Consider the following 63085-nt stretch of genomic DNA (forward strand, 5'->3'; position numbering starts at 1 on the left):
TTTAGGGGACTGTCCCCTCTTTGCTAAATATTTGCTGAGGACTCAGCTCAGTAATTGCACAAGTAGTTACTCCTGCCTGTCTTCTTGTAGCCTAGCTCACTATAAAACAGATAAACAGAGGGCTGGTTACCCTCAGCAACTGCCCAGTGGCTTCAGGTAATGCTGCAGGTGACCACCAGTTTCAGACTGACACCTCTACCAGTGCTTCCATGCTCTGTGCTGGTTGTCACCCTTCTGCCATGGGCACATCAAACCTTGGGTTCCACTTAGAGAGCACTGAACTGCCTCAGGAACTGCCTCTCCCCTCTGCCAAAACGTTCCTGCCTGAGCTGCTCCTGCTGTTTTTTACCATAATATTAAGCTTGTAGGTATTAGAGTAAAGCACTGTCAGCTGAAATTCTTGGCACCACAACTGGCTCCCAGATTTGTAGTCTGGCCTTAACCGTAGCACAAGAAAATGCTCGTTTAGGTTGTTTTGCAAGTATATGATTTAGTGACATCACCAAATTTCTGGCTCATCAAGACCTTTCCAGAAGCAAACAATAAATAGCAGCAAAGCATATCCTTGAAGTAGATTTTGGGTGCAAAAACCTGAGCATTAGCACATCTGTCTTTTCAGTAATGAGATAAATAATGCAGAATCAGCTTTTAGGATTGAAAATACATCTTGTTCTACACATAACACAGGATATGTAACAAACAGCACACCTGACATTCCCACAATGAAAATCACTGCTCTCAGGCAAAGCTGTTTGGTACCCTTATAAATGCAAAAGGAAATCAGGTTGTTCAGTGCATTGTATTGTCCCAAGAAAGAGCATCTAGTAGCACAATTTGTTATTTTTCTCTGAGAGAACATACTGAATGAACCATATTATTTTCTAGATAATGGACAAAACCATTCTTTATTATGAAAACTTTATGCTCTTTCATAAGCATTAATAATGCTGGGGGTGTGTGGGTGGGAGAGCGGGTGGGTAGGAGTGGAAAGGGAAAACAAAAGGCATAGCTTGGAGGCTGTAATTTCTCCTGAACCATTTCTCCCTGTGAGACCTCTTTCCTTCAGAACATTTGTGAAGAAGGGAAATACTTTGCGTTTCCTGCAGTGTTCAGGTTTTTACTGCTTTTTGTGAGTGAGCACCGGGGAGGGGACGGTTTAGGAAAGCCTTTATTTATCCCGATAACGGACAGGACTAACAGCAGTGGGAATTTCCTGGTGCTCTGGGCCACTGCCTGGATCTTGTCTGAAACCATCTCTCAGGCTCAGGGCATTATCCCTCTCCAGCTCTCCCAAGCCTACCGAGATGGGACAAATGACTGCTCTTCTGAGCATGTTTTCCTGTGCTTTAGGCCATTTCCCTCATTATCCTCCTCAGAGGTCACAGAGCAGCAGTGGCAGCAGCAGTCGCTGCACACGTGGGTGGATTCAGGTGGATTCCTGGGACGGGCTCCACGGCAGAGAACCGAGAATCCTCCCATCTTCTGTCTGCCTGGAAAACTGTGTCATTAAATCTGATTCCTACACTGTAGCAACCCAATGTTTCGGCCTCACAACTGGGTCTCAGTGTGGCAGGAATGGCCCTGGAGGTTTTTTTCCTGTTTCAACCTGTTTGCCTCTCTATTGCTGTCGTAAAGTCCTCCCTATAGACACTAGTAAGGGTTTAAGACCATCCTGCTCATGAGAATCCCAATGAGAATTTCCATTTGGGGTCCAGAAAACTTTATTAACACAGTTCTTTCATCCCCAGTGTGTCCAGAAGTGCTTTTCCGAGGTGATCAGAAACTTGCCTTCATAGTTGCACGGATTTTTTTCGTGGCTGAAAGTAAAATGCAATGAGCTTGAAATATTGCTATATAGAGCTCTGCAGCCAGCTTCTCTCTAAATTAAAGAGTCTATTTTAAAGAATAATAATAAAAAAATAATTAACACAAGAATGCGTGTTTGCAGCCCTATTAGTCAGAAGCAAGTGAGGTAATGAGGAAGATTAAAATTAGTGCTGGCCTTTCCTCTGAGAAGTTTATGGGCATTTAATGAATTTAAATGGGAAAAGGAAGCTGGTAATTGAATTGTTAGTTAGAACTTTATTCAGCAGGGAGTGAGTGATTTCTGTTGGCGTTCACTGCTGTGCTCCCCTCAGCCTGTGTACTGGGAGCACTGGAGCTGTATTTCTGTAATCAGGAAAACATCAGAAGTGTGTTATTGATGCCACTGATTGGAAACATGCAATTAGCACCAAAAAAAGATGAGCTGGATGGGAATCAGGTAATGCTAGACAATTACATGGGAATGTGTGAGAAAAAAAAAGGGATCCTTACAGGAAACTCTGGCTGGGCAATTTGCATCTGTCCATACAGACAGAGAACAGCAGAGCAAAGAGAGCCCCAGCCCACACAACTGGCAGGGAAAATGCTGCAACATGAATTAATTTTCATTAAAAAGGTGTGTGAACCAGCAGGAGGAACAACTGCAGCTCCCTGCAGATGGAAAGGGCAGTCTTAGGAAGGCACCAGCAGGGAAAATGCTGCAAATCGGTGCTGTGGAGAAAAGGCAAATGAATTTACCCTGTCAGCTGTGGGAGGCTGCTCTTTACTGTAGGCTGTGTGTGGCTGATGTGTATGGGCCCTCGTGGCTTTGGGGATTGTTGGTTTGGTTTGGGTTTAGCACCTGAAAACCCTCGAAAACTACTGGAAAAATATTCCAGCTGTGAGCTCTCTGGCCACTGCCATCCCTGCAGAGCAGTGGCCTGCAGAGAAACCAGAGGAACTGTGCACATGAAAAGTTGAAGGAAAAAGGGGTTACAGTAAAAGGGATCTGTGGAAATAACTGGAAAGGCAGAATTTCAAGGACAATAGGAGAGCAGATGTGAGTTCTCACTGAGGGTACGGGATGATTCCCAAACTCTGTAATTACTTTGTAATAAGTTGTACAGGATCCTGTTTAATTATGGCACAGACGTGCTAGGAAAGGAGAAGCATTTTGTGAATGCAGTGGCCAGAGGAGGAGAGTAATTGAAATGTTAATTCTAATCATATGCTATGCTCATGCATCGATTTTTTAATTCATGTTATCCATTAATTAGTTAATGCCTGTAAAGCACAGTGAAGATAGAAAATGACTGCGGACTATTGTCCCTGTCGTTATGCACTAAGTTAATTAGTTCCTGCACGTTTTAATTGGATTATTGAGATGTAAACTTAGCTGAGCAAAGGCTGTCCTCGGGATCGTGGCTAAGGGAGTGGTGCAGTGCTTGTGCACAGATCACAACACTTCCCTCTGCACATGGAGACAGAAATGCCCTTAGGCTGGTTCTGGGTGAGCTCCCCTCTGCCCTGGAGCGGGCTGTGGTTGAGCCCAGCCCAGGGCGGTCCAGCCCAGCCTGGTGATGGTATTGCTGCAGAAGGGGCAGTCACGGTGCTGAGCAGGGATTTGTGTGCCCGGGAGATGAGGAACAAGAAGATTAGAGCACAAAGATGAGAAGAGTCTCAGTTTCCCTGTGGGGCCAGCACACTTCTGCTACCCTTTGAAGGAGGGGAATTGTCTTTAAACCAATAGTATCTTACCAGTATCTGGTTGTAGTTTCTTCCTTTTTTCTTCCTGTGTCTGTAATCATGATGAAACCTGACAGCTTTGTCCTTCCTTCTTGTCCAAGCTTTGGAAGGTTGTATGGAAAATAACTGTTTCTATTCAGCCTTATTTATTTATTTATTTATTTATTTATTTGCAAATAGCTCCTTTTGAGGGAAGCATCACCATCTGATCCTCCTCCTTTGTCAGCTGCAGATCTTCCCGTGGCTGCAACGAGGCTTTGGGATCTGCATTTTTGCTGACCGTTTTGATTGTAGTGCTTATGAGACCCCCCGTTAAAAAATTACCCAACAAAACATAAAGGCATTACGGTGGAAAAAGGAATACAAATGCATTTGCTCTTTTATAAAAGACATTTATCAAAGTCCAATCAGCTGGGATTTTCTGGTACATGGCTGACTTGCAGAATTCCTTTTGGCATCTTTGCATTTTTTGCAATGTAAGGAAGTACCACTTGGATTACTGCAGCTGTAAGAGGATTCCAGTTGACAAGAGAAAAGAATAGGCAATGGGATTTTTTTTTTAAATTCTTTTTTTTGTTACCTATTTCCCTCCTCTAACTTTGTTTGTCTGGTCTTCTCTGTGCAAATGTCAGCCTAGTTTTAGAAAGAAGTCAGGAATAAGGCTGATAAATAAGTACTTGAATGGGGTACCAGTCCAGTACTCCTTGCAAATAATGGAAAGTCACATATTGGTGAGTTTTGGGACAAATTCTGAAGTATCACTGCTGTCTGCTTCCACAGCACTGAGTTCCTGGGAATACCAATAAATTCCTGCTCTGCTTGAAAACCCAAACGAGCCCAAACCCCCCTCGTTTCAGTGCCCATCTATTAGTGCAGCAGCAGTTTCCAGAGTTAGTGCATCTCCTCTTGAATTGATTAAATAAAAATAGCTCAAAGGAGGATGCTTAGATTAGAAATCCCGGTTTGGGTGTTCATTTTGGTTTTGCTGTTACTGTTCCTCAGCAAACAGAAGTGCATGCCATTGCACCAGGGTGTTGTAATGATACAGTGTGTGATGTTTAGTTAGCACAGGATAGAAGAGCTCACTTACCTAATGTATTGAGCTATACACAACTATAACTCTGCCCCTTCCCCTGCACTTTGCAGGAACCAGAGGTCTGAGGTGCAGCTTTCAAATTCTAGGGGGCATTTTCTAGGAGCAACAACTCCTCTTGTTTTCCTCATCAAAAATAATCGGTGAGTAATAATTTTTAAAAAAGAACTGGCAAAATTGGTCTTCTGCCCCGTGTTGCCTTCACTGGGCACTTTCCCTGAGAACCAACCAACATTTTGAGTGAGCCCAGAGGGCTCTGAGTTCCAGCTTCTTCCTCGGTGTTATTAACATGGGAGATTTGTTGAGACTGCAGAGTCTACTTACAAAATCCTGCCCTGCCAAGGAAGGAGGTGGGTATAAAAGGCCACCATGGAGCCATGAGAAAGCCACAAGGAGTGGGTGGTTGACTGATTTAAATAGTTTGGATAAATTGAGATGATTCTAAATGAAAAATGGAGTTACAATCCATTGGAAATCTGTCCCATATACTGTTGTTGTAGATGAGTTTTATTTAAGCACACATATCTTTATCAGAAAATGCAACGAGTAATCTCTTTTTCATAAGAAGGGTTTATTAACAGATATCAATAATGCCACTGAAGAGGCAGATCCAACAGTCTTTTTACAGAGAACAAATCTCGTAGGTTCAGGGAAATGATAGAAGAGTGTGGAGATGAGAAAGGGTCCTAGGGAGGAGTTCCCAAAGCTCGTGTGAAGTGTTCAGCATCCAGCAGGGCAGGGCGTTTTTCTGTGTTGCTGCTTGCAGACAGTGGTGCCTGTGTTCCTGGCGTGGTATTGCTTAACTTCCAAACCTTTTACAGTCTTTGCCAAGGGTTTGTCCTACCTTAATCTGCTCCCTCAGTGTGTTGTAAATGCTTCAAGCTCTGTTGGCGTTTGAGGGGAGGACAGAAGGTCTCCAGCTTCGCCTCTGCAGACACTGTGCCAGTATTTCCACTTTGGCAGGGCAGGGGAAGCAAAGGATGGTGCTGCAGGGTGTGCACCTTGTCTCCTTTCCCACCACGTCGGCTTTACTTCATTTCCACCAACAGCAGTGGACAGAAGCCCGTGGGCCCCTACTGAGTCCCTGATCCCAGTGCACAGAAAGCAGAGTCCAGAGCTACCAGGGCTGAGCAGGAGCACGATTCAAACAGTCCCACAGGTGCTGTGCTCGTGTGTCTGTGTTGGACCCCAGCCACAACCAACTCTCGTCTCTGCAGAAAACTTGCCAAGCTCTCCACGATAAAATCGACCCATAAAAGTGTTGTAAGTAACGATTTCACTCTGACATCTCTGGATGCCTCCAAGTCATTGCTTTGGGAATGTTTTCTGCTCAGCTGGAGAGGTGCCTGTTTCCATATTTCACTTTGAGGACCAGCCATCTCCCCCTTGTTCAACCTTGAGCACCTATAAAGCATGTTCACTGACACCCCCTCACTGACATTAACAAACAGCTTTAGCACATTGGCCAACACCTGCAGAAGCGATTTCCCTCTCAGTTTGAGTGGCAGCATCTTTTCCTGGGAATAATCCATGACTCGGGGATCCCAGGTTTGTCCTGGAGGAGGGACATACAACTGTCTGAGGTTTTAAAAAGTACAGTGACTAATTCAAGCTGAGCTTTTTTTTCTCTCCTCTCCAGATTGTTAATTTGAAAACAAATTTTTCTAGATTTCTTTTACATTTTCTCATAGTTGGAAATACATGGCTTTTTTTCTCTCTCCAAAGTGTGGGATGAGGAAACAGCATGTTGGCCAGTTGGGTTTGTTCCAAGTTGTCTGTTCACTTACCTGTGATCAAGTCAGGAGCAAAAGGTGAGGATTCCATCTGTAAGGTGTCTGTACTGAAGGATTTTGGTTCTGGCCAGCTTTAGCTGGATGGAATTACCCATAATATCCCTCGTGCACTGAGAGTATCAGTCTGTTAGTTTTTCTATGGACTGACACTCTGTGAACACCGAGTGAGGCTCCACTAGGAAAAGTCCAGTGTGGTACTGTAAAATAATCCTCTGTGAATGCACTGGGGTAATGGATGCTGGGACAGTGAATGCAGGAGCGGCAGTCACGGCTGGAAGATGAATCCTGTGATGGTCAAAGAGCTGGAGAACATGGCAAGGGGAAGCTCTGCCCCTTTTCCTGGGAAATCAGCACAACTGGGATTAGACAGCAGCCAGTGTGGGTGATGCTGTGTTGGGTGTCAGCTACGGGCACATGAGTGATGGGGAGAACATCTAGAAGCAACTGTAACTAAAATTACTTGAACTTTTCATTTTTAAACTCTTCCCACTTCCTTCCAGTTTGGGAATGACATTTTTCAAGTCTGAACTCTTCTCAAAAGTATTTTTGGAAGGTCTGAACAAAAACAGTTTAGCCATCTTTGTGTAAAATGACTGCTAGGAAAGTACTCGGCTCTGACACATTTTTGGCAGGGAGCTATTGAACAGCTTTGGGGCCTTGCTGGAAATGTCCAAAAGTGTTTTTCAAATCATCATACAATTATTATTGGTTATAATAATGCTTAGACACCCCGCCCAGCCCTCAGAGACTGAGAGCAGGGCAAGCAGCAGTGAAAAGCAAGTCCTCAAGGACGTGCAGGACAACTGGCCAGCAACAAGTGGTGCCTGTTTGCATGTCCAGGGGTGAGCAGGACAGCAGTGACAGTGTGACACAGCAGTGACAACGTGACACAGCAGTGACAACGTGACACAGCAATGACCAGGTTACCGAGCTGGCAAACCCCGGTCAGCTGTGGAGAGGTAGCTGGGCATGAACCCACAATGCTGCTGGCATTTGTCACACGCTGGGGAAGAACTGGCAGGACAGGGACTGCCACCCCCTGTGCCACTGGACAGAGGCTGCAGCAATGCCAACACTGCAATCCCTGAGCCTGTTTGCCCAGACTCTGTTTCTGTGGATGAGAATTATCCGGGGGAGCCCTGCAGAAATTCAGCTTTAATGTGCAAATGGAAGTGTTTGTTTTGGGGCAGTTGTTGTGCTCACCACTGATGGTGACAGCCCAGGAGCTGGGACGTACTTGGCATTTGAGCAGTGAGGTGGACCGTCTAAAAGTAAAGCTTTAGGCTTGCCAGGAGCTGGGAATAATTATGTAGCACTTCCCACTGTGGTTTTGATCTCGTTACACAAGCGTGAGTGAATGTGGAATTAGATCCTCTCCTTATAGAAACGTTCCACATTAGTTCCACTCGATATGCTCTTGGTTCCATTATTAGAGCTCCATTTGTGCCTGATGTTTGAGGTTGGGCTTGGTTCAGCTGTTCCCAGTGGCCGTACCTGCTGCACTGCCCTTTCCCGACAGTGCCTGTACAATAAAGCTGTGCCTCCCGAGGACACAAATGGGGAGGTGTTTCCCACTCGTGTTCCCTGCAGCTCTGGCCATCTCACAGCCATGCTTTTCATGGCACCCCCCCATCAAAGGCTGTGGAATCTGCTCTGGAGAAACACTGCTGGTGTTGAGGCAAATGGACACTCTTTCCTGAAGCTTTCAGATTTAAAAGTTTCTGGTCATTTTTCAGCTAATTGTTTATTTCGTGGAAAGACATTAATTAGAACTTGTAAAAATCTAACATCGTATGACCTTTCAACTGAATTAGAAGAAGAAAAGCCTTAATTTATTGCTGCCTTTTCCCCAAGCTGTTCTTTTTTAGTTGCATTTAAATAGAATATATTTGGGCATGAAAGTTGACAGCTCCTTTTTCATGGCCTTTTACTGTATTTTTGCTGTGGTTGGTCAGATGCTTTTATCTAAAGCTTTGTTCTTTGCAGTGGAAAAAAATTCCAGAGGATTTAAGAGAGTGATAGAGTTTTCAGAGAAAATAAAATGTTCACACAATCCTTGGGGCTGCTCGGGAAATGGGATTTCATGCTGGCAAAGCTCCACGCTTTGTTGGAGCTCGTGTTGACAGTGATGGACTTTGGGGTTCATCCCGCAGCTCAGCCAGCATTCCCACCCTTCTGTGCTTCCCTCTGTGTCACAGGGACTCTCTGGAGTGGGTGTGGTGGGTCCTGAGCAGAGCCTGGACCTGTGGGAGCAGCTCAGGTGTGATTCCCACGCCAGGGCTTCGGCAAGGGAGGGAGCTGGTGTGGTGCTCTGGGTTGCCCTGGCTGCGTCATCCTGGGACCTGGCTGGGTGGAACCGTGGGAGACTGGAGGGACCCGGGAAATGGATCAGCTGAAAGAACCTCTCTGAATGGGGTTTGGGAAGGGAAACCGCTTGTTGGTGTGGGGGAAAGGCAAAGCGTGGCCCACGATGGAAAGGAGCAGGAGAACTGTGGTGATCAAGGGACAGCTGACTGTTCAAGGCAAGGATTAGCAGTAAGAACAAAGGAGCAGTGTTTGATTTAACCGTGCTTTGGCAACTCTTAAATTGGACTAAGAGCAGAAAGTAATCCTTGGCTAGTCTGATCCTGTGGCACTGGCAGGGAAGTGCTGGCTGGGACAGTGACGTGGGACAGGTAGGGAGGGCACAGGTTGTGCAGCTGCCTCTGCAGAGGAGCCCTGCTCGTGGGGCTACAGCCTAGTGATCTGCCAGTGCTGGCAATAAGTGCTTTAATTTCTCCTCTCAAGAATGAGACATGTTCTTTAATCCCACGTAATTATAAAATTGCAAAGTCGGAGGTGGCAAGGACCCATTAGGCGAGGCAGCTCCTGTGCCCTCAGGGGATTGTTCAGGGGAACTCGGTGATTGAGAAATGGGGATTCAACCAGTTACTCACCTCGTAGTCTCGGTTCATCACTGCTGCCACTGAGATCTGTCGTGTCATCTTTCTTTGCGAGCAGCATGAACGGATTATCAAGTTTTATTCTCAGATCATCTGCAAGGCAGATTTATGCACAGCCTTTGTATCTCTAAGCAAATTGGGGAATGTGAGTCTCTCGCTACACCGGGGCCGAGCGTTCCTAAGGAAGGGCTATTAATAGCCCAATCCTAGTTCCCTCGGGGGGCTCATCTCATGGCATGCGACCTCCATGTGGATCTGGAGCCGCTCCGAGCAGCGGTGCGGGGCTGCGAGTGCGGGAGCCGCGCCGAGGCGCGGGGTGCGGCTGCGAGCGCGGGGCGTGCCGAGGCGGTGCCGGCGGGCGGTGATGTAATGCGAGCTGTGGAGAGCCGGCCCGGCGGGGCATCGCGCCGATCCGCGGGCGGCTGCGCCGTCCCTGGATGCCGCGGTGCGGGCCGGTGGCCGATCGGCTCCCCGTGCGGGGTGTGCGGGTGCCGCGGCGTCCCGCAGGTGTGCCCCGCCGGGGCGGCCCCGCGGCGCTGGCGGGCGGCGGGCGGCAGGTGGAGCCCGCGGTCCGCCCGCGCCCGCGCCCGCGCCGCCCCCCCGCACGTGGCGCGGCCCCGCTGAAAAGCCGCGAGCGGCCCCGCGCCCGGCACTGCCGCCCGCAGCGCCCGAGCCGCTCCCAGCCCTCCCGCTCCTGCCGCTCCTGCCGCCATGGCGAGCGGCACCCGCTCCCCGCAGCCCGCACTGCCGCCCGCAGCTCGCTGACAGCCCGCGCCGCATCCCCGCCGCCGCATCCCCGGCACCGCCGCCGCCGCCACCGGCCGCTCCAGCCCGCGCTGACCTGTTGAAAGAGCCGCGCTTGTCTCGGCGATCCTTTGTCTCGGGGGTTCTTTCTGCTTCTTTTCCTTCTCGACGGGGGAAGTTTGCTCCCCAGACTGCGACCCGGCTTCCTCCACACCCTTTCCTCCTCGTCTTCCTCCTGTTTTCCCGGATCCGCTGCGCGGGGCCAGGAGCGGTCTCCCCCGTGAGCCCCGGCCCCGCGCTGGAGCCGGGGGCACCCGCGGGCTCCGGGCTCGCCCTTTGCCCCGGCGGCGGCGGAGGGGCGGCCCCGGCAGCGCGGGGAGGCTCCGCGGCTGTCCCCGCGCTGCCACTATGGCCAAAGTGGCGGCGGAAAGTTGCGGGTCGGCGCCGGCCGAGGACTTGTCCAAGGTGTCGGACGAGGAGCTGCTCAAGTGGAGCAAGGAGGAGCTGATCCGCAGCCTCCGCCGCGCCGAGGCCGAGAAGATGAGCGCGATGCTGGACCACAGCAACCTCATCCGCGAGGTGAACCGCCGCCTCCAGCTCCACCTCGGCGAGATCCGCGGCTTGAAGGTAGAGCGGGGCGGGCAGGGTGGGACCCTGAAGTTTGTGCGGCATCTCCGCGGCCCCCGCCCGTCCCGCCGGGAGCGGTTCTCGTCAGGTGGACGGTCCGGGAGGAGCCGCCCCCGAGAACCGCAGGAAAAGTAGACGAGGGCTGGAGTGAATAGCCTTTGATGCTGCTTAAAAATCGGGTGTCCGGCCAAGAGATGAGCAGCTATTCGGCAGGATGTGCAGCGCAGCTGGGGAGTGCTCTGCTCCGGTGTTCTTTGGGTTGGTAGAGACACTAAAGTCTGGTCACCTCTGTGTTAGACTCCACTGGTGTGGAGTTCAATGATCCTGCCTGAAGTGCACAAGAAATCAGGGTGTGCAGAGCTGTAGATGTTCAGAAGGGTTTCTGTCCCTGTTTTCAGCTGCCCTGGTCTGTCAGGCAGGCAGGCTGCTGGAGGGAGCTGGTCATTTCCAGGATGCAGGGCAGGGTATGGCAGGTGATGGCAAACCTTTGGGCTCGGTTTTGGGGTGATCAGAAACAGCCCCTAGCTTGTTGTCTGAAAAAGGCATCTGATAATGCATCTCTGACCGTCTGATAATGCATCTCTGACCAACCATTTTCAATTGTATCCTTGTGCAGGCTGCACATTACAAGTCAGACCGAGTCTGTAATGGCTTATCCCCTCTAAATTTCACTCTTTGGTTGGGTGAGAGACTTAGCCCCTAATGTTTCCTTCCCACTTCTGAGGATTGGGAAGATAGTGTGACTGCTTCCAGAGAATTACCTTGCTTGTGTATTACAGACCTAGAAAGTTACCTTAAAGCAGGCAGGACCACGGAACATCTTCTGTCTGGTTGCTTTGAGAAGGGACATTGTTTTCAGGAAATTCTTTCAATGAGATTGGAGGGAAGGAGAGGAGAGACAGATGAAGTGTAGGCTTTTGAATTACTGCATGGAAGTGCATTAAAAGAGAATTCTTCACTTGTAGAATGGCTTTAAATGATGGAATTACTGAGGAAGTGTCCTTGATCATAGTGTGGCATAAAGGAAACAGCTTGTGGGGGAAGACTCTTCCTGTCTCCCAAATGTTTGTGTTCTGCACAGAATGGGAGCGTGTGTCCCTTCCCTCTTTTTGACCATACATGGTGTCTGGGGGTTAAAAAGACCCATCCATGATAGTATTTAGGAAGAATGAAGCTTAGGTTTCAAATGTATGTTCAATTACAACAATAGCATCTTTCTCCCGGTGCTGTGACATCATATGGATTTCTGCATCCTCCAGATAACTGACCAAACACACCAAGATGTGTAGGAAGGAGTGACACATTCCCCTCTCAGTTCTGAACTCCTTAAGTCATGGTTAACTTCCTCCTTTTGTTCAGATGCCCCATCTGGAACTTTTGGACAGGATCTGAGAGAAGGAGGTTGTGAGCCCTGTGCCGGTGTCTGCACATCTCCCTGCTTTGTTCTCTGTGAGATACCAGGTCCCTGAGTCAGAATGCCCAGCTGGAAGGCTGCCTTCTGGCTCAGGAATTCTGCACTTCCACAACTCTTTTATTCCACCGTGGGATCACTTCAAACATCTCTCACCAGCAGAGATTTTTAAGGACACCTTGTAACCTTTTTTTTTTTGTTGTCAAATACAGGTTGAAATCGGTTGAGTTCAGAGTTGCTCTGAGGCACAGATCAGACAAACCCTGGCATTCGTGCATCCAAGTCCAGTGGGGTTACAGACACTTCCCTTTCTTGGGGAACAGTGCTAAAATGGTGTTTCCATAAGGCCAACCCTTAAACAATTGTGGCTAATCTCTATTTGTGCTGTCATACATAAGAAGGAATGAATATGGAGTCGGGGGAAAGAGAAACGTGGTCACAAGTCCAAACTAGGAGGATAAAATACTGCAAATGTTTTCTTTGGCATTCTTCTGCTATCGTAACACCCTGAACGTTTTTACTTCAGAGCATTTGCTACAGACTGTTCCTCACTCAGAGAAGGGCATGGAATCATGTACTGCATTTTATTAGGAGTGAAAAATCTATTGAAGCAGATTATTTAATTTCAGAGTAGTTGAAGCAATCCCGATTAAGTGATGTCTGACAAGGGTTTTTAATGCAAATCTGGAACAATAGCGAACAACCCCCTTTTATTTTTTAAAAATCTCTAAAATGTTCATCTTTATATGTGACTATGCTTTGGGAATAGGGAGTCTAGATGTTAATAATTAATTATTTAAGTGAGAGTACAAGTTCTGATGTACCTTGCAGTTTTATTCAGGTGACTATTTCTCAGGGGAGCGAGATCATCAGGAGAGCACTTGTGATCTTTGCCCAGGTTGGGAGCTAAATTACTCTGATATTCAGTGTGAAAATTAATTAAGCACCTGGAACTTTTATGCTGTGTCAGAAGTTAGTCTTTGAACACCTCAAAGCAGCTCCAAGTCAGCTTTGGCTGGACAGCAGCTCTGTTTGAAGCACTGTGCTGTTACAGTGTGCCAGATCTACACGTGCAGTTATTTGTGCCTCACTTGAGTGCCTAAATACGATTTTGTGGCTTGTGTAAGGGTGGTTGTGTAACACCAATTCCTTTAGACCCTTCTCTGCCATGATCATCTTTCTCTTGAAGGATATCAACCAGAAGCTGCAAGAGGATAACCAGGAGCTGAGGGACCTGTGCTGCTTCCTGGACGATGACCGGCAGAAGGGCAAGAAGGTGTCTCGGGAGTGGCAGCGGCTGGGCAGGTACAGCGCCAGTGTGATGCACAAGGAGGTGGCCTTATACCTGCAGAAGCTGAAGGAACTGGAGGTGAGACAGGAGGAGGTGGTTAAGGAGAACCTGGAGCTGAAGGAGCTGTGTGTGCTGCTGGACGAGGAGAAGGGTGGCGGAGCCGGGAGCCGCAGCTCCATCGACAGCCAGATCAGCCTGTGCCAGCTGACAGCGACGAGCGCCTACATCAGAGACGTCGGGGACGGCAGCAGCACCTCCAGCACGGGCAGCACGGACAGCCCAGACCACCACAAACACCACCCCAGCACCAGCCCAGAGCACCTGCAGAAGGCTCGGGGGGAAGGAAGCCCCGAGCACCAGAAGCACAGGAGTATCAGCCCGGAGCACCTGCAGAAGCCCCGCGGCTCCGGCAGTCCCGACCACCACCTGAAAGGGCCGAGCCCCGAGCACCACAAAACCATCGTCAAAGTCCCCGACCAACAAAAGCACAGCAGCAGCAGCCCAGAAACTATCCCAAAGCACGTTTTGAGTAGTAGCCCTGAACACTTTCAAAAGCAGAGGCCTGGTGGCAGCCCCGAGCACCAAAAGCACAGCGGTGGCAGCCCAGAGCACCTCCAGAAGCACACGCCGAGTGGGAGTACAGAGCACCTGCACAAGGTGAGGGGCACCAGCCCAGAGCACCTCAAACAGCACTATGGAGGCAGCCCCGAGCACCTCAAACACCTCAGCGGAGGCAGCAGGGAAGGGACCCTCAGGAGACAAGTGACAGAGGACCTGTCCCCTCACCACAGGAGTATTTACAACGGAATGAATGGTGGGTCAATGCTTCCAGTGAAAGCTCTCTTTGAAAATTCCTAAGGTAGTTGCAGTGCTGTTTCAGGAGAAGGAGTGATTAATTGTTTCATTTCATTGATGTGAAACGGAAGGTAACGGGTCTGGTGTCAGCACTGTTCCTTTAGCAAGTGATTTCATTGGAGTAGTGCTGTTTGTCCATCCAGCACGTGTTGGGTAGATTAAAAAAGTAGGGGAAAAGTGCATTTTGAGTGCTGGTGCAAGATACCAAGGAGCAGCTCCTGGCCCCGACCCTGCTCTGTGGCTGATAGATGTAAACTGTTTGTCCCCAGGTGGGTTTCTGTTTGCATCAGGGAGGAATTGCATTATGTTCCTTGTCCTGCCTGTGTCTGAGTCAGCAGAGTGGAGCCGAATGTCTCCAGTTTCCTCTCCACCTTCCTCTAGCTTTAAAGATTTTAACATTTCCTCTCTATTGATTGAAGGCTTCTTATGTCCTTTTGCATAAGCTTTGGAGAAGACCCCAGGTGAAGAGCAGGGTCAATAGAAATGAATCTGATAGCTCCTACAGCTTCTCAAAGCCTGGAGTTTGCATATTTTTAACTATAACAAATTAAAAATTAAGGAAGATCCGAAGGGGTTTCTTTGCTGTTGTTATTGCTGCCTTTTAGAAAGTTTTCCTGTAAACGTGCCAAGCTTTTAAGAGCCGTGTATCCTCACTGATTGGGGTTAATTTCTATTCTTAGGATAGTCACACTGTAAGCATTTTGTTATTCTGAAAGTCAAACGGTTACAAAGTTCAAGCATCCTCTGCTGTAGAAACAGCTCTTCATGGACTTAGCAGAATTTCTGTAGCCTGCTCCTTTTGTTTCCTCCATGTGCTTTGAGATGTTTCCATGAAGGAACTTAGTGTCCTAGTGGAAAACTCTTCTCCCAGTCCCGAAGTGGTAAGTGTGGAGACCCCTCTGATTTGGAAACCGTTATTAAGGTGAGTGTGTGACAAGCGTGTGACGATGTGTAGCACAGCAGTTGCTGCAGTTGGCCTGGCACAGCTTCCATTCAATGCTGTATTCTTTCTCCATTTTCTGTTTAAAACTGACCTCACTGTGAGCACGAAGTGTGTACAACCAGACTCCCTCACAGTGCCTGGTTTCCTGCACCCACAACGTTCATCAGTCCATCCCTGATCCAGCAGAAAGGTGATCTAAGGTTTTAAGTCTGTATTTTTCAAGCTCACACCCAGGTGAAGATACGGTTTTTCTGCTGCCAGCACGGTGGGTTTTGGGATTTTTCTGGTGTCCAAGTACCTTGTCAAGAGCCGTGTTGCCAACAGTGCAGCGAGGGCAGTTGTTACTTTAATCCTGGGCTGACTGGCATCCTTTGTGCAGCATATTTCATCTGTCTACAGTTTGGACTCAGGCCACAAGGTGCTGGAGAGGGCAGCTGCTGCTTTGGGAGACTGTTTATTGACTTTAATCACAGCTCTGCCTGTCCTACACTTTATATAACCACTTTTACAGCAAGTCCTCTTGGGTTTGACAACTCCTCTCACCAGTACCTTGTCAGACCTCTCTCCTTCCATATTTATATAATCTGATGCAAACTTGAGGTTTAATTCTGACATTTGTCTGACCTTGGTCAGTGGTAAAGCTCTTGACAGTTCTGCTGTGAGGAAGAGCCTTTCAGCTTCTGGGAAATACTTGGTCTTCACGGCAAGGCTGAATCCGTCTGGGTGTTTGGGGTTTTTTTTGTGGGAGCAGGTACAGTGGAAGTGGTCAAAGTGCTGGCCATTAGCACTTGCTATTGCTGTGCAATGTGTAAATCTTAATTTGCATGTTCTGTGTCTGCCTGAACCTGCCAGCTGAGTATAGGGCATGAAAATCCTGATCTTCTGTGGTGAGGAATGGGGAATTGTGACAACCTGAGTCAGAAAATGGCCTGGGAACGCGGCCCTCAACTCTGATGAGAAATATGAAAGGACCACATTTTGGATTCTTATCCCAAAATCGTGTAGTTAGTATTCAGTACCACCTTGGCCCTTAGTTTGTTTTAAAATTTGGAGCGTATCTAGCTAGGAGATGTTTGACTGCCCACCTGTGTGATGAGTTTGCAGGGCACTTCCAGTCTCACTGTGGTACCCGAGGAGTGTTGTGTGAGCAGCAGGAGCGAAGTGTCGGTGACCCTGAGTGACAAACAGCAAGGACAAAATAATACATTTTAACTCTGCAGCCAGACTTTCCAGGCTCAGGACAGGCCTGTGCCGTGTCCCTTGGCCTGGGCTGGCCTCTCTTGGTGCCGCAGGGCAGTGCTGTGTTCCCTGCCAGAGCCTGGACAGTACCCGCAGGTGTGGGGAGCGGATTCGGGTGTTTGCAGGGTTCTGGCCAGCTCTCCAGCTCCGCCAAAGCCGTGTCAGCGCCACGAGGAGCAGGATGTGCGGACTGCAGGATGTGCTCATGCATTAATCATCGGGCCTCATGCATGTTTTAAGCTGTCACGAGGTGTGCGGGAAGTTACCTCAGCCTTTGGTCCGCAGGCACCGCTGAAGGGATGAGGGATGAGGTGATAACGCTGCCTTTCATAATTCTGCTCATTTTCTATGCTCAAACGTTTGATCTTGGTATTTTTTTCTTGTATGACATGTCAGCTTTCATTTATAAGATTTATAAGGCTTTAAAAAAATCCTGCTTCGTGGTTCTCCTACGTATTTTTCTCAGATAGGTGTCCTCAGCCTTTGGAGTGACAGAAAATGGGATGGGAGAGCTAAATTTGATGTCTGTTAATTGAAAACACCTGTGTTTCATTTTTAAAGCCTTAACCAAATAAAACATGGTAATGATCTTTTGCTGTAATCACACCTAAACACTCTGGGTAATGAGAACAGAGATGTTTGGGATAGAAAGATTGCTGAAATTAGAAGGGAAAGTGCCAGCAGTAAAAACATTTTGAAGAGAATTTTAATGCAACCTGGAAGAATACGTGACAATTTGACAGATATTTGGGGTGTAAGTGCCTCTGTATAAATTGATCTGCTTTCAGCATTTGCAATCCTACTGCTGCTTTTTTAGTGTAAGCAATTTATTCTCCACTTTCTATTTTAAGAAGTCCTTTGTTTTACTCTGAGCTTTGACTTTTGTGTGAAAGGAAAAGCATCCAAAGGGTTTCACATGTGCTTCTTGCTTCCTGCTGAGGCTGTTAATGAAGAGAAGTAAAACTGCTGACTAACACCTCTCATACCGCTGGAGGTGTGAGGGCTCTCACAGCACAAATGCAACATCACCTCTCCTTGAGCAAAGGTGCTTGGAGGCTGAATAGAGACTCAGCCTAAACTCTGGACACTTTCTGTTGTAAATGCGCTTCTTAGAAGGAAAAATAAAACGAGAAAATACTGCCCTGAGTGAAGAGAGGGAAGTGCAGGATGACTTCAGAGAGAAAAACCTCACAACAGTGTGTTCCTGAGGTAACTGATATCCTCTCGTGGAAGCAGCGTCTGCTGGCCAGAGAGGGGGATCTTTTGATGTAGGTTTGCTCAGTTGTGTTTCTTTAAGTTGAACCGGAGATAATTTCCCTGTGCATCAGTCTGTGTGTGATTAGACTTTCCTGGTGGCACCCACCACTGCACCCCTGGGAGCCTGAGCAGCATTTCTGACTCTTGGGAGCGTAAGCAAAGGCTACAGGATCCACTGAGTTTTCCCTTTGCCAGTACAAAGGAACCCACTGTTTATTTCAGATATTTAACTTTTTAAGTTGGAGCTCTAAACATTTACGTCTATCAAGTCTTCAACCTGAATTCTGTAGGTTTTATGCCAAACTTGTAAATTGGTTTTAGCTCTTCCACAGCTTTGAGAGAACTGGGGCATGAGATGTGAATATGTATGGGACTAGAACATGTTGCAGTCGTTCCCGAGGAGGAATTTACCAAGTTGAAAATGTAGATCAGTGCCAGCAGTGTCCCATGTGTGTGAGAACAAGGTCCCTGTCAGTCCCTGAGGGAAGGGAATTGGTGCTGACTACAGAGTGTCTGCCAGGGATTTTTTGGGGAGCTCAGTTCACAGAGCCCACTCAGGAGCTCCCTTCAGACCTGGGAGGCTGGTTCCCACCCCCAGGCTTTAGTGCCACCCCTGGGCTGCAGCCATGCCCCGATTTTGATTGTGTTTTGTTTATCTCATGGCAAGGCTTTTAAGAAACGACGTGTTTTCTGAGCGGTGAGTGGGCGTTTGTTTTGGTCTGTTAGGAGACAATAGACGCTTATTTATTTTTCATGGCGGTTGGGCCAAGAGCTATAAGCCATTTGCTGTTACCTCAGAGAGCTTATCGGGAGTTTGCATGGCTACTGTCGTCTGCCTGAAATATGTGGGCAGATTGGGATGTTATTTTATTCTCCTTAGTGCCAGAATGGCGAGTGTTCACCTTAAAGCCTTGTGTGAGCCCCTGCTGAGGCAGTGCCTCTAACCCCACTGAGGGCCTCGTGGAACAGTGCTCCTCCTGACTGTGGAGTTACACCGTTGTGATTTGATAATGGCAAATTATGGGTTTGGAAGTATCAGTGATTAAACTGTCAACTCCTCTGAACTCTGGCACTTCTAATGCAGAGTCAGACTATTATAATAACTTGGGGTAAGTGCTGCTTGGTTAAGAAATTCAGCCTTGCAGTGAGTATTGCCTGTCCATCGAAGTGTCCTGTCTCTTCAGTGCTGTCTGTTCATGGGATTTTTTTTGTTTTTAGATTTTCTATTTTATTATGAAGTTGTCAATGGAGAATGGTTGCAGGCTGTGCAGAGATGGGAGCTGAACTGGTTAATAGCAAGGGAAGAGCAGGCAGTGGAGTGTGGGGTTCAAATTTTGTGCCGCTCCTCACGCACAGAGTTCGTGGATGTTGACAGGAGCAAAGGACAGCGAGGCATTCCAAATTATAGGGTATTTAGTGAGCTATAATAAAGCTTTGTGTACACAAGAAAATGACTCTGGCAGTGAAAATTCATTGGCTTCTGAGCTAGTAAGTCATGTCTTAATTAGTAAACCAAGGCACAGCTTGTCTTGGGTCATACTGTCGTGTGTACAGATATATAGTTACTGAGGGGGCAGGGAGAATTATCACCGAGGCAGAATCTTCATATAAATCTTGTCTCTTGTGCATCTTGACTGGTTAAAAGGTGGTCTCTGGGAGGAGAATCAGTGGGACTGAAACACTGAGCCTGGAATTTGGCTTAATGCAGGAAGCAGGACAATCAAGTGTTTCAGAGGAAATGAATTAAAAAGCGTACCATGGGGGGCAAAGGACATGCAGGAAAGTTGTCTTAAAAGAGTAAACAGCAATGATACCAGTCTGTGCACGTCGAGTGGGTTTGTAAATGTTTTTTTTTTAAGCGCTTTTAATTCTGAAGGCACAGGGAAGAGTCAGGATTGTGATGTGAGACGTGTCCCTGAGCATTTGGGACACAGCAGGAAGGGGTGTGCAAATTTATTGATTGTGAACGGGAAAGCTGCTGTCTTGAGCTGGGCTGTCTCAAAAGATGAACAGTTGTGTGAAGGCTCTGAATAACAAATAGTCTTAGTTCTACTTGTCAGTTCTGCCGGAAAATTGCTGGCATATTTGCATTGTCTCTGTAACATTCACGGGGGGAGGAAGAAAGCAGCAGCTTTGCACCCATGTGCTTCAGCAAGAACACGTTTCCTCTACCCTTCAGTTTTTATTTGCATGGTTTGTGTGAACTTCACTGATTTGTGAAAGTCCATGCAATAATTTAAGGGCTTATTTAGACTAATCAAACACAGTGTTCAAGCACTGTCAAGAGTAAAAGACGTGTCATAGCCGGAAAAGCCCGGCGAGCCACGTGGCAAACAACGCTGTTGAATGTCCTCTGAAGGTCTCCATTTCTCCTCAAGGTTACACAAATTATCCCAGAGTGTTTATGCCTGTAATATTAAACAGCTCTAATGTGATCAGTACTGAGAGAGCTCCTTCAAATGGTTGACCTCAAAGCTCCCTGGGTGTCTCTCACTGCCTCTCTGAGTTCCTGTGGGTTGTGAAATGCTCAGCCCTTGCTGTCAAACACATACCTGTGACTGGCATTAGATAAAAAACCCTGTATTTTTCACAAAGGGTACAAGGCTGATTCTTCACTCTGGAGCTCCCAGTAAGCCCAGTGCAGACAAGCCTGGAGCAAGGCATTGATTGCTGCCCCACATCCCCTCCTGGTGCCTGAGCCTGCTTTTGTCTCACACCGAACAGACCTCAGGGAGGGCCAGGATCCATCTGACAGCTTCTGTGGTCTGAAACCATTACCGAGCACATTAAGAGGGGTCTCTAAAAATAGTGCTGGGTTGTGAGAAAGCAAAGCACATTGCCCTGAAGGCAGATGAGCACACCAAACACAGATATCAGTGCTGGGAGGTACAACCTGAACGTTCACTCAGCTCCCCCGAAGTGTTCGAGCTCGTCACCCCTGGTCACACTGACATGGGGTGCCCAGACAGATGCTTAACTATCTGTGCCCCTGCAGGGCTCTGAATGAAGTCACTGGCACTCCTCTGGTTTGCTTGGGTCCCTTTGGGAATTTTTTGTGACCCGGAGTTAAGTTTTTTGAATGTGAGGTTTTTGCGGTGTCACTAAACCCATGAAGGAAACATGACAACAAAGTATTCCAACAATGTTTTTTTTCCTAACCAGCTCTCCAAGCACCAAGACCAAAGGCTCTTCAGTCTTAACTGAACAGCAGAAGGTACCAGAATCTGTCTCCTCTGTAAATGACCTTTTGATTTAGTCCTGTTGTCGGATCACCTGGTCTGCACCCCACTCCATAATGCTGAATGCTTCATTTTCACCACTTGCAACCATAGCACGTGCAAATGTTGTGGACAGCTAGGAGGACAAAAGCATCCTGAGCTTTTGTTAAAGTAAATCCTACTTTCAGCATGAAGCCACTGGGATTTGTGTGTTTTACCTTCTCCGTGAATGGAATAAAATGGGGTGATTTTGTCACTTCTGGGTGTACTGGAATGTTGCATTGAGCCTGGTAAAAATGGACTGCTGGATTGCCTGGCAGCATGGGAGTGACTGAGCAGACTCTTGGAAGCGTGGATGTCATGGTTTGATCCTGTCGAGTCACTTCATCATCCTGGGTTTGTCCCGAATGGGGTGGACAGCGCTGACTCCTTGTACTGATCCCAGAACTGCGAGTACATCCAGTTGCAGAGCCCTGGAGTACTGAAAAGATGGTTGGGGAAGTCCAGAAAGAGATGTAGCACAATAGGATGTGCTTGTCCCACGCTCCTGATAACTCTACAACAACCCAGATTCAGCAAAATGTAATTATTGTTCTTACAGGACAAGTCCAGGCTCATCACCTGCCCCTGGAAACGTGTCCTTCAGGCACTGAAACCAAGAGTCATTTTCCTGGGCAACAATTCCTATTCCACCTCTCTTGCTTGATGGTGTTTTTACTTTATTTTACTTTTTAACTACCAAACCCAACAGTTGATTCCAGTAGCAGTTTGGAAAATGGATATTTGAAGGATTAGAGAAGAATGTTTGACTGAGAATTTCTGTTGGTGTTGAGAACAAAATAGCTGTTGAATTTACCTCTGTGGAAAGCTCTGTAGTTTAAATGTTGCACACCTTGGCTGTGTCTGCTCTGTGCTTGGTAGGGATGCACTTGGCACGTGGCTCTTTCAGTCAGCTGATGTTAGATATTAATCCTGCCTGTAAGATTTTTGGGTTTTCATTGTCCTTGTTGCAGGGGAAACAGGATATTGACTGTGAAGATGCAGTCAGGGGACAGCACAGGGAACAAAATGCTCTGGAAGTTTTTGGGAAAAGATCTATAAGGGAAGATGAAATGACAAGTAGATTTCCACTCCCTGGAATGAGAAAAATCCAGAAAGTGTTTGTATTGTGTTTGTTAGGAAGTGCTGTTTCCCAGGGAACCAGGAGCATTTCAGTTCCAAACACTGAGCCTCGCTGGTCTGGGGTTTTGCCCCTTGGTGTAGTACTCAGGTGTTAGAGGTGTGGAGGGGGGAGATTTTGGGGCTAGTCGGTCAGACAAGGCTTGATTTGACTTGCAGGCAAGTTTGCTCCTGCCTGTTCCCATAGGATGGGAGATTGGAGCATCCTCTGCCTCCTCGTGGCTCAGGGGGCTCCCTCACGCTCTGCAGTGGAATCATCTGATCCTGTGTCCCGCATGTATCAGCTGTGACAGCCAGCACAGTAAATGGTCAGTGGTGTCTGCCCTGTGTGTCTCGGACATGCCTAAGTTCTGCTGAATTCTGGACAGAGGGAAACACTGAAGATCAGTAACATGTTGGTCATCAGACTAAACCCATTTATGCATCTTCTGGAAATGGCCCTTGCAGCGTGGCCCAGTCTATCACTCAAAACCTTTGAAGCTTCTTGCTGAGCTTCACTGAGCCCTGGGAGCTTCTGAAAGGTCCAAGGCAAGTGTGTGATGTCAGGGGTGGGCACTGAGGTCCCTGCAGGAGAGCAGGATGGTGCTGTTCTTTGCTCCCTTGGCTGCCCTGGAAAGCAACACCAAGTCCTGTCCTCGCTCCAGCTGTAACGGTGCACTTTGAGCCTCCGGGGCTTTGGGACTGGCCTGGAGTGACTGTGAGGAGAGGAAGCAGCTCTGACCAGAGGGCTCGGGCTTTTCAGCCCATGGAAGAACTCACAGTGGTTCTGGCCCTGGAGATCTGGGATGACATCAACGTGTGGGACGTGGATTGACGGCGGGAGCCCTGCCCCGATGGCCGGGACAGATGTGGTTGTGAAGGCGAGGCCTGGGGGTGTGTGAGGAGCTGTGGCTGTGCTGTGACCCTCAGTAAATGCCTGGGTATTACCTGCAGCTTTTGTCAATAGTTCTGAAAACAGTGTGCCAACAATGCAAACATTGTCATCATCACCCTGAGTGGGAACAGCGAAACAAATGACAAGACAGGATTCATCAGCCTCAAATTACTAAACCTTACGTGCAGGTTTCCTGAGGTTTTCCTGATGATTATTCCACTGCATCGTGCCAATTTTTTAACAGCTTTATTCCTAGATTAGTCTGTTTTGAGTGTGGTCTAAAAACTGGGGCTGAAGTTACTCACATGCCTAGAAAACACCTTTGTGAACAACCAGCTCGCTACAAACATTTTCAATGTGTTTCCTCTCAAAAGCAACTTTTAAGGCAATGTCTCCTTCCTTCCTGAACTTCCTGAATTGTGCTAAGGGGGCCAGTGGGAAACAAAGCTATTTTTAATTCCCTTTTGTGTGTGTGCTGCAGTCCTATTAGAAGCTGTTCATGTACCCTTTGCATTTACAGGGGGGTTTAAAAGTGTCCTTGCACATAAAGTGATGAATCCCCAGCTGGAGAGCTGTGATGGCTTTACGGAGGAAGCTTTATTTTAATGTCTTGTTTTTAATGCCTTGTGCCAGTACTGGTGTCACTGTAAACTGGAGCACACACCGGGCTGTGTGACCTGAGCATGATGTAGCAACCTGTTAGTCTCTTAATTAGCTCCTTCCTAATTAGATTGCCCTGATTATTTGGTACTTGAAATAAGTGCGTATCTTTAACTTCTCGGGCCAGTAAATTGGAGAAAATTCATGGCTTTTCATTTTACAGGCGTTTTGTCTTTCAGGCTGAAGTGCAGCAGCATATGGTGCTGCTTCTGAGGTAGCTCTTGTCTAAATATCTTGGCTTGTAAAATTTTCTGGAGAGCCATGTAATTTTCTGCTGTAAAAGCATTCCTGATGCATTTCACTGGTTTTATAGCTCCGGCACGGGGCTTGTCACGCTTCTGTCATTGTAAATTCTTAATGGCTGGAGGTCAAGAAATTAAACCAAACCCCAAGTAAGAACAGTGGGCAGCAAGTAGTTAGAAATTCGAAGAAGTAAGTAAGAGTGATAGTTGTATAAAGAAATAAACTAGTTTATCGAAAGACTTCCCAGGTATTTTAAAAGGGTCAAACCAGCAGTTTTATTTCGAAGCTGAGCTCTTGGGATATCACTGACAGTCAGTAGACATGGCATCCTCTAATGCAGTGTCCAGAACCCTCACAGGGTGGTGTTTGTGTTCAGTCTGGAGTGCACAGTTCCCAGGGGATGCTGTTCCTCCTGCCTGAGCCATGGGAAGCTGGAGCCATCAGCATGCACTAGGGATGGAAAACGGCAGCACGTTCATCTGTGTACAATGAGGGCAAGCTGGAAACCTTTCTGAGTGTGAAGAGCTGGGAAAGGCAGAGGAGGAGAATAACTGGCGTGTTCTGTCTATTTTTGCCTGCATTGCTGGACTGTTACCAGTGTCCATGTGACCACACCTGGCAGCAGCTAATTCAGGGGCCACTTGTCTCGTGTAATTCCAGTAGACATTGTTCGCTCAGCTGCACAGATAGGACCATCCATCTGCACACCTATCATCAGATCAGAGTAATTAAAGGCAGAGCATTCACTTCAGTTACAAAGCAGTGCCATGCATTGCTTGAGAATCACTGAATTAGATGTTACATAGATAGAAGGCACCATATTATAACTTACGTGTTAACCAACAATTTTTGCATCAAACATGAGTTCTGGGGTTTTTTTTTGTTGTTTCATCATTATCAAGTCACTTGGCTAAATAGCCTTACAGAGGTAGAAGGTTTGAAAGCTGTATTGAGGAATTTGTACTGCTTAGTTTTAGCCTCAGCACCGTTCCTAACTATAACCTTAAGTACCTTTAGTCTCTCCATTTGTCTAAATGGAGATATTGTCTAAATTGTCTAAATTCTGATAAATTCTAAATTCTCTAAATTCTGATAAATGTTACCTGAATCAAAGGTGCTGTGGGACTTCATGGTAAGGTACAGCCCCTTCCTTGCAGGCTGTTTTGGAAGCTGTTTTTGGGGAATTCTGAAGCTGTTTTGGAGGGACAGGGCAGTGCAGGAAGGTGCTCGGTGTGGTGATGCAGAGCTTACACTGCAGCTGTACCAACAAGCTCAACGCTCAGATGTACAGGCTGCCCGGGATTCAACAATAAGAGGGAAAATTGAATTATGACAAGTGTTGCCAATCCATTACTGTAGGCAGGGCAGGAAATGAGACCTGCTCTCTGCAGTAAATGAGTGTGATGGCAGTCTGAGAGCCGTCCTTGTAGTGCACCAGCTCTGCCTGCTCCTGCAAAAGGGTGTGAGGAGCACCGGAGCTGTTCTGTCACAGCCTGATTCCATCTCTGGAGATTGGAATCATTCTTTGTTTCCTTCTGACACGGCTTTGGTGACAGTGCAGGGCCGGCAGTGTTTGCCTGCTAAAGAGATACACTGCTCACTGTTCTCCTGGAAAATGCAGATTTTAGCCACTGAGAGGTTAAAAATCACAATTCCTGTGTGATCTTGGGTGTGGTGTGGAGCTTTCTTCTCTTAAGGAATTGCATTTCACTGATTTGTGGCAGAATAGAACTCGTGGAGAAGTGGGGTGGTTAAAGCTGTGGGGAGAGAGAATCCAGGACTGTGCAACCCTGGGCTGAGGTTGTGCTGGTTTGCATTTATTGCCTCTGTTCATCCCAGGGACAGACACGGTGGAATGGTAAGCCCAGAGTGCTGAGGGTGAATCAGCCACACTCCGTGCAGTCATCAAAGTACCCCAGCACCGTTCTGGGCCTTAAAGCTCTTGAGTGAAAGAGCAGAGATAACTCTCCCCCTAAATCTCTGCCTCCCACCCCAGTTAAAGTGTGAAGGATCAGTGTGGGAAGGAAGCAGATGTGGTTGGGATCAAACCTTGGCACGGTTGGCCACAGGTGGAACATCCTTTAGAGCATTAACAGAGGAGAAAGGCACTGGTTGGTAAAGAAGGGACAGAGGGACTTGGCAAATGCTTAAATGGCTTTAATTTGGTTTTTGGTGGGGAGGAGGAATGGATTTGAATGAGGAATTGATCCCACACAGTTAGATCCTCTTGTAGGAATATTGCCATTGATTTGGGGAGGAGCAGGATGTGGCCACCGTGCTGTGACTGTGCTTTGCTCTCGGTACAGAGCAATTCACTGCCACTCGAGAAGAGCCCCGACCCAAACAAACCCACTCCTGCAAATGAACAAACCAAACCCACTTGGCTGCACGGACACTAAATGGACCTTTTAATCTCCAATATGATTGTTGTGGAGCCAGGGAGGCTGAGGGAAGATGTGCCTTGAAATCCTGCTCCTCAGACTAACTGTGCGCTCGCTGAGCCGTCCCGTAGTCACAACGGTTAATTCATTTTCTAAAGATCACAGACACACGAAACTGAGACTTTTTGATTTATCCCGAGCTCTGAGGAATATAATGTGAAAAGCTATTGAGGTTTTACTGGCTGGCCAGAGCCTGCAGTCAGTTTAATGAGACACAGCTAAATTTACCATGATGAAGTGCTGCTTCGTGCATGAAATAGATGCTGCGGTCCCGTGCTGCTGATTGGTGATTTATTACCTTTAAAACCGTAGCACCAACCTGCAGGATTAATTTCCAGTGGATTATTCATTGTTTGTACCCCCTGGAATCTTATGTGATTGATAAACATAATTTAAAATAAACCCAAAAATAAACTAGGGGAGATTTTAAAGTTGTGCGTTTTACAGCGCTCCGCTTTACCCCAGGAGATGTTTTACCAACCTAATGTAGCATCAGTTTGTGCTGGAAAGGATGTTTGTAGCTCACTTAGTTCTGGTTCCTTATGGAATTGCTGGTTTATTCTGTGCAGGGATTGGTTTATAATCGTCCCTCCGTGCCCGGCCCGTGGTGCCCGCGGCAGTGCCGGGGCTGATCCCAGCTGACAGCGCTCCATCAGCACCCCGGGCTCCGGGAGCCCAGTCATGGAGAAATGCCCGCATCAGGACTTGCTCAGCCAGGAGGATCTGCAGCTCTGAGTCTTGTGTCCGCTTTGACCCTTTCGCTTCTGGGGAGAAAAAGCCGCTCAGGGCCGGGAATAGCGCTGGGAGACGGGAGGAGAGTCCAGGCAGGACGTGGACAGGTGTGTCAGGGGCACAGCAAACCTGCAGGGCTGGGCTGGGGGGTTCTCTGGAGCACACACACCCCCTGGCACGGAGTGTTGGGGCTTCTGCTGCTGCCAACAAGACTTGGGTGCCACATTGCAGGCCCTCGGTGGGTTCTTGCCCCACAGAGATGAGGTCCCTTTGCTGTGGGAGTGATTGTTTTGTGCCCTCCTTCCTCAGGCTCCTGGGCAGGGCCGGGGCTGCACGAGGGCTCATCTGACACAGGCACAGTGTTCTCTCATCACAGCTTTTATTACTGTCATCATTAGTAGCAATTACGTTATTATAATTGCTGCTACTACTACGACAACATTTATTCTCTTTATCACAGCCATCTCTCATCTCCCACCATCTCTTCGCCCCTTGTCCCTGCCACTCTTCAGTGTTATATTTTTGGAAGATAAAATAGATTTAATTATAAGCAAAAATGCCTGCGGGGGATGGAAACGGTCCAGGACTATGTCAAGAAGAGATCTTTCCCTTTCAGGGGAAAAACTGCCTTCTCTGACCTCTTTTCTCTCTTGGAAAAGCTGTTTCCCTTATGTTCCCCTGCCCATCTTCAGAAACTTCAGTGCTCGAGAATTTTAAAATATATAAGTCTCTTTTCTTTGCCTTTCGTGGATGGTAAAGTAAATAAGTGTCTGCAATGCCCCCCACTCTGAGCAGCAGTGGTGCCTTGGAGCTGCTCAGAACTCATATGTGTGTTACAGAACCAGGCCCTGCAGTGCAACAACCCAGGGAATATTTGCTTTGCTAAAAATCAATCGTGGTGTTTCTTTCTACATCTCCTGTTTTGTTATCTGTCATCTTGGATTTATCAGAGCGGTCCGTGTTTGGACTCTCATCCTGATGTCAGGCTGGACTGTCAGATGAACAAGTGTGGATATGAAGGAGACAGTTTCCCTAAAGGGCTGTTGGCATCTCAGTTCTGCCCCTTGGAAAAATTATAAGAAGTGGATGATGTTGATGTTGTGGGAGACAAGGGTTTGTTCTCAAGGACTGTGCTCGGGGTAGTCATAGAACAGTGACTGCAGATTATTGACTTCTGGAATGTGAAGTCATCAAACTCCTGCTATGGAAAAATCTCTTAGAAATGTATCTCAGGTCAAAAAGAGTTGTATTTGCCTTCCCCAGCAGCCAAACCTCTGGGGGCTCTTTGTGTCTCTCCAAAAGGGTCCTGCAGCCGCAGAATATACTTTACTGCTTTATTTTGCAAATACTGCTCCAGTTTCTTGTGTCTCCGTGGTGTACTCCCTGCTTTCCTACAGCAGAAACAATCAACCCTTTCACTGTTACTAATGCTAATTATTGTTATGAATAGCAGGGGGAAATCAGCGTAATCCTGAACCCCATTGTAAGTGTAAGCATAACAGAGGAGACACTAAAGTTCCTGTCACCCCAGGGCAGAGCTGGGATTCGGTGCCTCCCTGGGGATCTGCTGCCCTTTGTGTCCCGTGCCCACCATGCACCCTGTGCTTCAATCCAGCCTTCCCTGGCTGAGTGACTGAGGAATGAATGTCTGGTTTGGATTGGAAATCCCAAACAACCTTGGGCCATCTCCCTGAGTGTGAAGTGGAATTCCCTCTGCACCCTCTGAGCCTGCACACGGTGAGGTGGGATTCTTGGCTTGAATCCAGAAGGAACAGAAATAAAACTCTTGTACAGGAGGAACCCCCCAGTATTTGCCTGATGAGTAAGGCAATTGATTTGATTTTTTGGGGTTTGGCTTTTTCTTGCGTTTTCTTTTCCTTAGAGAAACCGAAGCGGGATTGTGTCCCAGAGGTTCTGTGGTGGGCAGTGTCAGCAGCACTGGGAAAAGTCTCTGAAGGGCAGAGGGACGGCAAAAAAGGGCAAGGTACAGTTGGTAGGCAGTGTTCCTTACACTTAATGCAGTGAGCGCTTGAAACAATAAGCAGGTTTGGTGTCAAGTTTTGAAGGTGTTGTACCAGAGCCAAGAAGGGGGGGGCAAGCCAGGAAGCACTGGGATGTGCTGAGGGTGGGTTTTTCTGGTAGGAGACATAAACAGGAGCTGTTTGGAAGGGAAAGGAGAGGTTGCAGGACAGCAGAACTCAGAGTTCCTGTCAGGGCTGCTTTGGGCTGTGCTGAGTGTGCAGGAGCTGGGACACGGTGGTGTCACAGGGGGGAGATCAGTGCTCCAGGGTCAGTGTCCTGCAGAGCACCGGGATCACTCCAGGACATGTCCCAGGACTCGGGGAGGCTGCAGTGTCAGATGCTGAGTGCCACAGCCCGCTCCTGAGCCCTGGAGATGCTCTGCGTGGCCTGTCACAAGGCATAGATCAGGAGGGAAGTGTCCAGGAATATGTTGCAGTGCAAGTAGTCCTGGTGCTGACACTATTTTTGGAATCTTTTCCCTTGCCTCGGCAGTATCTTGATGAAATCAAGGGAGACTGAATAGGTTTAAGGTTTTAGAGAGGGAATAATGATGATGCTTTTCTTGAGGCCAGTTCTTCTCCCACAGCCCTTTCTTCACTGCTGTCTCCCATAAGAGGAGGGTCTGACACAGGAGCTGGTTTAAAACCTGATTTAGGAGCAGCTGGAGAGCAGAGATTTGGGGGTTAATTATTTATACATCTTAATACATCTTAGTGCTTTCACTTTGTCTTGTTTCTTCCTAAAAGAGTTTTACCAAAAGCCAGGACACTGTAATGAGGAGGGAAGAAGATGATCCCTGACTCCTTTCTTTTTCCTTTTCTCCTGTTAGAGAAGGACCTCCTGAATGTGAGTCCATGTACCAGGTCCCTGCAGCCCTGGGGAATGGGAAACAGTTTGTGTGGGTGATCCAAGTCACCAAATAGAAGTGTAAGATTCGAAGGGACAAGATTCCAACCCCAGAGCTAATTAAGGGTGGCACAATGCAAGGGACTTCTGCCTGATGGGGGATTTGGCTTCCATTTACAGATCCTCCAGGCATTTCAAACATGACATCAAATAATGTCAGCTCTCCCAAAAGCTGCAAAGATTTGGACAGTGGCCATCCCAGTGATGCATGAGTTTTTCTTTTACATCTTCCTTCCATAGCCTGGCTTTACTGCTTAATAAAATAGTCCATTTTACTTGGTGAGCTGAGCCAATGCATTGTCTATAATTCATGGTGGAGACTTGGCTCAAGCTGTGCTGTGCACAGTGGATCTGGTCACCAGGTGCAGCACAGCTTTACAAATGAGATGAATTGAGCTGTGGCCGGAGTTTTCTGGGTCTGACCGTACAGCTCTGGGGTTCCACGCTGACCACTCTTGAGAGGTTCTCTGCTTTAGAAATGAGAACTCAGCTGGGATCCTTTTATCCAGAGTTGGAATTCTGGCCGGATGGTTTCCTGATAAGCAGTGTGTCTCTGGGCTTTGCTGGAGCTTTAGGAGGAGATGCAGCCTGCATGCAAAGCTGCAACAACAATAAGCTGTGTTTGGCTTTGAGGGGGCTTTTCATCAGCTGTTGTTTTTTTATTGTGCTTAACATTAACACCATTCATTTCCACTTCTGTTACTTGAGGGCTTCCAACTAAAGCTTAGTAGGAGCTGGCAGGGTGTTCAGTATTTCCTGGGAATGATGAAGGCCAGGGTGCTGAGGAGGCCCCAGCAGTGGGTGAAATGCTGCTGCTCACCAGCAGCCATCTGGAGGGGGCCGTGCAGGTGTTGCAGTGGTGCTGCTGTTGTATCTGGGACACTGCAGCTCTCTGTTTAACTCTTTCCTCTGGTGAAAAGCCTCCCACTCAGCCTGTTCGTTTTCCTGGGCGTGCTCCCAGCCCACGGCACGTGTCACAGCTCCTGCCGTGTGTCTGGAGGGGCCGGAACAAGAAGAACTGAAGGACTTTGAGGAGGAGAACCTCAGGTAAAGGAGGGATCCAACAAGGGTTTTCCCCAGGGCAGCTCTCAAATATTTGTCCTTCTGTCACTTTTTTAGCAAAAGATTCAAATGTCTTTGGGAGCAAAAGCACGCTGTGGATGGTGTTTGCTTAATGAGTGAGTCATGCCTGGGAAAACAAACTCTCTCAAGGTGCATTCCATGGGAAAACAAACTTATTCGAGATCAGCTTACTTGAGTATCACACATTAGTCCAATTCCACTAGAATTTGATACCAGTGGGTGTATTGAATCAACCTAAATACGTAGGAGTGTGTTTTGTATAAGCTTCATTACTAATAGGATGAGAATCTCTGGTCATCTCTTTCTAGGGGACAAGAAAAAGATTGAATTGCTGGGGGACAATTGGAAAAGGCTTTTGAATCTCTGAGGAGAAGGGGCGGGGAAAAAAGTGAAAATACGTAAATGGTAACTGCAGAAGTGGAGTTGTGCACTTAAGGCTGTCCTTGCCCTTTCATACTGAACTTCATTTCGTAACTAAGTCCTACTCCCTCAATGGTTTCTATTACTTAATTTTTAATGGGTGACTTCAAGGCACAGAGATGGGATTTTTTTGGAGGGGATCCCTCTGTGAAGAGCCTGCCTGCATTTGCATTTCAGCAGCAGCTCCTGTGCATGGGTTGCCTTGCTCTGGCAGTGAGCCCACCCTGAGGGTGCTGTGGTTTGGAGTGTGTGAGCACTGAAACTGGAGCTTATTTTAGTGCCACTGGATGGTTGGAATTAAGGGAATTTGCAAGTAGCAACTTTGTTTAGGGTGCACGGGCAGAGATAACACCTCACTGAACTCTAGAGGAAAATGTGGTGAGCAGTCAGGAGAGAGACAGGGAACAAGGGCACATGAGACAAAGGCAGTGCTGCTGACACATCCAGCAGGGTCACGCAGGGCAGAAGCCACAGGACCAGGAAGGAGGAGGTGCCTTGTCTGTTCTTACAAAAGGCACGGCATTTCCTGGGATTCTGCCTGGCTCCAGGTGGGACAAGGTCTGAACATCAGCAGGGACCGTTGTGTCACCAGCAGGAGTCACAAGGTGTGGTGACTGCACGTTGCATCATCCTCCCCTGTGCCCTCTGTGATCTTGGCCCTCCTTTCTGATGCCTTCAGGGCTTAGGTGGGTCAGGCCTTGAGAGCAGCACCTCAACCAGCTGAGGAGCAGAGAAGACTCTGCTGGTTTGTGCTTTGTGTCCTGCAGTGTGTGTTCCCTTCCTTTTCTCATGAACTCACCTGCTCCTCTTTCCCTCCCTTGGCTGCTTAGCAGCTCTGGTTTTATTTTATTTACCTCAAAGTGGAAAGGTATAGATTGAAACGAAAAATCAAATTGGAAGGGACTAAATTAACGCTTTTGCCTTGCAGCTTCCTGCAGGGCACAGACAGGGTCGTGGGGAGGAATCTGAATTCTGGAGTAGAAGCAGGTGAACGGTGGGTGTTGGCTTCCATTTGTCATCGTGCTGCAGGTGTAATAAAGCCCAGATAATGGGGGAGGACGGTATTGCTCTCAGGTTGATAAAGTCTGCATGGAAAGAGCCGCTCCATCCTTCGAAATGACACAACTGCCAAACTGCAAACAAACTCGGGCCGTTGTGCCTTTTATCTCTTTCATTTTGTGGTGCTCAATATCCTGCCCTTTATTAAACCACCCGAGGGATGGAGGGTGAGGATCCAGAAGTGGTGTCTGGCTGTTGCCAGGCTCTGCTCTGCATTATTTGAGTTGTTTTCCCTCCAGCTGGTGTGTGTCACCCCCAAACTGCGCCGTGCTGTCACACACACACCTGCAGCAACCTGGGCGGGGGGTTCTCTGGGCCCCCTTGGTGTTTTTGGAGGAACGTGCAGGGAACCCTCTGTGTAGCACAAGATCCTGTCCCCTGTGTTGTGGTTATTGGCCCATGGGTGTGGGATAAATCTGCTTTACACTGAGCGGGAGCGCCCGGAGAGGCCGCTGAGAGATGAGCGGTGCTTTGCAGTGGATTCTGGGTCACAGAGGGTTGGTTTTTTTTTAGTATTTCATTTTATTTTATTTTACTTCTTAAGATACAAATTTAGAAACTCATTAAAGCTTTGTCCTGGTGGATTAGACATACTTAAAACAACTGCAGGATTTTCTCTGAAGGATATGATAGAATTTGTTGACAAGATTAGGGACGGGCAAGCGGTGTCATCAAAGTCACTGAGGAGCTTCACTGGCAAGGGGGTTTTGGATCTGACCTGCAGAACTTGGCAAAAAAAGGGAAAAACCAGCTTATTTTACTTCTTTGATAGGCAGTAATTCATAACTACTTCCTAATAGCAACCATGGCGCTGATTTCCCATGGATTTCCGTGTGGTGGTTTGGAAGACTAATTTTACAAATGGCTGTAAAACTACTGTTAGGCAAACAGTTGTTTTGAGCAGGTACTTTTTTTAAGCTTCATTTTGTTTAAGCTTTTTTTTTTTTTTAAATCCAAATATCTGTCAAATTGCAAAACGGAGAAAAGAAAATCCATATCGAGCTCAGATTGCTGAGAAATCTTTGGGAAAATTGGTTTAGAGAGCACTTTAAAAAGATGGACACAGCTCTACAGTGTCGACTGTGTAATTCTAAATATAATTCCCAATCCTATTAGTTCTAAATACAGTTCCATGCAAAGAGAAGGAAGCTCAGGGAGCAATATAACTGCATGGGATAAATGGGTCTCTTAAACACACTCTGCATTGAGCTTCCTTGCCCTGAATTTTTAATCTCACCTCAAGTGATACATCTCCCTTCAGCAGTTTCCTTTCAGAGGAACACCTCAGCCAGGGGAATGTGGAGGGGATAATCTCCAGGTCCTGTCTCTGGGGGTTCCTGACTCAAACACTCTGCTGGGGGAGGTCTCTGGTGTCCTGCTGGGGAGTTTGGCCATTCCATCCCCTGCAGTTTGGGCTCTGGGACTGACACCCAAATCACTGAATCAGCAGCTGCTTCCCTGCATTGGAAGTGCCCTCATTTCCTGATCCCCTTGTACCAGTTATTTTAGTGGCACTTATTTATTAGGGTCTCGTAACTGTGACCTTCCCTGGGGGACGAGGAGGTGCCGTGAGTTCTGTGTGAGTTGAAGCTGCTGCTTTCAGACACTGCTCTAAACACACTGTAGACTCTCCTGTGAAAGTAACAATTGCTGCTTACCACCCTTCCAGTGAAGGGCTTTGAAACGTGCTTGTCAGGCTATTTTCAGGGAGCTCCTTGTTTATTGAAGGTGTCTGTAAATACCCCCTGAGTTACTCAGCTCATTTGGATTCTCCCTGTTGCTGCCACAGGACATAGACCCCTTTTCCATGAGCAACCTCGTGCTGCAGGGCAAGAGTAAGGCTCAGGCACTTCTGAGGGACTTCAATGCAGGTCTGGATTTAAGGAGCAGAGTCACAGATTTGAGAACCAGAAGAGTGATGGATCTCAGTTAACTCTCTCTCTCTCCCTTGCTCCCTTTGGCTTCCACAGCCTTTGATGTGCAATAATACCTGCCAACTGCCAAACTCCACCTGATGGAAGCTTAGCTCTGATGAATTCCAGTCCACAAATCAGGACCAAATTGTCCCTCAGCCCCTGCAGATGAATTATGTTACCCATGCAGCTTCCCAGCGTGGCTCTGGGAGATGGGGCTGGGTCATTCCAGAACACACATGCCATGGTCATTCCTCTCACAGTGTTCACTGTTCATTTGTGACACTGCCAGGAAGAGAAGCCTGGAAAAGCAAATGCCACCAGGGAGGGAAAATGCCAATCAGGGAGCAAATAATCTTTGAAATGAACTCAGTAACCAGACATTTTCTCTCTGGAGGTGGGAAGAGGCTCCAGGAGTAATTGTGGGCAGTTCCCATTTTGGAAGGAGCTTTTGGAAGGGTTATGAGTTGCTCCTATGACAAAACAGGCCTGGTAGGGGCAGGTTGTGGGGGACAATCTCTGAAAATACCCCTGGAAAGCCCCTGGACATCAGAGTTTGAAGTGATGGCCAAGTACAGCCTCATCTTGTGCTGGATTATCCTGGGAAAACAGCACCAAAATGAAGCCTTCAGAGTGAAAAGGCATGGAAAGGAGGTCCTGAAAATGGATTTTTTTTACACTTTTGTAACTTGACTGGAATGTTATTTTTGTGGGGGTTTTTTATTATTTGAAAATGTTGTTTTGCTTAAACCAATCAAAATCTTCACTCTTCCTTCACGCGGCCTCGACCCGGCTGCCTTTTCCAAAGCGTCTTTCCCTTCCCTGGGTCCTCCAGCTGCAAAAATACACCATGTGAGTGTCTGCCCCAGGGGCACAGCGATGCTTCTGAGGGTGAGGTCGAACAATGTGCATATTTATGCAGCTGATAAACGTGTCAGAGAAGGGAGATGTGTTTGACAGGGAGAGGGGAGTAACATTTTGAGGCTGGGGAGGCAAAATGTCCACCCTCACTGCTGTCCCTGGGCTTCCAGGGATTTTTGTTGGCACATCTCTGAGCGCTCGGGTCAGTCGTTTTGCTGATGGATGATGTGAAGATCTAAAGGACTTGCAGTGTAAGGAGAGTGCTTATTTATTAATTCTCAGCCTCCAAAATTGTCAGGCAGTGAGAGCAGCGAGGCTGGGGTACAATCTGTTGTGATCCTTAGTGAGAGTTCCTTCAAGTGAACCCAGAGTGAAAGCTGAGAGAGGGCTGAGGAGCTGCTAATTGCTTGTCCTCATGAAGAGAGGAATCACGTTGGAAATTGTCCATGCATCGTTTGTTCTAATGTAATAAGCAAAAGCGATATAAAAGTAATTTTATTGGGGAGAAAAAGTAATTAACCTGTCCTGTTACCGTGAAACAGAGGGAGCTGTGCCGGGGCCAGCAATCCTGCCTCTGCTTGTGTGCAGTGGCATCATGGAACTGCACTCCAGTCACACTCATCTTGCATTCCACACCTTTCCATTCCACGTTTGAATGTGGCCTGAGCTCACTGAGCTCAGACTCGGTGACGTTTCAAATCAACACGATTTTTGTGCGGTCCTTCCACAGAGGAGCCTCAGCAAATGAATGGCAGATGGGAAACAACCTCACGGTTGGGAAAGGTGGCTTGTAAAATCTGGGTGTTTGAGTACCAACATCCCTGATTTCTCTTCAGTTGGATTAACTTCTCCATTGTGGTTCAGGGGAGCAGGGAGGTTTAATTGCAGCGTGGAGTGTGCTCTGTTAGGCTGGGCTTTGCTGAGAAGTGTGCAAGGTCCCTCAAGTCTGGAGCAGCGAGAGCAGCAGGTGAAAGCCAATTAGCGATGGAAAGTGTGAGCTCCACAATTAGCAGGTGGAGGCTGGTGCTGGGAAGTGACTCTGAGCACGGTGGACTGATAAACCAGCCCGATAATATCGACCTCAGGCTGCAGGAGAAGGGAAGGAGATGGCCCAGGAGAGCTGCTCAGTCCTGCCCCCAGGCTCAGCCACCGTGTTCACAGCGGGCTGGGGCATGAGGGGGAGGCCAAATTGTCCCTTTGGTCCCATCTTCAGGGGTTTCAGTGGGCTGATATGTCAGTTCTGGAGAGGAGGAATCAGGCCCCCGGGGTTCCTGTGACCCCCAAGGTGCAGCAGCGTCCCCCCAGAGAGTGGGCAGTGTGTGGCTCAGCCCGTGCCCAGCGTGGGGTCACCACCCCACGAGCCTCTGTGTCCACACCCCCCCAAACCAGTTTCGATCCACTGTTTCAGCAGGGGAAGGAATCTAATTTGGCAAGAGTTTCAGTGTGCAGTCTAGGACATCGTTTTTTTACAGCACATGAAGTTTCCTCAGGTACGATCCCCAAGCAGTAAATAATAACTGACAAAGACGTTTCCCCAGAATATCAGCACTTAATACAGAATCTGGGAAAACTTTTAGTTCCCATTTTATTTTCCAAACCTGAGTCCAAAGGACAAATATCTCTTTTCCTGTAAAGACATTAATGTGCCTCAGCAGGTCTGATTGAATGTTCTTGCCACACAAAGACAAAAGACTATGGAAATAGGCTAAGGAGGGGCTGAGTCTTAGTGGGAAAAGCAACACAAGGGTAGGGATTTTTACCAAGCTATCAAATGTCCTTGGTGAGGGCAGCAAGCCTGGAAGCTAACACAGCTTCCCAGCTTCCTTGGATCATTGACCAAAGGAAGGACTTGATTAAGAGCAGGAAAAGCCCGTGGCCTTCTAACAACCCTCTGTAGTCACCACTTCCCTCGCTGCCCTCCCAGGGTCAGTTGTCCCTGCTGCTGACTGTGGAGCCAGGCCTGGCTCATCACACAACAAACGCTCTCAGCAGAACTCAGCCAGCTGTGGCAGCTGCCTCTGCAGGCATTCCCTTAACAGGAAACCTGGGAATATCAGGAGTCTTTGAACGAGCGGGTGAAAAACTCACTGCTGCTTCCCGGCCTTGGAAGTGGGTTAGGGATGTGTTAAAAGCCTTTGTCTCTTGGGCCTGTTTGTATCAGTGGGACCAAAACCAAGTGCAAACAAACCAGGCCAGCACTGGATGGTGAGTGCTGCAGGAAAGGTTGTTCCAACTGCCCAAGGAAACGCTGTTTCCCTGGGAAAGAGCAGGATGGCAAGGAGGGGCGGAGCACTCAGGGGCTGCCCTGCCCCACAGTCCTGGTGGAAATGTGTTTATGCTGCAGGAAAGGAAAGCTCTCGTTTTCCTGAGCTGCTGGCACGTTCCCAGGAAGATGTTGTTTGGTGTGTCAGCTCCTCCTGGAGTCGGTGTGCTGTAATCCCTGCTGCTGGAGGAACGGCAGGAAAGGACACTCCTGCCAGTCTCCACTGCCCTGCTCCGAGATCTTTCTGTGAGTCTGCCTTGGCACTGGAAGCTGGTGTGGAGTTTGTGAGCAACAGGAGCTGAGGGCAGGAATGGTTGTTTCCATCTGGGAAACACCAGGGGGATACAAACAGAAAATGCCGAGTTGGGAAGGACCCGCTCTGTGTGAGATTTGGGGACTGCTGACACCTGTGTCACGGCCAATCCCATCCCCCTGGGGAGCAGGTGGATGCAGGAGGTGTCAGGGCATGTTCTCCAGGGGGAGGTTTTCCAGCTGGGGCGGATGGGTTTCCTTCTCTGTGGTGTCAGTGACCCAGGTCGTCTCCAGCTGCTGCTTCCATGGGGGAATGTGAAAGCAGGGGTGTCCTGAGGAATGGCAGCAAGGGAAGCAGATGGATTGGAGCTGGTTGTCAGGCTTCAGAAAGCACACAGCATGTATAACCCTCCTGCAATAATGTATTCCTACAGATCATGTCCCGAGTCACACGAAAAATTTTGTTCATGAACTTGGTTTTGGTCCAGTTGGGTTTTTTTGCCAAATTTTTCTGCAGAGGAAAAAGCCCACAGACTTCTTTTGACCATATCCACTTCCAGCAGCGAGGAGGAAACCAGGCATTCCTGGAATTATTATCAGGATTCCTTTGTCTCTGCAGGGCAGGAAGCCAGGCTGCCTTGTTTCAATAGCATTTTTCTAGCCTTAAACCTGCCAGGCTGTCCGTATGTCTCAATTTTCTGCAGGAATTTGGGGAAGCTGTGTGCATTTTGTTACAGCAGCTGCCCTGGCAGCTCATTTATGCACTGATTTTACCTTCCTTGCCCTCAGCAGTGTGTGTGAGCTCATCCCTGGGTAATGAAAGAGTAGGTAGGCTGCTCCAGGTTGTGTGTTTAACATGGCTTGCTGTGGTCATGCATCTGTAATATAATCTGATTTGTAATCCCCCCTGGCTGTGGAACTCGGAGTTTTCCCTCAGTTTGGAGTTACAGTCATGTCTGTCTTTTATTGCCCGGAACTCTGGCAATAATTATGGCTTTTTATCCTCAGTCGAGAAAGTCTTGGGAGATACAGCCCTACTTTGCAGCAGCTGGGCGAGTGAAGTGTCAGTGTTTGACTTTCTCTAGAGCTGGTTCTGTTTGGGGTTCCTTACAGTGTTCATCAGACCTGAGAAGTGCCCGTGCTGCTGGGGAGTGCTCAGCTCTGCCTCCCTGCCCGCTCAAGGGGCAGACTTTGTCCCTCTAAGCCCAGAAAGGTGGCCAGACCGAAATGCTGAGAAGTGGAGGGCAGGGAGTGGGTGGAAAGCTCTCCCCTCTCGTGCACGTGTCCACTCAGACGCGAGTTTTGAGCCTGACTCACTCTCTGCCTGTGCTGGGTGGCCCAAGGGGCACCTGATGCTGCCCTCGGGAGGTCTCAGCCCCTCTCCCTGTGCTGGGGCAGGGTCAGTCCTGGATTGCTCTGTGCAGGGCTGCTGATCTGCAGCTTCCAGGAGCCTTTGTGCCCCGAGCCCCTGGCGTATTTGTGCCTTTAGGGAGAGGAAATGCGTGAATTGCTTTGCCATTAGCAAAGGGCCAGGAAATAAACAGGGACCTCGTGCAAGGGTTTGTTTTGCTCCCATGTGCAGATAAGCAGCTGGGAGAGCTCTGGCTGCTCCCTGCGTCAGCCCAGCTCTGTTTGGATGTCAAAGGCCCTGGAACACAGCACTGTCTCCCTGAAAATGGGCACAGGTGATTGGAAGGCTTGAGGAATTGTTGCAACCGCCCATTTACCATTTCCAGGTTCTGGAGGGCTCCCTGCCTTGGGCTGATTCCGTCCCCGGTGGATTAAATGGTGCTCCAAGCTTAACAAGGAGAAGCCAACAGCAGGGGCATCATTCCCTGTGTTTTGAGACAGAGGGAGACTCAGGAATGGCTGTGCTGGGTCATGTTGGCCACAGGGATGTCGAGACCATTCCAGGGAAGGCAACTGAAGTCCTTGAGTCAGGGCTGCTTGGAGAGAGAGCTGAGTCTTTCTCCTAAATGCTTGGGAAGGTTAGTCCAGTAAAAGCGCTCCATTAGCCTCTTTGACCAGGAATGTGGTCCCATCATATTAAATCCCAAGGCAGCAGCCACATCAGCTGTCCCAAGATCTGCTCAGCCTCTGTGGGCTCGCTGGAGGAGTGTTTGGTGCTGACCAGGAAATGGGCAGTTGGGTGTTGAAGGTGCTGACCTGGGAAATCTCAGCTGGTTCTGCTCCAAAGATCTGCTCTCAATGCAGATCCCTGATCAGCAGGCAGGGAGAGAGAGCACAAGGGGTTCAGCTACCATTGGCCATGTCTGGGAGGTGAATCGTTATAAACCATTAATTCCACAGGTTTATAGCAGGTAAATATGTCTAGTGCAGCCCATCAATAATATATATGTGCTGGGGTTTGCTATCTGTGTTTGAGGTCACTTTTAAATCATTAGTGTTGTAATCAGCATCATGTTAATGTATCACTGAAATGACTGTGCAAAGGGACTCAGAAACCGTCTGTGTGGTGCATTTGGCTTCCTCTGAAGCCCCAGCAAGACACAGGTTCCCATGTTTTGGGCCTCTCCCAAGTGCTGTTGTGAGTCAGTCAGTGATGTGGGTTTGTGTGTGTGTGTGTGTTTGCACAAGAGCAGCCCCAGCCCTGGATTAGTTGTGAGGCCCCACAGCGTAGGATGCAGCCACAGAAATCCCAGGGAAGGCAGGGGAGGCAGCGAGGCAGGGAAGGACGTGGGTTTAGGTGGAGTGAGAGCCTCACCATGTGAACAGGGAAATGTGTCCCCCTTGGAGCCGTGGGTGCTCTCGTGCTGGCAGGCAGGCTGTGTCAGTACCTCCACACTGACAGCCTGGCACTGATGCATTTCTGGTTTAAACCCCGTGTCATCTGAATGCTCCTTTCCACGATCCCTTCCCCAGTCGGCCCAGAAAGGCCTTGCCGAGGGGTTGGGGGCTGTTCCAGCAGCCTTTCCCTGTGCTGTTGTGCAGCTGCCAGCTGAAATGGAGAGCTCGTTTTTCCTTGGAATGAGGTTCTGTGGCGAGGCTGCTGGGGCAGGAATTTTACCAAATGCTCATCCTGCTCTGACTGTGGGCAGGCTCAGTAGGGACAGGCAGCTGTTATCACACACACGGTGCTCTTTTAATGGGCTGTGGGAAGCAAGAGGGTGGTTTCAGTCTCCAGGACGTGTTTAGTCTTGTAACATCTCTGACTGCATTTAATAGCCTGGCCTACATCTTAATCACTCTGTGCAGAGAAATTAATCCAGACCTCTCTTTTGTCCTGATAATGTTAAATCTGCGCTGCCTTTGCCCAGGTTGGCCTGTCTTCCTCTGGCACTTGCCCAGCCTCTGCTCCTGCCGCTGCTGGGAATGCTCCCAGGGCTCCTCACAGAGAGGGATAATTGTATACATCTCTTTCCCTCAGAGACCCACTGGTTTTGTAGTTTTCCCTGCTGTGTTTCCCTGTAAATATCCATCCTCTAATAAGACACATCCTCTGATAAGAGGATGTTGGGGACGATATTCTCCCACCTCTTTCCAGGGTTTAAGAGTGAGTGTAAAACACTCCTGACCCCCTGAGCAGCTTTTCCTGCACCTCTGAGGCAGCAGAGTCACAGATAATGGCTGAATCCACCCCTGCCGTCTCCTTGGGCTATTATTATGGGATGTTTTTCCCCTGGAGGCAGACTGTGCTGGCACTGCTCTGCACATGGAGGTGCTGTGGGTCGTGGGGTCGCAGCTCCGGGTCCTGCCCAGCCCTTTCCTCGCCATCCAAACTTCCCCCCCATAAAACCAGAACAGGAACTGCTGGTTTCACTCACACGAGCAGGAGGGAGAGGGTGGGTTGGCTGTTCCTCCCCGTCCTCGTGTGGTTATTGATCTTGGGGCGAGTGTTGGCACCTGTTTTGCAGGTGCAGCAAGGAGAGGTTGGTCAGTGGTTCGATGGCTCGGTGCTGTGAGCGCTGCTGTTTCTGTGCTCTCGGGAGCACCGTTTGGGGCTGGGACTGAGTGCCAGGAATAGCAGCCCATACAAGGGGAGGTGCAGGCTGGGCAGCTGCCTCCCAGAGAGGCAGGAGGTGAGCCCTGCAGTGATTCAGGGCTCTGCAGTGGTTCTGTGTGTGCCACCAGCCTGGGCTGCCCTGTGCCAGGTGGGAGCCAAGGTGTTCCCAGCCACAGCTTGCTGGGCCAGGCTGAACATTTGCAGCTCCACGAACTTTTCTGCACTGTTGCTGCAGCTTCTGCTGACTGGAGCCCGTGAGATACAGTTCTGTGGGAAAGAAGGGTCACTGTCAGCATCTGGGGGGAGTTGTGAGGTTCAGGAGCGACACTTAGTGCATGTATTTGGCACCTCAGTCAGTTTGACCCCCTGCTTTTTGCACAAATATTGCTGTTGCTGAGAAGCTTTATATTTTCATTTATAGATGTGGGTGTTTTTTTCCCAATTTCTGCTGCAAATGGTCATTTGAAGGGGGTACAGCAGGACTGGGAGAAGCTGGAGGGAGCTCTGTGGTATCACAGTGCAGGAGCCCACAGAACACCCCCCTCTCCTTGTGCAGTGTTTCCAGTCCAGGGGCTGTTCCTGCCCTGGGGACACTCCCAATGAGCAAAGGACAGTGTGGTGGCTCGGGGACAAACCCCAGCAGTTGAGTAAATGGAGCCAACAAAGATTTTCCCAATCATAAAGCACGTAAATCAATACCAGAACAAGCTGGCAGCCAGTGGGAAAGGCTTCAGCAAGAGCATAATGGCTTTGATTTCCTCCATTTCCGTCAATACTGTGGCAAATGCATTTAGCGGGGGCTGAAGGGGAGCTAATGGGACATCAAACAGCCCAGCAAGGAGAGCCTGGTCACCTCCAGCACCAGAACAGCCCCACAGCCCCAGGTTAGTGTCCCAGCAGAACATCGGTGTGGCAGTGCCAGCCAGCTGTTTGCAGAGCGTGACCTCAGCTGACACCGGCAGCGTTTGGAGTGCTCCTGTATCAAACCCTTGCCTCAATACAGGGAAAGTTTCTGTTCCTCCAGTAAGTAGTTAATCTCTGGTTAAAAGCTGCTGCAACAGAGAAGGGTGTTCTGTGACATCCATGTAAAGTTGTGACTGCAGAGGTGTGTGAGTGGCACTGTGTGCGGGGTGTGCTCAGAGGGAACACGGCACGTGCTGCCTGACAGATGGAACAGGGGCAGGGCTGCTGGGGATCCTGCAGTTTGGATCAGCACACTCACTTCTGACACACTCGCTGAACGAGCTCAGCTTAGTTCATTATATTTGTAATTAAAGTCAGGAAGTGCTGGATCTGTAATCCCGGGGAATCTCAGCCTGTGGTGGGAGGATTTCAGGCAATGGCAGTGTGGAGGAATGCAAACACTGTGCTGTTTGCTGCCCCAACACTTCCTGAGAACATGTGCCTTGGTCGTGAGCAGCTCCTAAACATTCTGGCGAGCTTAATAAAAGCGTGCCTGGGGCAAACCTCTCTCTTTCTACATGATAGCACTAATCCTAATGTGGCTGCACTTTAATAAGGAGTTCTCCAGCACTTCTCCAGTAGGGCTCTTATGTAAGATGTGCAACCAGAACAGGAAATCACAGAAGACAGGGCTAAAAATGACCTTTGGAGGTCGCCTGATGCTGCCAAGGGGAGCTTGGGCGCTGCCAGAGCCAGGGCTGGTTGATGCAGGGGGTGGCCGTGGGTGTCCCCACAAAGCCAGCCATGTTCAGATTCCAAAGGGGAGCTGGAAGGGGATGGCTGGTTTTAATAACATGTTCCAGCCATGAACACTAATCCTGCACTAATTAAATCAGCTGACTGGCAATGCCAGGGCAGGGAGATGCTGGTTTGTGTGGCAGGGGATCTGCTCCCCAGTTAGCATGGAAACCCTTTCCTGGACATATGGAGCTGTCAGGGAATTCTGGGAGGGTTTGAAGCAGCCCTTGCACAGCCTTGGTTTCCATCTGCCATTCATGGACAGATTATTTGGTTGTCATTGTGGGGTGCTGGGTGTGGATTGGACTCTTTGCCAAGGTGAATTGTTGGCATTTTCCCTCCTCTACACCCTCAGTGTTTAACATGTGCAGCTTGGGATGTGCCAGCTCTCCAGTTCCTGGAGACCTTCAGGAACACCAACAGCTGGTTGGTGGAAGCAGAAAGTGCTGCTGTTGACAAAATCCAGGTGAATTTTGCATCCTCCTGACATCATGTTTTCCCGTTTTCTGGCCACGAGGGTGGGCAGAGAACCTCAGAGTTTAAGTTCTTCAGTGCAGTCCCACGGGGAGCTGGAACCCTCCAAAAAACCCCTAAACCATCAGAATGTAACGTGCCATCCTCAAGCATTCTGAAACAGCAGGGGATAATCTGGCTTAAAGGACATGATGAGTTCCTGGGCAGACTGGGATCAGGCTCAGTCACACAAAAATGGATAAAGCCAGTGCACAAATGTGCCTTTGGCAGCAGCATAAGTGTCTGATAACGTTTGACATAACCCCAAAATATCTGCGAGCCTCAAGAGGGAGGGATGTCAAAGGGAACAGATCAGCTACGTAAATATTGATGTTCCCTTACGTGTTGGAGTGATGGATGTGGAGACGGGGGATTGTCACTGCATTTCCCTAAAAGCAAGATATTTGATATTTCTGTGTCTCCAATGCTTTCTCTCCCTGTCTCTAGGCTGATTAAGAATAGATGGATCATACAGGTCTTCTCATAAATACTTTTAGATGCAACTTTATTGTTTGGTTGGGGTTTTTTTTTAAGGTTTGGTGCCAGTGTTTAACTTTGTGTGTTTTCAATTCCTCCATCTCTTATGTCCTTGGCTGACTTCTCTGCTCATTTTCCCCTCTAAGCTCGTGGCATCACAGCATAAATATATTAACAGATCCTGAAATATATATGTGTCTAGTCTATGTGTCAGGAAGACTCACAGAAGTTAGGGTTTGCTTGCTCAAGCCTTTGGTAGGTGGCCTAATTTCCCCTTTTAATCAGATTGCAGGCAGAGATTTAAAGAAGTGTTTCACACTTCAGCAGGGTTACCCAGGGGCTCAGCTGCTGGCAGCTGGCACGGGCAGGTTGGGAACTGAGGCACAGCAGTGTGGTTTGGAGCAGAGAGCCCCGCTCTGCACTCCCAGAGGACAAAGAAGAAGAGGGATTTAGCCAAGAGGTGCATCATCTGAGGAGCTGGGAAATGGTAAACCAGAGGACTCTAAAAGATAAAAGAGTTGAGGAGAATCCAGAAAGGAGTTTGCATGGAGAGGGCACAGCTGGGAACTGGAGTGGAGCATGAAGTGTGAGCCAGAGCTCACCTGCCTGCGGGCTTGTGAGCAAGGAATTGAGAGCTGGCAGTGCCAGAGGAAGTGCTGGGCCAGCCCCTCCGAAAAGATGGGTCCTCAGGAACCATCCCGTGCGGGAAACAGCGGGGAGGAGAGATGGGATGTGCCGGGAGCTGCTGCCCGTGCTAACGGGAGCTGCTGCCCACGCTAATGACCGTGCTGGGAGGGAGCTGATGTGGTGGGAGGGGCCCTGTCGTGTGCAGTTAATTGAATTAGCTGTTCCTCTCCTAAGTGCTCATCTGAGCCGGGCTCAGGGCTCTCCAGAGATGCCCTGTCACCAGCTGGGAAAGGCCTGATGCAGCAGAGCGAGCAGAACCTCACATCACCCCCTTCCCTCTTATTGCACGGGCTATTTTTGATCCAGGGCCGGGCTGGGTATTAATCAGCTCTGACAAATGACTGTGTGTTGTCTCTGTGTTGTGTAAATTCCCATGCATATTTAACTACTGCAGTCTCTAAGAGCAGTCAGTGACACCTGAATCCCCATCCATTTTACGGGCACGCTGGAGTCATGATGAGGTGCCACAGGAAACTCCTGCTCAGATTCATCTGCCAGTCTACACTGGTGAGCAGCTCTGCTGTCAGTGCAGCTGGGCAGGGCTGGATCAGCTGGCACTACCGCCCTGACAGCCGTGGATTCCAGACCAGTAATCATAACTGTGCTAACTGAGTGGCAGGGTGAGCCCGAATGTGTGACAGGAACTGACATCTCCAAGAAAGTTGAGTGGATCGCTGAGTCAGGAGTGAGAGCGTGGTGGGATTCCACACACAGGCAAGAGGCACAGCAGAGTGAGAGTACCTTACCACAGAAAATACCTTTTTTTTCTTAGAAGATGCATTTTTTCTTACCCCTGAGTGCTGTGTTCCCAGACACGGATCTCTCTCGGACACAGGACTTCAACAGCAGAAATTCCGAGTGACCCCAGAAATGAGTGATGGTGAAGCTCTCGGGTGCTTTCAGGGCTGGATCAGGGATCTCCTCTTACCCCAGGTTCTGGGGGGCAGACTGGGAGTGGCTGCTGTCACAGCCTGTCCTGGCAGAGCCCCCGGGTGTGCCCCCATTATCCTCGGGGGTATTGCCAGAGCGCAGCCCAGGCTCGCAGAGCTCAGGGGGTGGGTTGGAAGGACTCAGGTCTGTGTGGTCTTTCCCCAAGTGCAGCAGTTTAGAATCCCAAGCAGCAAGGAGCTGATTAACTCCAGTGCCAGCGTTGTTTGTGCTGCCCTGGGAGGAGCAGAGCAGGATGTTCCCTGGAGCTGGAGAGAGGCAGTGTGCTGTGAGCACAGGCAGGACGTGGCCCAGGCTGTGGCACCAGTGAACACGAGCAGATCTCTGTGGATAATACGAGTCTTTTTTTTCTGTTTTGATTTTTTAGACTCAACCTTGTCCTATGTTAGGCAGCTGGAGGCCAGAGTAAGACAGCTGGAGGAGGAAAATCGCATGCTGCCCCAGGTGGGTGACTTCTGCTGTGGGATCAGGAGCTGGCAGGGAGACAGCCCTGCTCCAGTCCTGTGCCGGGGAGAGGATCAGGATTCCTTGGCATCCCCCTTTAAACTCTCACAGATCGAGGCCCCTCGTTCATCTTGCTCGTGTGTGAGTGGGGGATTGATTTACGGCCGTGGCAATGCTTTTCTGTCATGTTTTTCCTTTGCAGGAGTTGATCCCTTGCTAGAAAAACTCCTGGAACCCCCTACTTGTAATTAATTAACTGACGGGTTAAAAATCACGCTGAACTGACCCTTTGCATTCTGGTTTTATCCCAAGAGCTCCTTGTTGAAATATCATCTACTTTTGACAGTTAACCAAAGTATTTGGCTCTAAAAATGCAAATGCTATAAGTAATAATAACTGGGTTATATAATTTTTAATACTTTGAGGAGTATATTAGAAACATAAATGCAAGACTGAAATGAAATTAAGTAAATAAGCAAGTATGAAGTTGAAGGGGTTTTCCAATACGTTTTTAAGAAAAAATTTAGTGGTTCATTAAAAATGAATGAAAGACACTTGTAACTTTTCAGATCTGCACATACATAATAGAATATATTTCTCTTATATTTCATTAAATAAGCCCTAGAAAAATCCATAACTCCATAAAATCCATGACAGTTGGAAGGGCCTCTGCAGCTCTTTGCTGGGTGACCTTGAGCAGTTCACTTCTCTCTACCCTAATTTTTGGATCTGGAAAAGAGGGACAGCGAGAAATGTCTGTCCATTAAGATGTGAACAGTCTTCAGTAGCAAAGACAAAGGTTGGTCCTCAGAGACAAAGAATATTCTTTTCTTTTCAAGAGTGTTTTTCAAGGCAAATGTTTTGTCTTGGCTAAGGGATAAATAGTTCAGGACATTCCTAGTGTGCAAAGCCTTGCAAGTGGCTGTGTGCTTTATGTTTATTTGTCTGGCTGGCTCAGGTGGAGCCCCTCAAAGTGCATTCCCAGATCCCACTGAGGGCTGGATCACCCGGACGTTCCCTTTGCCTGAGTCAGTTCTGGGGGTTGTTGTTCCTGTGGGTACCCCCTGAACGTGCTCTCACTGGTGGTCAGGCCCTGCCACAAAGACAAGGGTGCAGGGTGGGAATGCATCAGCTCCTGGCACCGGTTCCATTCCATTTTGTGGGAGGAATGGGAATTTGTGGGGCGTGAAGCCCAACCAAGTGCTCTTGACAAATAATCTGAAAAGCTACCCTGAGCTCCACAGCTGGGGAGGGTTTGTGGCACAGCCCCAGCTCGGTTACAGTGCTGTGCCTTCAAATCTCAGCTGGGCCTTTTGCACAGCCCCTCTTTGACAGAGTGCTGGAGCACTGGGAGGGGTTGGGAATTGCAGGATTGCCCTTGGGACAGAGAGGTGACAACTCATTCATGTGACACCTCTGCTCAGTCTGCACTGAAGAGCCCTGGCCTTGTCCCAGGCTTTCTCCTCTCCTCTGCCACACTTTCCTTCTTTTCCCTCTCAGCTTTCAACATCCTTTCTTTTCCCCCTTTTCTGCTTTCTGTCACTCGTGAAAAAGCACTGACACATTTGCTGACACCTCTTCAGACAAATCACTCCCTTCCTGTCACACAGGGATGGTTCTTGCCCAATTTCTTTTGCTTTGCTCGTCTCCCTCCACATGTATTAGCTTGGCTTTCTTCTTTCCAAACCCCCACAGACCTCTAATGTAAAGGTTTTATTAATATTTAGTGGCAAGAGCGTTTCCAGAGAGAATGGTTTCACGTGCTGCCCTCCCTGTTCAAGTGGAACCCGAGTCGTAGCTCACTCTGCTATACCCAAGGGCTGCTTCATCAGGGGAATTGCAGAGCCACCAGTGAGTCAGTATTTGAGTTTGATCAGGTGATAGGAAAGGAATAAACCCGGGAATATCCACTGAAGCCTGTTGCTGTGTCCCTGTGCTGCTCAGAGCAGAGGGGTGGCTTTAAGGAGGAGCTGTGGGTGGGGTGTGCCCGCTGCTACACCTTGTCCCAGCAGCCCTGCACTCACAACCAGGGCCTGGGTGTGTTGTGGGGAGGAATAGGTAGGGACCAAACAATGGATTTGGATCCCATTTACACTCCCTGGGCTGTGACAGACCTGCTGTGTCGGGGAGTGACCTCAGATGGCGAGCACAGGGCTGTTACAGGGGTGTAACTGCTGTCCCCGCCTGGTGCCAGGGAAGCCGGGGCAGGAACTGGCAGCCACACCTCAGTTAGCTGGAGATAGCCCTGGATTTTTGTAGGAGTGGTGTTTCAGGGCTGAGCAGCTCAGCTGAAGTGCTGTGGAAATGTGGACATCTGTCATACAGTGACAGGGAATGCGTTTGCAAAGAGAAACTTGGCAAGTCACCCACCTCAAACTGCTTCGCTCCGTATTTGTTTCAGGGGAGGAGGGGGCAGGAGGCAGGAGGGAGAGCTGACAGACATTCCCCCCTTCCAACTGTCTGTCCTTGTAACTCAGCTCCCCTCTCAGTGCCGGGAAGGAAGCACTGGCAGGGTGCTGCAGACAGGCTGCCAGTGCAGGCTGGAGCCAGGGAGCTGAGCTGCTCCACAGCCCAGGAGCGAAGCCAGGAGGCTGAACCAGAGCCCTTTGCTCCCTCTCTGCTGCCTCTTCCCTATTCTTCCCTTTCCAAGGCTTTGGTCCTTTCCCATCTGTTTTTGTTGTCTCTCTTTCATTTGCACTGTTGCTTCAGGCATTTTTGGGGGGGTTTGCATCCTCGCTCTCCGTTTCCAGTCCTGGAATGTTTACCTGGGAAATGGCAGGTGTGACTCTTGGGCACACATTGCTTTATTTTTAAGCCCTTCCAACACTTTCCATTTCCTTCTTTCTTCCCCCTTCATTGGATTATCATGTGTTACTTCAACCCGTTCCTAAATCTTACAGAAACCTTTTGCTGAGATCTGTGTTTTTTATTCTGCTTCTGCATGGCATGGTTTTAATTATAAATCTAATTAGAAGATGGGAACTGTTTGGTTAGTGGGGTTTTTTTTGTAAAATCCGTGTCACTCACAGTCCAACACTGCTTGTCTCCTCCCTTGCACAGAATAGGGGATCCTCCAACCAAAATGTAATTAAAACACACTGGACAAACTCATGTTTCCTAATCTTGTCATCAAATATTTGCTGAAAGAGAGTAAAGCAAGAGCATCCACCCACCCAGTTCTTTCATGTGCTCTCATCCTCAGTTTGAATTAAAAGGTCATTAATAGAGGACTCGAGTTTGCAGCAGCCGAGGTTCTGACCAGTCTTTGTTCCAGGGTGTCCATCCAGGTTGGCAAAAGCTCACGGGCTTGATGTTACCCAGATACAAATCCAAGAAAATCCTGGTGTGCAAGGACCTGCAGTGCAGGGAGTGCAGGTATTTTTTATTCCAAAGGTCTGGAGTCACTTTGCACTGATGATTTTCTAGCAGGCTCCACCGAATCTGGCATATTTTAAATGCTGGTGGTCTTTCAGTGTGTGGCCTCCACGACTGGGAGCTGTTCCAGCCCAGGACCTTTTTCTCTTCCATGTTCATCATCAAAGGAGTGTTGTGGAGGGGATTTCCTGCTGGCAGTGCCTGTCCCTGAGGGTGTGGAGCCAGCAATGCCTTTGGCCACTCGGGATCTCAAATGCACTGTGAGGGGGTGTGGATTTGGGCAGCAATGTCCTCGAGGGGTTTCTCCTGAGCTCTGTGAGAACAGGTGAAAAATGGCAGCGTTTGAACATTGTGTGTTTTAACTGACAGGAACCCTCCTTAAAGGAGTTGTTGCTGTTCTTTAAGTGCACTATTAATCCAGCAGAGCAGTTACTGCTTTCTGGTTTTCCCCTCTCCTGCCTGTTGGAAACGAGCTGACAAACACAGCCTGTGTTTGCTTGGAGCTGGACAGGGAAATTGAGGGCTGAGCAAATCAGGAAAACGCTTTGAGAATCAGGTAGTGATTGAGCTGGTGTGGCACTTACCCAGCAGGAAGGATGTTCTTCCCGGGAAAACACTTGCCTGTGGGATAAGAGGCTGCTGGAGAACGAGGTCCTGTGTGTTTGCTGAGGGTGAGTGAACAGAGGAAAGCCCTGTTCTCTTGGCAGCTTTGGTGGGGTGAGTGAGTGTCCTCAGGGCAGGCAGGGGCTGTGTTTTCCCTCCTTGGCTCTCCCACGTTTCCTCTGGAGGGGCTGGAAGGCACTTTCCTCCTGGCTTGGGTTGGCACTACAGGGGTTTTCCTTCAGGACTGTCCTTACCAACAGTGCAGATGGAAAAAATGAAGTTTTCTGCTGGCTTGAGTAGAACAGCTCCTGGTTAATTCTCTCCCTGTTCCACACAGGGGTCTTTACTCTGCCCGTGCCCGGGACACAGTGCAGGGTTTGCCCCTGGCACTGGGGCAAAGTGGCCTGAGCAGCCTCAACATTTTGCACTCAGTGTGAGTGAGGCACTGGATTCCCATTTCCTCAGGGCTTTTTGGGAGGTGAGATTACAGGGTTCAGTCAGGTGTCCTGTGCTTTCCATTCCCTGCAGTCTGTATTGGCATCAGATATTGTGTAGATTTCCTCCTGACAGAAAATGATGTGCCCAGTCAGTGATCTCACTCTGATCCCTGTGGGAAGCCACGCCCAGGAGATGCTGTGGGTTTTACCTGCTCCCTGCAGAGGTGTGATCTGCACAGAGGACACATCTCACAACACCAAACTGTGCTGGCCAGGGCAGCAGGGAAGGGTGGCTCTGGAAGTGCAGCAGAAAAGTCAGTTGTTTCTCAGGTGCTGATGTTGGGCAGTGCTGTTTGTTCCCGGGTGCTCAGGATGGGTAAAGCTGACACAGGTTGCAGCAGTTGGAGCCAGGGCTGGTTTGGTTCCACTTGCACAGCTTTATGCCTGTCACACCTCCCTCCAGTGGCTGAGTGCGAGGGCCGTGTGTGCAGCCAGGGAAGAGCAGGGAGGGAGCAGCACCTCCCATCCCCAGGGCCCCTTTGGCAAAGGGCCTTTTCCTCCTGTTTGGCTTCCCTGCCTCGGGAGCTCATCAGTAGTGCAGGGGTGTCTCCAGCCCCACAGGCCCCACCTCCAGGCTGGTGCCATCCCCATCATCCGCTGCAATAATCTGCCCTCACAGAAGGAGTGGAGCGGCCTCACCTGAGATGAGAAGCCCCTGAGCCTGAGATGGGCCTTCAGGGCTGCAAAATCTGCCTTCTTTTTAAAGAGAAGCTCATGTCCCTTATCAAGGACAGAGGCAGAAGGATGTCCACGGGGGAAATACTAATTTTGAGTCTCCTCCCAAGATGTGCTGGGAACACTGGCTGCTTGAAGCGGTGTGTTCACAAGTGCTGTGGTGAAGGGAGGCAGAGCTGTGCTGCATGTGGCACAGAGGAGCTGTGGAGGACACACAGTGCCTGGAGCGGGGCTTGAACTCGGCGAGCAGCGCCACTCGCAGCAGCTTTGGAGTTCCTTGTGTTCAGGAGGCTGCACGTGTGCAGTCTGTGCTCATCTGCTCAGCCTCTTCATGGCAGTATTTCTGCTTTGCTGTTCCAAACTGACCGAAATCTTTGCTGGTCCTGGAGTTAGGAAAGAAACAGGATACCCTGACTTACAAAAACCCCAAAGCTGACTGAGTGAATTTATCCTAACCCAGAACTGCTCCAGTCTGCTCTGTTGCCCCTTCTCCTCCCTCCTTCATTTCCTTCCCCAAAGCACAGCATTAAGTCTGGCCGGTCTCTAACAGATCTATAAATCCTTCCCCAGGCAAAATAAGCCCCAAAGCCCGTTCCATACCTCACAGCAAATTGATACCATCAGTGCTGGGCGGAGTGCAGGCTGATGCGGTGGGATCCATTAGTGCCCCTCGTGTGGAGCCCACGGATCCATTGCTTGGCAGGGGGCCTGCTCTGGACAAGCCTGTGCATGAAACGAGGGTTCAGACTCAGGCATACGGCTCCTCTTGTGTGGGTTTGGCATATGCAGCGTTCTGTTGATTTGTTATCGATTGACTGCTTGTTCTGGGGGGTTTGTGAATGTGCGGGGCTCAGTCCTGCAGAGGAGGGGGGAGGCTGAGTCGATGTGTTGGGTGGCTGGGAGGGTTCTCCCTGCCCTTTGGCAGTGCTGTGAGCCTTGCAGAGGCCTGGCCGTGTCCCAGCACACTGGAAGCTCGCTTGGCCTGTGTGATTTCCCGCTCCTTTTCAGGCACTCTGGGTCTGTGAAGCTCAGCCTCGTGTGGTCACTCTGTGCCCTTTCTCTCCCGCACCCACCTTCATCTCTCCTGTCGTTTAGATCAGAGACACCCCCGAAAACACTGCAATGTTCTGTGTGTGCTTGCTCGGTGGGACAAAGGAGTGCCCATCAGGGCACTGACTCTGAGCAGAGGCTCTTTCCACTGTCATTATTTCTCCTTCAGAAATGCATTTCCCACTCATCCCAGCAGGGATTACCGCTGTGTTACTTCTTAATGGCTCCTATGGTGTTTCTTACTCTTTAAGAAAGGAACTTCCCATCTCTCAGTCTTTGAAGTGTTTTCCTTCTTTATATTCCTCATTTGTTTTTAAGCACAATTCTGCCTGCAGGCTGAGGGTGAGGAGCAGGGCAGGCTGGGAGCACCTCAGGAGCATCCACAGGGATCCCATGGCTGCCCACGAGTGCAGCAGGGGTATTTTTAGCACTCTCTGAAGCTTTCTCAGGTTACCTCAGCACTGCAGTCGCTCCAGGAGATGCTTCACACCCTGCAAAGGTTGAGGAGGCTGAGCTGGAGCAGTTCAGGTAGCTTACATTTGTCTGGCAGTGGCCTGAAAAAACCCTTCCAGGTGTTCCCTGGGAGCAAAACACCCCTGAGGTTGTCACTGCTGGGGACAAATTGGCATCTGGTGCTGTGGGGAAATGTCCTGAGCAGCCTTAATGTTCTGCAGTCGCTGTGAGGGGCTAAACCTCCACTGCTCTGGGCAAAGGCAAAGGGGGCCGTGCCCTGGCACCCTGGGAAGGAGTGAGTTGTCAGCCCGGAGCTGTTTCCTTCCCTGGCCGGCTGTGGCTGAGCTGGGCTCACAAACCTTGCAGCAACGTTCACAAAGGGGAGTTTTGCTGAGGGAACAACCCCCAGAACTATCAGGATAAAATTAGACATCCTCCAAACCTGCCTCTGGGGTTGGAATCATCTCTCTAAACTTTGCAGCACTTTCTGTGAGAGATTTTGATTTAGAGATGAGAAATGTTGTTGCTGCGTGCTGACCTTCCAGGGGAACACCCCTGAGGGCCAGAGTGACCCTCACGTGGATCTTGGTTCCTGTGGCACAGAGAGAGGGGGACTTGGGAGTAACCACACCCCTTCAGCGCTCCTCAGCCTTGGAGAGGAGAGCAGTGAGTAACTGGCACGTTGTAATCAGCCTGCTGTGTATTAAGGAGTGTTTGATCTCCTCCGAAGGAGCCCGGTAGGATGCCCGGCGGGGCGGAGGGGAGGCCCTGCCCCGCCCAGCCAGCCAGCGTGGGGGGACATGGCTCAGCCTCTGCGCAGCCTGACTCAGTGGTAAATGCTCTGAAGGTAACGCTGCTCCGCTGCCGGCCCTGCCACGCGTCCTGTCTGTCCCTCGGCTCGTGTCCTGTTGTCCTGCCGACATCCCCGTGGGGCCACCGGGATGTTCCTGTCATCAGTGGGCTTGTTTCTGTCTGTCACCCATTGTCTGTGTGGCCTGTGTGTTTGCTGGGCAGGGAGCTGGGCCTCACCGGGGGATTCTGCTCCCCACCCTACTCACCCCTGTAGTTTTCCTCTGAAGCCGAACGTGGGGTTTTGCTGAATAAGGAGGTGTTTCTGCTGCGTGGAGGATCCGTGTTTGTGCTCAGGTGGGATGCAGTGGGTTCCTGCACAGGGGAACACTCTGATGCGAAGATAAAGCGGAGGCACGTGGTGTGTTCATGTTAAAAATAGCAGGGCCTGGGGCTGAAGACCACGGTCCCAAGGTCAGTGGTGACGCTGCTCTGGGAGCAGATGTGCCGTACCCCGAAGCCTGGATTGCAGAGGCCTGTGTGACATTGATACACAGCAAGTGACACAAGGAATCAGAGGGGTAGAGTTGCAAGTTCTCGCTTCTGTCAGCAGTGAAACTGCTGCAATTAAAGAAACTTAGGAGGTGTTACAAGATTGAAAGGTTTGTGGGGCGATGGGAGTCAGCAATGGCTGAGCTCACTGCAAGCACAGGCATCAGGGGTGTCCACGTTCCTCTGGAGGGGGATAAAAACTGAGGGATTGCTGAGAGGGACTGCATGTCCCTCTCTCCTGTTTTGGCTCAGACGTGGTGGGTTTGGTGCTTTGTGCCCCCCTTGTCTCCTGTGCCTCTCATCAGCTGAACTGCCTCAGTATCCAGCAGGACAAGCAGGTGTTGCTCCCCACAGGCTGTTTTCCTGGCATCCAAAGGGGAGAGGCAGCTGGGAGAGCTCCAGCCCCTCTTCCCACAGTGGCAGGTCCCCTCTGGGGTGGCCTCCCCAGCCATGTCCCTGTCAGCAGCTCTGCCCACCAGAGCTCTGCCCTTGCCCTCCTACGACATTCCCAGCTCCAGGAGTGCCTGTCCCAGCAGCACTCCGAGCCCTCCGTGGATATTCCATACATCCCACCTGCTGCTGCCCAGAAAATAAAGCCCTGCCAGGTCACTTTGTCAAGAGAACATGGGTAATTATGGAAAAAAGCCTTTTGTAGCTCTCTTCAAACACCCCCTGGCAAAGGCCCTTCCCTGAATGGAGCGTTACCATCGTGCTGGTGACAACCTGTAATAACAAGCGGTGTGCGTAAGTGGAGTGTGGGAGCAGCAGCTCGTGGCTCTGGTGGCTGAAATGGGTTGGTAAGGAATACACAGCATTTAGTGCAGCACGAGGTGAGAGCTCAGCTCTCCGTTCACCAGGAGGCAGTGCAGCAGGCAGCAGGAGATGGAAATGAACTGTTAAATAAATGGGAAATGGAGAGTGAGCTGCCAGCTCAACAGCCTGCCCAGCCCAGCCAGGGAGCACACCCTGCTGGTTCCCGGTGAGGATAGGGGATGGATCCGCCTTCCAGGGGAGGCACAGCTCCCACTTGCACCACTGGGCACAATCAGAGGCAGGAGGAAGAACAAGCGCACATCAGGAGCCTGCTTTTCTGTCCAAATTTGGCAATTTGGAATTCCTGCAGCAGGGGAACAGCCTTTGTTATGAAACCCCCTTGTTAGTGCAACCCACTTGTCACAGCAGGAAATCCCAGAGCAGGAGTGTGTTTGAAAGGGGCAGATGCATTAGAGAACAGAGGGAGGTAATTGCTAAAAGTACCGCTTTTGCTTTCCTAAGTGATGAGGAGACTTAAAAAAAATTATGAAATTTTAGAAAGTTGCCTGGGAATCTCATACTGGTGGAGAGAGTGGGAGCAGGAGCAGAGCTTTGCCGTGCAGTTGGTCCGACAAGGCTCTCCCAGGACCTGCTCCCTCAGGCTGGATGGCTCCTTGGCAATCCTCCCCGTTATTCCTGGAGTGCAGGTGGGATCCCTGGGGGTCTGTAAGTGGTTATTTCTCACGGCAGGATGTGTTTGATTCCTTTTGCAAGCTGTACCTGGCCAAACTTCCTGCTTGTGATGTTGCAGACCGGGGTTTTTAGGTATGGAATGGTGATTGTTACTGGTCTGTCTGCAGGTCTGGAAGTCTGACTACTTAGAGGCTACACTTACACTACTGGTCTTATTTGTGGCTGCCAAAGAAATGTGTAAAATGAAATTCCCTTCTTTTCAAACGTGCCCATGGCTTGGGATCTCAGGAAAACATCCATCACCAGGGCTGTTAAAGGCTCCCTTAACACCACCTTAGTGACACAGAGAAAGCTGAGGCTGGAGAAATGTGCAGTAAAAGTTTAAGGTGTTTAGCTTTGTATTCCATGTTGGGCCTGGAAACACCTGAAGATGCAAAGCATTTTTGGCTTAAATGCTGACAATATAATATGCCCTTGAAGATTTTCCATGGAAATCAAGCCAATCACTGTTTCTGTAATGCAATTACTGTTTTATTAGGAGCACTATAATGTTAACATGTTGGTTAGTATTGATCACAAAAATAAATCTATGTGGGTAAAGTGCTGTATGACCTGAATTCATCCTTCCTAAGAGTGAAAGCTGGCAAGAGGGATGAAGCCTGGCAGCCTCAGTTTCCCCACCTGAGCAGTGGCCCTTATGAATTTTCCAGCCTCGGATATCCCTTCGCGATTTACGGCTAAAAGAGCAGTTTCTGACTCACCCAGATTTAAGGGTAATCCATAGAATTCCTTGTGGTGTAAGTAATGCCACTTCTAAAATGCTAAATTTGACATTATGGCCTCATTTTGGTAACTCTCAGATACGTACTTGCGTCCTGCCTTGTCCCTTTGTTCCCAGCCCTTCAAAGCTCTGCTGCTGCCACTGGAACGCTCCCTGTCCCTCTGACTTTCACAATCTCGGCCTGATTTCGCTGTTGGTACATTATTATACTTTTAAAGCAGCTGGTTATTTCCCTTCTGGTTTTGCTTTCCCTTATACCCACCTAGTGCAGGCTAAAAGCACAGTGGATTTGGGATAAACCAATTACCATGTATATTCTAATCTGCTGTTCCTGCCAGGCTGTTTGTCTGCAGCCTCGTGCACTGGGGGTGTTTCACAGGGAACGTTTGCCAGGGCATCATTCTCCCCCTGAAAACAGTGGAATGGGGGACAGTTTGGGGCTCCCTAATTTTGATGCACAGTTTGCATTGGTACCAAGATGCAGTTCGGTACCAAATTAATGACATCATGCAGAATGCAAAGGTGGATGTGTAATTCGTGTTGGAGGAACTTGACGGTGCTACGTGACCATGCTGGTGTTTTGTGGAGATCACAGAGGTGGGAATTCTCTCCTCAGCACGTGTGTGTGCAGTTGGGGTTGTATTTGGAATGTTTTTGCAGGATGTAGCCACGTGTGGCAGCAGGTTTAGAGGTAGTTTGTCATGTATTAGTGAGCATGGGGCTAATGCAGTGTCTGTTCGCTGCTGGTGAATCAATAAATAATGACAATGGAAACCAGTTTTACCTTTGTTGACAGCCGTGCTGCTGTTGATGGTTGCCAGAGGTTGATGGGTGGTTTAGTAGCAACTACACTTCAGCTGGTTGTGAGGGGATTATTATTAAACAGGAATACTCAGAAATTGCAGTACACAGGGTGGTGGAATCACCATTCTTGTCTCTAGAGAGGCCTGGTGACACAACACCAGCTACTGCTCTCCTGCTCATAGTCCAGCAGACTTCCCATAAATCATTCACTTCCTGAAATGTTTGGGGGTGTCACTTCTCTGCCTTTTTAATTCCAGCAGTGTAAGAGACGATGTTAAGCACAGGGACTGCGTGCACAGTCCCTCGGACCTCAAGGAAGACCTAGGCAAAGAAACACTTCCAGTGCCTTGCTTGGTTATAAGAGAACAAGTAAATCCCTTGAAAGGAGTGGAGAGCTGCTCAGTGCTTGTTGAACTGTCCGTGTTCAGACACCTCTGGACTGAGCTGTGTGCTTCTGAGTCACGCTGGGCAGGAGATGTGGTTGGGGAAAGAGTCGAGGCCTTCAAACACCCCCCAGTCTCGTGTCTGAGGCACAAAATATCCCAGCGCTGCACGTGCTGGTCCATCTGTGTCTGTTCTTGGTCATTTCTCCCCAGCAGCATGTGCTTTGTGTGTTGAGAAGGAATGTCGTGCCCCCGAGGATCATCCTGTGCTCCTGTTGTGTGTCCCTGCCCTGTGTGCATGTGCCAGACCTGTGGCGTTCCAGCTGCATGTCCGTGTGAACGCCGCTGCGCCCCCACCCGGGATAACCATCTCCTTCCATCCCTCCCTGCAGGTTGTGTGGAGGAAACTTGGAGATGCTGCAGGGTCGTGCCCTGGAATTAGGCAACACTTGTCAGGAAATCAGTATAAAGGACCCATGTAACGGCCTCCCTGAAGAGCAGGAGTTGGAAGTGCCCGTGAGAGGGAAGGAACTGGCTGCCCCCACATTCCCACTGACGACGGGGTGCGTGGATGCACTGCACGAGCCTCAGCTGGACACCAGAGCTGCTGCACAGGGGGCTGTCCGTGCTGCCAGCGTCCCTGCTGCTCCAACATCCTGCCTAGTGACACGCTGCACCCTCTCTGCAACACTCCACCCTTAGGAGCACTGAGGTATTTCCATCCTAACTCCACACACACTTGGGATTCTGCAGGAGCTACGCGAAATAAGTTTTATTTGGGTTGGTTGCAGCGAGTCTCTGAGAGGTGTGAACGAGTTTTCCGCTGGATCTGAGAGAGGTTGGAGAGACGTGGATAAACTGTGCCTTTGGTCTCCGCAGTTCTGAGAAAGTCGCTTCTTAGTAACCCCCCCTTCAGCCTGTAAAGGACCCGTTAATGGTGCTTAGGCAATTCCCAGGTGATTCCTTTGCTTTGGTAGATTAACCTGCCTTCGGAGGTGCTAAAAGACCACAAAGTCCTAACCAGCCGGTAGTGTAGCACAACTACAGTCCTTGTAGTGACCCACAATTTCTTTCTAAAGGAAAGTCGAGGTAGCTTTCTCTTGATGCACATCTTCTGAAGAGGTGTAGGGTGTTGGCAGCCCTTTAGTGAACAGAATACTTAGGCATGGCTAGCACAGGTCTCTCAGATCACAATCTCCATCAGAATTCCTTTTGGAAAGTATTTTCCAGCTGTCAGGATGCTAATTTCTAAATGTTCAATTTAGAGACGTGCTGGTTTATTTAACAAGAGCCTGTAAGGATCCAAAACATTGCACTGCATTATTAAAAAAAAGCTTTCCTTGCCACTGTAGCGTTCTTTCAAAGAAATAGGGGTTTATTATCCTCAGAGCATGTCTTTCATTATTACGAGGCAGAAAGCTCTTGTTCAGATTGCCTGAGATGTGACCAGACGGCGCCCTAGATGTGCTTAGTTTATTTTTATCTCTGTGTATGACACTAGTTGTGTGTATTGAATTACAACATAGGTATTTTGTGTATATCTAAGAGCAATGATAGTTTCATGTATGAATGTGCAACAGGCTTGGGACTGAATGGCTGTTGCTTCACTTTTTACCATAGCTGAGCGTCAAAAAAAAAAGAGACTAATAAAAAACAACAATAAAAGGAAAAAAAAATAGGAATGCAACAATTCCTGGCTTTCTGGTTTGTTCTTGGTTGCTGAGATTGGAGCCAAAGCTGTGTTTTCTCTGAGCTTGGACATCCTGGACCGTGGTTTGTTTGCCGTGGAACGTGGCTCGGTTGCTGTACAATCCTTTGTTGTCTAGATGATGTAAATCTGCTACCTGTCTTCAGCAAAGCCGTGTTCATTTGCGGCGGTGATTCTGTTGGGGTTTGTTGTTATTTCCCCTCGGTGCCACTGGATGTAAGGCCTCCGATCCGGCGTTGCTTTCTCGGGCAGAGCTGCCGTTCGCTCCTCCTGCTCGAGTTGGGAATGCGGAATCCAGAATCCAGCCTTCTGCTTGGAGCACGGCCCTGCTGCGGGATTTCTGCCCCAGAACCCGGCCCAGGCGGTGTGTGTTAGCTCTCCACGTTGTTTTCTCCCGCTGCGCAGTTGAGTTGCAATTGTTGTATTCCTATCTGGGTGTGTGTGGACGGCTGTGACACCTGTACTTGTGCCTGCAGGGGCGACTCGAGGGACACTGGTCTTTTGACACTTCACTTGTGTAAATTTTGATACTGTATTAAAACTATTTTTTTACAGTTCTGCATACGATGGGGTATCAAGTATCTGTGTTCATCTTAGCAATGGTAATAAATTATAGAATCCCACCCTTGTTTGCTCTCCTTTCCTGACCAAAGCTGCGAGGGGCAGTTTTTGCCTTGAAGGAGCTGTCGGAAATGTTTCCTGCCCGGTTGAGAAATTTGCTGCATGTCCTGCATTTTTCTTCCTTTTCTTGCCAGGTGTCTTTAAAAAAAAAAAAAAAAAAAAAAATCCCAGAACTGTGAGCTTGGCTCTTTGTTCTGTGCTAAACTGAGGAGCTGCGTGCGGGCTGTGCCACGGGGTGGTGCCAGGTGCAGGTGGCTGAGGCCAGGTGGAAGTCGGTAAGTTGAGCTGCAGTTGCAAACCCAGGACACCTGTACTGGTCCCTCCTTCCCCCCAGAGCAGCTTCAGGGTGAGGACAGAGCGACGTGGAGCTCCTGGAGTCGTTGTGCTCAGGTAAGAGGTGCTGGTGGCACGGGGAGAGATTGGTTGTGTCCCACTGTCTGTCCCTGGGGTTTGGCTCTGGGGTTCAGGGGAAAGGGGGCTGTGCTTGTGCCAGTGAGCGGAAAAACTGCTCTACATATTCTGAAAACAAAAGATCCTTAGTACAGTCAGTATCTTGGAGCTGCTAAATCCTGTGGTGGCCCCCAAAAGCACTCTTACTGAGAGCAGAAGGCAGGCAGTGTGTGGATGGAGAAGGGGGTTCTGGGACCTGCTGGAATGTCTCTGTGCCAATGGGTTCAAATCTCTGTAGCAGGTAGAGACCTTCACCCCATCTGCCTTGCTCCCTGCACACGTGGTTAAGGATTTTTTAGTGAAATGTGATTGCACCAAACCTGCTGGGCTCCTTGTGCAGTTGTTTTAGCATAATTCTGCTTCAGCTGAAAATTTGCACGTGTTACAGGGCCGTTCCCAAGCTCTGGGCTGAGCCTGAATGAGCTGTAGAATTCACTACGGAGTGAATTTTAAGTAGCTCTGGTGTAGTGGATGTGGGGGGTGGATTTTACATTCTGCACTGCAGAGAAGCTGCTTTGCTGAAGGGTTGGAAGGTAAAGAATGGCACTTTGTTTTCAGCAAGTGACTGGTCTCGGTGGAGCCTGTTCCCCAAAGGCTGCAGTTGATGGACATGTTTATGAATGTGGCACGAAGCCAGTGTGCCCTTTTCAATGTTTTGAGCACCCAGCCCTGCTCTCCTTTGTGCTGCCCCAACCTCTCAAACACCAAACGCCCCTCAGGCTCTCTGTGCTGCCTCCCCAACAGACACCACCCTTGCCCGGGCACTGGTTTGTTTAATATCTTTAAATGTCTTTGAAATAAGTCCCAAGGTGGTGTGAATTCTTTCTACTGATCTCACCACTTTGATACAGAAGTGGCTCAGCCATTTTCCCACCACCACTTTTGGGTGGAAAAAAGTCTTGATGAGATGACTCTTTTTTTTTTTGGAGTTCCTGCAGAGTGTCCCAGGAAATGCAGCTGCTGGGGCTGTAATCCCAAACCCTCCTTACATCTCCACACTTGTGTTTTCCAGGCTCAGGTGAAGCACGTGCACAGGGACCTCACCCCAAGCCAGCACCCGCTGCAACTCTGCTCATCCAGAATCCTGCAGGTAAGAACAGCTGACTCAGTGGCAGCTCGGCCTGGATTGAGTGGAGAGAGGTTCTGCATTCATTAATCACCCAGCAAACAGGCAGTGCAAAAATGGTGATGTGAATAAAAATCAGCTCTTTAATAGTCTTGCATAAATAAAAATATGACTATGTTTTAAAAGCTTAAGAGATAACCAGAGATTTATGGACCAGAGACATAAATCTTACTTGAACTGAGAAAGCTCAGACACCTCCATGTGTATAATTAGAAAATTGAGAAATATTGATGAGAATGATGAAAAAAAAGTAAAAGCACAGCATGTTGTGCTGGTGATTGAGGGCTTTGCTGGCTCTGGGGAGCTCCAGCCTTGCCCAAGCATTCGTGGTTCTCCTCATGGTGTGGCTGGTGGGGAAGGAAGGACCCCAGGGACTGCACCGTGTGCTTCTGCCTGAAACAGCTTCCCAAACACCTGGTTCACAAAGAAGTGCCAAAATAATAGCAGCGAATTATTCAATATGTTTGTTAGAACATGATAATTACCCTGGAATAAGAACTTGCTATAATGATCTCTTCAAAGCAGTGGCCGTGGCCCCCAAGTTTGATGTTTCTTTGGTTGTTTTTTTTTTTTCCTCACTACTGTGACTAGGTTGAAGTGATTTTGAAAATAATTTATAAGTCTGCAGATGAATAAAAACAAGAGAAAAAATAATATTGTGAGGCCACCCCCAGCCTCTGGAAAGAAAGAGGACAAAGGGGAGGGTGGGGGTGCAGCAGGTGGATCTCGTTCAGCACGCAGGGGGTGCAGCCCGTTTGCTCTAAACTCACCTGCACGTGGCAGTTGAGGTGTAGGCAGCAACAGGTGACTTCATGGGTTGTTTTATCTTTGCTCTTGATAAATGCCAGAGGTGGCCCAGGAGCAGTGGTGCTCCCCAGGCCTGAACACCTCACCTGTAGAGCAGGATGGCACGTGTTGTTTAAGGGGCTTTGATGGCCCTGGTGGCACGAGGACATCTTGGCTCAGGTGATAAACCACAGCATCACTCAAGGCTTCATTGGAAAGGTCAGAGGGAAAGGAAAATATTCTCTTGGGTTTTGAGGTGGCCTTTCAAAATAGGACCTGCTTTGTTGTCAGAGCGGTGGGGACTGGCCAGGACATCAGTCAGGGGCATGGGGCTGTTGAGCTGCTGTTTTCACAGGCATTAGAGTTTGAAAGAGAGGAAATA

The 63085-nt window shown here is 49.1% G+C and overlaps 1 protein-coding gene across 5 annotated transcripts; it reads left to right on the forward strand.

The window, feature by feature from the left end:
- The first annotated feature begins 10529 nt into the window (after positions 1-10529).
- On the forward strand, positions 10530-59675 carry CCDC85A (coiled-coil domain containing 85A). 5 transcript variants are annotated; one of them, XM_027901668.1, is made up of 5 exons: positions 10530-10748; positions 13349-14264; positions 46528-46604; positions 53988-54104; positions 58405-59675. In XM_027901668.1, exons 1-5 carry the CDS (start codon positions 10530-10532, stop codon positions 58492-58494), a joined length of 1419 nt encoding a protein of 472 aa, XP_027757469.1. In that variant the 3' UTR covers positions 58495-59675. The 5 variants fall into 5 exon arrangements, with proteins under 5 accessions (XP_027757469.1, XP_027757470.1, XP_027757472.1 ...); XM_027901669.1 differs by lacking the exon at positions 53988-54104; XM_027901671.1 differs by lacking the exon at positions 46528-46604 and having other exon boundaries at positions 13349-14107.
- Positions 59676-63085: the final 3410 nt, after the last annotated feature.

This window comes from Empidonax traillii, unplaced genomic scaffold (assembly GCF_003031625.1).
Source record: "Empidonax traillii isolate 1590-97213 ecotype Southwest subspecies unplaced genomic scaffold, ASM303162v1 scaffold804:size347002, whole genome shotgun sequence".
NCBI lineage: Eukaryota > Metazoa > Chordata > Aves > Passeriformes > Tyrannidae > Empidonax > Empidonax traillii.

What these genes read in the sequence shown, in the direction of transcription:
- CCDC85A (XM_027901668.1), top strand. Translation starts at nt 10,530, where the DNA reads ATGGCCAAAGTGGCGGCGGAAAGTTGCGGGTCGGCGCCGGCCGAGGAC. An exon ending in TATTTACAACGGAATGAATG is followed by an intron (nt 14,265 to 46,527) that starts GTGGGTCAATGC and finishes TTGATTTTTTAG; the next exon opens with ACTCAACCTTGTCCTATGTT. An exon ending in AAAATCGCATGCTGCCCCAG is followed by an intron (nt 46,605 to 53,987) that starts GTGGGTGACTTC and finishes TCTCCTCCGAAG; the next exon opens with GAGCCCGGTAGGATGCCCGG.